Source organism: Notolepis coatsorum (genome assembly GCF_963971535.1).
Source record: "Notolepis coatsorum genome assembly, chromosome: 12".
NCBI classification, from domain to species: domain Eukaryota; kingdom Metazoa; phylum Chordata; class Actinopteri; order Aulopiformes; family Paralepididae; genus Notolepis; species Notolepis coatsorum.
In genome coordinates, this window is record NC_140176.1 from 42,981,329 (window position 1) to 43,053,417 (window position 72,089).

Here is a 72,089-nt window from a genome sequence, read left to right on the forward strand (position 1 = left end):
TAGAAGTGTGTTTGAATTCCATAGCTTCAACAAAGACTTATTGGTTTAGATTATATGGTTAGAAGTGTTTTTTAAGATACAGTCTCAGAGTTTAGGGGTGGGTCGAAGAAGGATTTGTGAGTGGTTACTAAGCTTATAATGTTAAGTAAGGTGAGAACGGAAGAATGGGGCAACTTGCATACTTATGAATGACTGCAGGAGGTGTGACCTGTTGAGGATGCAGGCGCTAACAGAAAATAATACTGATGTGTTTAGATGTGTTTAGATTCAATAAGTGAATAATGAAGGAAGAAATGATTTTGTGAGTGAAATCGATTAATGTTTTAATGAGAGACAATGGTTTATACCAGTATGCTAGTTAAGACGTTTTTTGAAAAATATATATTAAGGGAATGTTTTGAATATATTTAATGCAAATGTAGGTAATACACTGCATTAGAACATTTTGGATATACTCAGTACATTTGACTTTGTGCATATACTATAGGCTAACAAATCAGCTTGATAGAAGTAAATTTACGTATTAAATACATACATTAAAATACATACATACACACAACACCCATATTTATATTTATAAAACACAAGATACATAAAAGTGTACTCCCTTTTCACTTCATCAGTACATTTAACAATCAGAGCTATTATTGGACACACATAAACACATAGAAACGCGTGATTTTGTAAAGTATAAGTGAGGGGCATTTGAATAGGAACCAGAAGCGATTAAATATATTCTATTTGTTTTTATTGATGGTTTAGATAATGTGTGCTCTTGTTATTTGACTATGTTGTTGTGTAACTGTGTTGTGTAACTGATTTAGTGTTATTTTAATTTTAGATATAATTGTTAGTACTGGAGCAAAGTGAATTGATCAATGCAACTATTTAGTTTCACTAAGCTTGTAATGATAGGAGACAGAAACAGACTCTGCTATGGTTTGAAAAATATTCCACCCAAATTGTGAAATAATCGTCACTTGTAAATGAATGGATAGTCCAGTCGGGTCTTCACCGAATTAACTTGTATACATCCTCCAAATGGTTTATTGGATGACTGTTGTGAGTCCACATCAAATTATGGCATTCAGTTTAAAACAGTAGATAAGTACTGTACAGAGATTGCGACTTACAAATAGAGGGAATTATAAATAGATAGATAGATAGACACATAAGTGTTGATTGCAATATTATAATACAGAAGAGATAGAAAACAATCACACAAGTGGCGACTGAGTTGAGAGGGTAACTAATTTACATATATTGACAATAACTACTCCTGGGAGGTGTGAACACTTACTTATGCGACTGCAGGCTTGACACAAGACAGGAGAAATTACTTTAAGGAAAACTATATGTCAGATGAAATGTTTTATGATGTGTTCAATAATGCTGTGCTGAATATATACTTGTGACTGTACTAACCAATTATATTGTGCTGATTATGTGAAATCTGTTCCTAAACAGTTCGATCTTCTTATTCTCACTATCCAGCTGACCCAAAATTCCACACTGTTGGTTGCTGGCTGCTACCGCCCCCCCTCTGCCCCTGCTAGTGCGCTACCTGCTATCAGCGCCCTCCTGGTCCCTTATACCAAGTCGGAGCTTGTGCTAATGGATGACCTAAACTGGAACATGTTCAAACCCCCTGCCCAAGTCCTCCGTCAATGGGACTCCCTCAATCTCACACAAATTATCACCAAGCCCACCAGATACAACACCAAAAACCCAGAAATAATAGAAAAGGCCACACTTATTGATGTCATTCTGACAAATAACCCTGATAGATACACATCTGGTGTTTTCTGTAGCGATATGAGTGACCACTGTTTCACTGCCTGCATCCGAAATGGCAGTACAGCTAAACAGCCTGTCTTAATCACCCATAGACGACTACTGAAAAAGTTTGATGAGCAAGCTTTCCTCCATGACCTAGCTAATGTTAAATGGGACAGAATCTAGAGTCTAATCCCTGATATTGACAATGCATGGTCCCTCTTTAATGACTCATTCAGCAAAATAGTCAACAAACATGCCCCTATGAAGAGAATGAGGATCAAAAACAGATGCAGGCCTTTAATAATCACTTTATTAAAGCTGGGAGCCTGTTTGAGTCCATGGCACCCCCTGCCCCACCATCCAACCCCTTGCCCCTCAGCCCTACAGTGCCACCTGCCTCACCATCCAACCTTCGTGCCCCTAATCCAGCCACGCATCACAGTTTTGCACTGCAGGAATTTACTGAGAAGGACGTTTTAGAAGTACTCAGCAAACTCGACCCCAAGAAACCTCCTGGCCTTGACGGGTTAGACCCCTTTTTCTACAGAACTGCAGCCCCCATCATTGCTGAACCTATTTCCCATCTATGTAACCTATCCCTGCATACAGCAGAACTGCCCTCTGCTTGGAAAGCAGCCTTGGTACGGCCCCTGTTCAAAGGAGGAAACAATACCGACCCCAACTGCTACCGCCCAATTTCAATTTTACCCTGTATAGCAAAAGTGCTAGAGAGACTAGTTTGCAAACAACTCACAAGCTTTCTAGAAACCTACAACATACTTTCGGAAAACCAATCTGGCTTCCGCTCAGGGCATGGATGTGAGACTGCTACAATGAAAGTCCTCAATGATGTCCTCAATGCCCTTGACTCCAAACTCTACTGTGCTGCTGCCTTTATAGATCTGGCCAAGGCCTTTGACACTGTGGATCATGAACAGCTTTTGGAGCGGATGAGAGACATTGGTGTCACTAATCACAGTGTAGCATGGTTCGAGAACTACCTCTCTGATCGCACTCAGTCAATAAAAACCGACAACCTATTAACCCAGTCCCTATCCATCTCTAAGGGGGTCCCCCAAGGCTCCTTACTAGCTCCAATCCTCTTCTCCATCTATATAAACAACATAGGCCAGTTCGCTGGAAACTCCCTAATTCACCTCTATGCTGATGACACAGTCCTGTACACCTCTGGTCCCTCCCCGGATGCTGTCCTGAAAACTCTCCAGGAGAGCTTTCTAAAAATCCAAGCTGGTTTCTCCGCCCTTTGCCTGGTCCTAAACACCAGCAAGACCAAAGTTATGTGGTTCGGCCACAAGGGTACCTCCCAGACTGGCACCATTGTAGCCGCCGATGGCAAAAAGCTTGAACTGGTCACCTCTTATAAATACCTGGGAGTGTGGATCGACACCAAACTCTCCTTCTCTGAACACCTAACTAAACTGCAGGCCAAAGTCAAAGCAAGGCTTAGCTTTCTGTATAGGAACCGTTCCTCCTTCACTAGATCTGCTAAACTCACCCTGGTCCAGATGACTGTCCTGCCGCTATTTGATTTTAGCGATGTAATCTACCGCTTGGCCCGTAAAGGTGATCTAGAGCGCTTAGATATCCTATATCACTCCGCCATTCGCTTCGCTACCAACTCCCTAGTAAACTGGCCCTCCCTGGAGATTAGACGCAACATCCACTGGCTGGCCTTTGTATATAAAACACTTCTAGGCCGTAATCCCCCTTACCTTACTCGCCTAGTCCACCCTCGTCCACTCCCAAATTACCACACCCGGTCAGCCACACATATCCTGGTAAACGCCCCCCATGCCAACTCCTCACAAGGCCGTTCCTCCTTTCAGTACGCAGCAGCTGATAGCTGGAACACACTACAAAAAACCTTAAATATGGAAACGTTTATTTCAATTCGATTGTTTAAGGAAATTTTAACAAACTCCCTAGAGCACTCATGTAGATGGTTCTCCATGTGCTAACACCATGCTGCCACTATTGTTCTGTTGTCCGCCAGTTGTTGTTCAGTTCAGTTGTTGCTCTGTATGTATGTCCTGCCTTTTTAATAATGTTCCTTTGTGTTTTATTTTTATTTATTTGATTTTATCCCCCATCCCCTTTCCCCTAGGGGGCTTTTTACCCCCAAATAGGCCGTTATTGAAAATAAGAACTTGTTCTTAATTAACCTGCCTATTTAAATAAAGGTTTGATGATGATGATGATGATGTTTAGGTGAAGTAGATATGTTTGGTTTACATTGCATGTCAATGAAGATAATATGCTCAAAATTCCGATTTCTGTGCTCATCAGAAATATAATTCATTTAGAAAAAGATTGTTTTGCATAAACAATAGTTTAGGTCAGTATAATGTTTTCACAGTAGGAACTTGTGGCACGATTGACCATGCAAACTATCTATGTGTCATTTTATAGTTAACATTGTATACTTTAAGATTATTATTTTAGATAATTGGAAATGTTTATTTCACATTATAACAGAAGAAATTCTGGTTTTATTTTAAGTAATATAATACTGTATATTCATATTTTAAGTCTGGCAACAGAAGTGTATACATGACATGATTTGTGTGGGCAGTGGGTATTGGAGTTTCAAATGGTTTATTGATGTGTTATTGGAGTTTAAAATGTTTTTATTGATGTTATAATGTATGATTGTTTATCCCACTGTGCTAATTAAGCTGGTTCTCTATAGTATTCAACAAAAAATGGGGGTAATGGTCCTATGGGATGATTTGTTTTGTAAAATGATAAATATTATGAGAATATTATGATCAATGCTATGTTTCCAGGTACACTTTTCAGGTGTGTTGGGTTGATAAGTTGGTAAGTGGTTGTGACATCGACTTGAAGTCAACCAGGTGTAGAACCCGGACATTTTCTTTTTTAACTGAATATTAAGATCAAATCAAATATTCCCAGTAGGGAAATATACCAATCATGGATTTTCCTTTTTGCTACAGTGTTTCTGATCAACTCTTGCTGTGGCAGTAAGGAAAACGTAAGAGAGAATGGTATGGTGGACAATTTTGATGTCTCCCACCTGTACAGCCTGGCCAAGCTGCACAGATGGGAGAGAGAGAAAAATTGTCACCGCAATGGCTTTTGTGGTCATGTGGACTCTGAACTAGACAGAGTCAAAGAGAGGATATCAAAATTGACTGTTGATTAATCCGGATGCTTACAACCTGTCAAAATTATGATGACTAATAGACACAGAAGAAATGCAGATGAGTCCAAATAATTTATGCTAAATCATTCTAACCTTGAAGAGACCAGTGAATGGTTTCTGAAACAGGGTAAGGGGAACCACATTGGGAAATGGACAAGGTTAACCTGCCAAAATTACGGCGACAATGCAAGATTGCACACAAAATTCCATGGGCAAAAAGTGAGAGACTATATTAGGAATGTTATGAATAACCAAAACATGTGAATAATTTGTTCTTCTTCTGAGAAAATACAGGTGAAAGTGGCCAGTGGACTAGAAGTATCTTAGATTAGTTTAGAAAATAGGGAACGAAATCCAGGTGCAGAACGAACCAGCATGCTAATATGAACGAGAAGACGCCAACGAAAACAAAACAGTATCTTTATATTTCTATCACAAATTCTCTCAATAAAAATAATGGTAAAAGAACAACATTTATGCTAAATATTTAAGAAATTGTTTCTGAAATTACAGTTGTATATATAGTAAAACATGTCTCTTTTTGCCTTGTTCTGCTTCACAGCGTCTCGCCGGGAGAACGGAGTCTGTGACAAACGTCCATCGAGTAAAGGCAACAACAGGGTCACCTAACTGAAGGTTTGTGTAAGAGAGACAAGAACTATATTAGAAGCAATATAAAAACATGCATACATACACACATACATACACACCACACACAAATTAGGAGTTACATTTTTCTTCTTCTGCCTAATTACAAAGGAAGTCTCTGAAAAACAATCTGAAACAGTAATTTGAAAAGGAAATAGGAGAAGCCTACTTCACTACATCACACTTCTGGAGCAAAAAGGAAAATGTTGAGAAATCTCAACTCAGACAATGACAAAGCAGGCAAATATGCCTCCCCTCAACAAGCGACGCGGTCCCAACCGATACGCTGAAAACAGGCCGGTATGGAAGAATGATAATGAATTAATTCATTATAGCCAACGACGGGTAAGACTGCACGGAGAGAAACCCGCGGCAACCTAAGGCAGGCACATTCACGATTACAGGAGCCATAAAAATCACTGTGAGCAAAGACTCACTGAAAGAGTGAACACAGAGAAGGGGAGGTGAAGAGAGTGAAACACAGAAATTGCAATAGGCATTGAGGACACTATCATATCTCTGGACTAATAATGCACCAGATAAAGTGAATAAAAATTCAAAGATCTTGTGGGAGTGAAAAAGCAAAAAGCCATCCTGCAATTAGGTTAGCCCAAAACTGGCAAACTATAATCATATTGACTGAAAATGTTTAATGGCAGGAGAGACAAAATAAATACACAACACACAGAGAGTAAGGCCACTTAAGAGTAGGGCACAAATAAAGTAAGAATAGAAACATGACACAGTGAGAGTTGACATAAAAACAAAGTGAATATGATGTTTGTCGCGGACCCCGTTTGCCTGGTGGGAGCTGGGAAGAGTGCACAGGACAAGAGAGGTAAGTAGAACAAAAGTGAAATAATAGAAAATTAAGACAAGGTAAAGAAAATTAGGAAATATAAACTAACTTAAATAAAAAGCACAATAGACATAGTATACAATTCAAAATAGCATAGAGTTAGTAATGGGCCAGGTATGTGCAACTGAGCTGAGGTAATCAAACAGACACTAGAATACACTAATCAGAATAAAATAACACTACAGTGAGAGTCAGCGTCCAGGATGAGTGTGTTAACAGATGAACCATGTATTGTTGAAGACGGGGACAATTAATTTTAGAAACAATAAGTAGGAAATTAGAACGTTGAATCAGAAACTATTCTATAAGCAAATGGACAACAGAAAAATGATTTTAAATGTATGGAGAAATAACTAAAAATATAGATTAATTAGCTAAAGAAATAGTTAAACAGGGCTGAATTCTCAGACCGTATGTTGGTGGAGAAGAGAAACAATCTGGAATAAAAAGTGAAATTATAAAACTGAATATTTAAGAAAGGAAAAACAAATGAAGGAAAAGCACACACAAGGTTGAATCAGAATATGAAATGATCTGTACTATAGTTAGTTAAGTATTGTTTTTATGAACATAGAGTGAGAGTAGATAGAGTAGGGAACAACTAACATGGCCAAGGAGTTTCTACAAATTATGTGTCCACAAGGAAACTACACAGAGCAGAGAGAAGGCGATCCTCCCAGGCAACCATGCACAGAGGTTCAACGACCCAACACGCCAACAGGAGATGACAAAAGCGTGTCAAGAGAGGTGGAGCCAGTGACAAGAGATGTGGAGCTATATACCACATTGCATCAGAAACTCCGGGGGGCCGAGACGACCTGGTGATCCTGCAACAATTGGCACGATCGCCCACGTGGTCCCAGGGTGGCACACTGCACCAGACAACGGATGACAGCAAAGAGGCTGTCATTGAGAGCAGCCCTCAGCCAGAAAGACCATCGGCGGAGAACAACGGTGGAGATCGAGGGCATGGCAGAGAGGAGACACCTGACCGACAGCTGTCGGGAGAAAGAGAGGGAGACTCAGACGGAAAACGAGGGCTTCACTACATTCTGACGACACACCTGTCAGAGTGCAAAGACATCGAGAGGCCATAGGCCACAAAGAATGACAACTAGACCCAAAAGATACAGCGAGCCTTGATGGAAAATCAAGGAAGCCTCTATCCCTATTAATTGGGGGGTAAGATCCACCTCTCAAGAAACAAGAGAGGTTAAAAAAAAAAAAAAAAAATTATATATTTGTTCGTACAAACTACTTAAAGATAGTTACGTACACTTTCGATTATCCATTGTCCCTATTAGTCATTTAGACCCCAAATGAAAAAAAAAATTAGGGCCCATGTTTAAAAAATATCAGAATTCTCCTTTAACCTGTTAAGCTGTAGCCCTATTTTCAGAAATTTCGCCTACAGGTACATGCCCAAGTAAATGGAAGATTGCTCCACTTCTACAAGGTCAATTAGCATGTTCTTGGTATCTAGGAACAACTAGGGACCTGGGGGTATGTATTCCCAGTGTCAGAAATATTGTATCTGTTACTAGGCTTGAGTAAATTGTGATGAAACAAAGGAGAATATAAATTATGATTTTCTTTGCATCTTTGCCGGTGAATAACACCATGCAAACATTGAGGTTCTTCTTCTTGAGATCAAGTGTACAAAAAATATAAGCTAATAAATAAAGGGAAGACTAGCCATCGCTCCGGGAGCTAACGCCGGTACCCGGCTGGTGCTAACTAACTAGCCATCGCTCCGGGAGCTAACGCCGGTACCCGGCTGGTGCTAACTAACTAGCCATCGCTCCGGGAGCTAACGCCGGTACCCGGCTGGTGCTAACTAACTAGCCATCGCTCCGGGAGCTAACGCCAGTACCCGGCTGGTGCTAACTAACTAGCCATCGCTCCGGGAGCTAACGCCGGTACCCGGCTGGTGCTAACTAACTAGCCATCGCTCCGGGAGCTAACGCCGGTACCCGGCTGGTGCTAACTAACTAGCCATCGCTCCGGGAGCTAACGCCGGTACCCGGCTGGCGCTAACTAACTAGCCATCGCTCCTGGAGCTAACGCCGGTACCCGGCTGGTGCTAACTAACTAGCCATCGCTCCGGGAGCTAACGCCGGTACCGGGCTGGTGCTAACTAACTAGCCATCGCTCCGGGAGCTAACGCTGGTACCTGGCGCTAAGTAGCCAGCAGGTTAAATGGTCCCGACGCCCGGCTGGTTGAACTGGAGCTAGGTAGCCAGCAGGCTAAATACTCCCGACGCTGAACTGCCTGCGCCGGTCTGTCTGTCGAAGACCGAGGGAACCGCATCAGGCTTCAGCTGATTAGTGGTCTTCTGGACAAACCTCCCACCCCCAACAACATAATCCGAGGCAATGAAGTGTTCGCTGGAGATCTTCATTCCCTGTCCAACAGGCTGATCGCGCCGCCTGAGTGCAGCCAGCCTGAGCCAACGTGCCAACAACACTGTTTTTTTCACTGGTAGTTTGTGGAAATTAACCACTTTCCTCTCTCTTTCACACGGTAAAATTTGTTTGAACAGCCAGGAGCAATACAAAAAGAACCACCGCGGTCCCGTTGTTTGGTAGGCAACATTTGACTGACCCGACAGTTTACTATGCAGCTAACCACCAGTGTATACGTACACCAAACCAACACCGTGACGTCAGCAACAAAATGGCGGCGCACATGTTCATAAATGCTACATAAATGGACATTACAAATCGTTTTTTCTTAGAAACGCCTTATTTTTATAACGTGATTTTTTCTGTGGTTTATCTAAATACTAATTTGATGCTATGACTATGTGTTTATCGCTATGCTTCATCTCCCCTTTAAACAGAAGGATTTGTAGATACAGTAATAAATTATAATCCATTTGAATTATACATAAAACATTTGAATTTGACTGTGACCTTATTATGGTCAAATCATACATCTATGGATAGGGAAAAAGCTCCTCTTTCCAATGGCAGTGGCATCTGGATTTAGTCATTTTCTCGCGGTTTTCCTCAAAATCTGAGCCGCCTTGTGACACACAACTAATCCTGGACATTTATCATGGTTGTTATTGCTCAGCTGGCCACACTGTCATCCAGGAAATGTTAACTGCTAACGTGAAACTTGTATTATAAGTTGTTTATTGTTTATTTATGGATCCCCATTAGTCTTTTCACCCATGGGTGAAAGACTATTCTTCCTGGGGTCCTAACACACAACCTACAACATTACAGTAACAAAAAAACAATAAAAACATAAGAAACACCTTAGCCTAAGCACATTCTCAACATCTTCAAAATCTCACACAAAAAAACACACAAAGGCTCCAACCACAAATACAATACTAACTAAATAAATCAGTAACTCAACTGTATTTCACCATTCATAACAGCATCCTTCAACTTTTTCTTAAAAGTACATTTGTTGCTGATCATCATTATCTTCACAGGTATACAATTCCAGTATGCAGCAGCTCTATACATTACGGTTCTCTTAAGTGCATTTGTTCTTGGTAGAGGTAGAGTAAAGTGAAGACCCACAGCGTGTCTGGTGACATAGCCATGTCTAGTATTGGTGGGTTGTAGTTCTGACCACAAAGACTTAGGTTTACCAATTTTATAAATATTAAACAGAATTTTTACAAGGCTGCATGCCAGCCTCTGATCCACTCTAAGCCAAGACAGAGCGGCATGCATTCCCCCAACACTGCTCCTCACAGAGCAGCGGAGGGCGAGACATGCCGCTCTGTTCTTCTGAGTGAGCTGAAGTTTCTCCAGATCCCGCTTTGAAGCGCTCGACCAAATTGTTGGGCAGTAGTCCAAGTGGGATAGGACTAAAGCTTGTAACATACAAGTTGATACATCTTGTGTAGATCATCTAGTGATCTATGCACAAATCAAGTGTTGAGTTTGGGTGAAACAAACTTTTGGTGAACCTATTAACGGGCTTGAGGGAAGATGTAAGATCCTTGCATTCTCAATGAGGGCAAAGGGGTAGTAGTTTAAAATGTTTGGTGGAAAAACCAAACACAAGTGTTCTGTTTCGTTAGGGGCTCTGCTTGGCATCACCTACTGCACTCCCTCGCGTACGTGCACGCGTACTGAATAACATTCCACAAATATACCTTTAATACCAGTATTAGTCTGACCACACCCCTCATCAGCTTACCTTCATAAGCAGGTGTGTGGTCACCTGCTCTCCTCCTTCTCGCTTTCACCACAAGGAAGTGCCTCGGTAGTACCCCACTTGACATGTTGTTAGTTGAAAAGAGTTGTGACTGGTTTACATTGTGCTTAATCTTTTCTTCTCTCACTTTGTTGTGTAAGAAAAGGTTTGGGTCATAATGTATTCCGCGGAGAGTAGACCCGCTAGACCTACTCTTCACCACTGGTTCTCCATTCCCGCCTCCGTCGTGCGCCTCGGTGCTGGGCTGTTGCCACTCTCGTGGTTGCCGACTCAGCCCGGGAGACTGCCGGTGGATAGTTTTCCTCACCGACGAGCCGAGGGTTCGGTGCCGTCGCTCCGGCGATGGCCTGATCTCGACTCTGGTTCCTCTGGTTCTGGGGAATCGCCCGTTGATGAACGGGGGATTGTTTTGGAGCCGGAGGATTTGCGACGCAAACTTTTCGCGTCTGCTCGCTCGCGTCGCAAGATGGTGGCGTGCAGACGCGAACGGCCTGGGTTTGGGGAGCTGCTGGAGACCAGCGAGGATGCGTCCGACTCTGGATTTCTGATGGAAACTGAGGACTTCATGGAAGAGGCGGACGGATTCTTGTATGATGGTCCCGTGGAGGAGAGTATCCCTCCTCCGGAGACCCCGGAGGGGGGAGAAATGGCTCCATGGGGCGCCTTGTTCGAGGATGTCGAGGAACCACCTTGGCCTCATCAGCAGGATGCCCTACTGTCGGCCGCATCGGATTGTGGCTCCTTGACCAGTTGCAGCCTGCTGTATGCGAGGGATGCGGGGTCGGTGGAGGAAAGTTCGCAGGGGGAACTGCGGGCCTTGTTTCCCGAGCTCATGGCGGTAGCCGCCACCGCAAAAAACGGTGTGCCGCTGCCGCTGCCATTGCCTGCACCTGTTCCTGATGACCTCATAGGCCATCCCTGGCAGCGTCCCCCAGTGAGAGGGGTGGACGTTGTCTACCCATTTTTCCCATCGATGGGGGCCTATGTTCGTCGGGGTCAGGCGGTGTCCAACATCATGGGACTAACTCCCGCCTACATACCAGTTACGCGGGTGTCGGGGTTAGTCAAAGGTATGGGGGAGGGCGTGCCTCGGCTTGACAATCCGATGGCCGCGCTCCTCTGTCCGGATATGGTGTGGGAACACCTATGCAAGCCGGTCCTCCAGGGGAAGTCGGCTAGGCGATTGGCTTATTGGGGTGACCAGTCATTCATCGCTGGTACACAATCGCTGGCTGCGGCGTCTAACATCGCCCACCTGGCTAGATTTGTATCGGGGATAATGACGGGCGGCACGGATCTGACCGAGGTAAAATGCGATCAGATCACCCAGGCTGCGGGAGCTGTCCTGCACCTTTCCCAGGTGCTGGCCATAGCCATGGGGAAAGTGCGCGCCCTGGCCACCCTGGGCCAGTGTCACCTTTGGCTGGAGCAGGCCCGTGTGCCAGAGAAGAAGAGAGCCCCTCTTCTGACGGCCGCCCTCTCCGACGCTGGCCTGTTCGGGAAGGCCCTGCAATTGATGACCTCAACATGCAGAGAGATGGCAGAGGAGAGATCCATCCTCCAACCCCATTTTCCGCCTCCCGTCCTTGCCGGTGGGGGCAGAAGGCTTCCGCGACGTCGAGCTGTCTCCGTCGCCGCTACCACTGCCTCCGCCGCCGCTGCTGGCCCTGCCAAGAGGGCCAGGGGACGAAACGGCGCTTCGGCCACCGACGGCCCATCCCAGATCGGAGGAGACGGTAGGGAACGTCGTGTCCAGCAGACTGTAACCTACCGTCCCTCCGGGGCTCCCCGGGGTGGCAAGACTCGAGCGGCGCGAGGTGGCAGACGCCGTTAGGAGTGACTTTTTCCCCTCTGTATCCCCTCTCCTACACCCTTCCCGGCCCCTCTATGATATTGTGCCTTAAACTTGATTAGTATTTAATAAAAAAGTTCCCCGACATAAGGGGGACTGTGTTTTGGCCGAACAAACTGTGTGTTTCTTCAAACAAATCATATGGTGGGGTTGTGTATATATGGATCTACCCTGTTTACGTTGGGGGGTGAGTTGTGTTGTGTTACGAGGTTAAGCAAGGTCTGCAACTTACACTCGGTAATAGGTTCTATTTAGCTTGATGCTCCACATGCAATTAGAACTGGTGTTATTCCATTGCTTTAACTAAGTATATGTGTTTTCACAATGCTGTGTTGTCTAGTTGCAGTAATGCTCGTACGCACACTTTTCACGGCCTAGCCGTTACTCTCGTTCGGCGTTTTTTCCTATGTATGACATAGGCAACGGGTATAGGATTCACGCACAGGCGACTTGTGTTTTGTTGTAAAACCTTTTACACTTTTTGTGGGTAGCAGGCATTGTATTAGCTTATGCTATGCATTGCTTTCTACCGGAGGTTTTTCAAGATGGCTACGGTTGTGTTTCTGTGTGTAGGGATAAAGGGTGTGTTTTCGGGAGGGGGTGTCGAATAAACCCCTCCTTTCCCACTTGATTGGTTTTAGGGGATTTTTTGATCTTTTCTGCTGAGCCAGTCAGGGCCAAGCCAGTGCTTGACAGGGGGGGGGAAGGGGTATTCTACCGACTCCTGTTATGACAGGATCCGGTGGGTTTTCCCCGCCCGTTGTAGCGTTGTTGCTATGGCGACGCCTTCCATGAGCTGGTGTCTTAAAGATGTCGAGGTTGGGCGCAGGGCTTACAGGCCTGCTGCGCCCGGTTTATGTGTCAAACTTGAGTCTTTTGGTCACGTGTCTCACAGTTTACATATCTTTTTTCTTGACCGTAGTCTCATGTGGGAAGGTGTTTCTGGGAGGGTCTGGTCTTACACTCTGATTAAAAGGAGTGACTGGATTAAAATCATGTGAAAAACAGGGTTTTTACTCCCAGCTGTGCAGTTGGGTCATACGGGTGATGCCTTTTCTTTATTTTTATAAAGAGTTGAATGTGTCTTGATGGATTGGAAATGAGGGTCCCTGATGGAAACAAGACTAACGTCTTTCTCAGGTCTGCCTCCCCTTATCCTATTGTGTGTATTCCTGTACTGCAGTCTGTTGGGTAAATTTTTTCATTCATTCATTCATGGAGTTGATTGCATCTCGCCCCTCTTGTCGTTTCCCTGGGCGTCTTGGGGATTCAATATGGTGGTCTAAACGGCCTATTGTTGATGTGGGTATGTCCAAACGCACACATAGTGCTGGCTCAGGATGTGCTTTTGGGCCATTGGCTGACTAGCGCGCCTTGTTTGCTTGGGTGAAACAGCGTTTTTATGGAGCAATTGGGATGGGGTTTTTTTCCTCTTCCGACATCCTGTGTGTTGTCGATGGGTTCCCGTTCATGTCAGGGGATGATGACGGAATGGGTCTGGACATATGGGGAAGGGTCTCACGCCCTAGGGGTGGGCCACCGGACGCGGTTCATACCGACACGTCTGGGTGGCGCCTTCTTTTTTGTGTTGGGATCAAACGCGCATATCTGCCCCTTCTCCTGGGGTTGGCAGGTCGGCGTGATTAGGGCACGGGACTGGTTCTGGTCGCGCTGGTCCAGATCAGTTGCACCCGTTGTCCGCTGGGGATGCAGATCTGCTGTTCTGGTACCCTGAGGGACTTGGGGTTTTTTCAGGGGGAAAAATGCTAGGTCGATCCGGGTGTCACAGGGTTGAGCGTTATGGGACCCTTGTTGGGTGCGTTGTATTCTGCACTGTCGTAATGGCTTACGGCCGTGCCGACCTGTACGCGTCCGATCTCGTCGGATCTCGGCCGCTGTACGGGTTGGTCTTGGTTGGTACTTGGTTGGGTGACCTCCTGGGAATACCGAGTGCGGGGTGCTGGGGCTGGTCTTCCATTTTTACGCTCTTCTCTTGCGTTTTGGCGCCTTGCCACGGGGTTGGGTTTGGCCTTGACCCCGTGATTCTGGGGGCAGTGACGAGGTTGTTCCTACGTTCGTTCCCGGGTGGCATGCGGGTTGTGCGTGGGTGTAGTCGTGGGGTCAAGCCACGGTCTGCTCACCCTGTGCGTTGGGTTGCTTGAGTGCCTCTTCGCACGGTCGGGTCCGTCGCCCTCCCGTGAAGCCCCTAATAGGGGGGATGCCCTCCATTAGGGGGGGTCGGGGGGGCTCGGCCCTCCCTGTTCTGATGGTTGTGGGGGGCTGTCAGCGGGGTGTATTTGTCAGCCAGTGGCTCCGCTTGGCCTCCCTTGTGCAGTAGGTGATGCCAAGCAGAGCCCCTAACGAAACAGAACGTTAGGTTATGGCTATAACCAAGTTCTGTTAGTTAGGGGTGACGCTTGGCATCAGACGGCCGCTGCAGCCCTTGACCTCACCTTGTGGTGAAAGCTTGGGAAGGACGAGAGCAGGTGACCACACACCTGCTTATGAAGGTAAGCTGATGAGGGGTGTGGTCAGACTAATACTGGTATTAAAGGTATATTTGTGGAATGTTATTCAGTACGCGTGCACGTACGCGAGGGAGTGCAGTAGGTGATGCCAAGCGTCACCCCTAACTAACAGAACTTGGTTATAGCCATAACCTAACGTTATGTGTGGAGGGGACCAGGAAGCGTGAACACTTAAGGTAACTAACTTGCGTTCAGCGTTTCGTTCAGCGTTTCTCTGATTGGCCACGACGCCCACGTGACCGCGCGCTAGCACGCCCCCTTATCCACGCCTGCCGCTCTGACTGTGTGTTGCAGCGCGCGGCAGAGTGTTCTCGCCTTCCTCAATTTATACGCATGGAAGACTGGAATATGTTGTGATAATCCAACATATGTGCAAAGGCACAACATATTCCAGTTAACGGTATCTTTTTTTAATGATTCGTTACGGCGCAGTCAATACTTCCATGCATTTGGGACCTCCATGTTTTGGGGGTATTCATCAGACAAATCGGATCCGGGATTCAGCTCCCATCAGTCGGGCAAGAACTGCGGGTTTTCAGCCTCTCTCCTCTCTCCTGGAGCTTAAGGGGGAGCGATTTACCCGGTGGCTACAACAACACACAGTGACTGCATGTAGTCACTGTGTGTTGTTGTAGCCACCGGGTAAATCGTGATTTTTTTTATTTGTTTGTCATGACAAACCAATTACATAATCCAACATACGTGTAAAGGCACAACATATTCCAGTTAACGGTATATTTTTTTAATGATTCGTTACGGCGTAGTCAATACTTCCATGTAGGGGTGGACGGTATGGTCTAAAATGTATATCACGGTATAATTTGAAGCATAGACGGTAACGGTATATATCACGGTATCATCGTTTTTGATAAATTTTTTTTTTTATTTTATAAATTTTCTTTTTTTTTTATAAAATATATATATTATATAATTAGACTTGTACTGGTATTATCTGCGAGACATCGCCACCACGCAACAAGCTCCACTGTCTGTGTGTACTCTAGTAGCCTCCAGCTACGGCCAGAATTCTCCGGAGCTGCACCTGGACCTATACTCGAGTAGCCTCGAGCAGAGCTACGGCCAGGATTCTCCGGCGCTGCACCTGGACCCTATTGTATTGGTATTATAACGTTAGCAAGCCCTCAGCTCGAATACGCATCGAATCAGTGTTATAAGACATTGATATCATGAGCTATCTGTAGCTACTGCATATATAACGTTAATACAACGCCTCAGTGAATTATTTAGTTCAATGGGACATTTCGTTTTGAACGGTGAACTAACTTGTGTTAACGTGAGCTAACAGGTAGCATACACGTCTCTAGTACTAGACTTTGTGGAGCGTTTGTTGATGTCAGGAGCTATCGGTAGCTGGCCGACTAGATACCGTTCGGTTAGACAATGCCCCATCATGTATTAAACTAAAAGTGAATAGTTGACTGGGTCATTTTGTAACGGTAGCTAAGCTAACGTTAGCTCAGGGAGACGCCGACAGCTCCCGTGTCCCGTCCCACTAGACCCGTGTTTACATGCGTGCGGTAGGGGCTGGCACGCCCACTGCGCGAAGCCTCCTAAATAACTTTTTCCAGTTCGCACATATCTATTATCTATGACTAATTCTATCTATTTTTAGGGGCAAATGCCAGTGAAATAGTCGCGCTGTGGTTACATGACGTCATTGCTATTTTAGAGCTGCACTACCGGTTACACGGTATACTCAAAATCCATACCGTAGAGCAAATTCATACCGTTTATACCGTATACCGTTTATACCGTCCACCCCTACTTCCATGTGTATAAATTGAGGAAGGCGAGAACACTCTGCCGCGCGCTGCAACACACAGTCAGAGCGGCAGGCGTGCGTAAGGGGGCGTGCTAGCGCGCGGTCACGTGGCCGTCGTGGCCAATCAGAGAAACGCTGAACGCAAGTTAGTTACCTTAAGTGTTCACGCGACCAGGAAGCTTTTATTACTTTTATATCATTTTTAAGCCACATTTATCTCTACGGAGGTAAGTGAAACAAATCTTGAGGAAACAACTTTTGACTCAGATAAGTCTTTTGTGGTAGACCGATCGGCAGACCGGGCAGGTGGGCCCACTGTCCACGCAGAAGGCCTCAAATGCCTCCAAACATCGCTGGTGGAAGAGGTGTGAGCAGGACAGGAGCACGGCGCGTCTGCGTTGGTCCTGGGTGGCCGTCGTCTCCCCCCCCGTGCCCTGGCCAGGGCCACACAGCGAGGTGAGGCAGATGGGACAGTCCCTGACGTCTCTCTGGATGACCTGTCGACGGGTGGAAACGGAGGATACGTCACAGACTGGTGGTTCGCTCAACTGGCCACCCTCATCACAGAGGCTTTGGAATGGGTTCAATTGTTGATGAGCGAGTCTCTCATAAGCTGTTACTAAACAGTTTCTCACCGGATACCCAAGTAATGCACGTATGCAACAATGCACAGACAAAATCCATTGACCTGGCTGGGTCATAATATCCCCAAACGACAGTGCCTAGGATATTATGGATTTCCCCAGTGGTGGAAGAAGTACACAGTTCCCTTACTTAAGTAAAGCCCATTCAAGTCCTCGATTCAAAATCCTACTTAGGTAAAAGTAGAAAAGTATTTGATATTGAATGTACGTAAGTATCAAAAGTAAAAGTATGCGTTCTACATGATGTTTGTGTATTCCAGTGCTTAGGAGCGTTCAATCGTCGAACCATTGACCTCTAAACTCTAAAGGTTAAAGTGGTATGTGGTCCAGTTATCCTGCTCTGATTACATTCAACAACTATTTGAAAGTACATTATCTTCATCAATTCTTGCCATGTTTTCTATGCAAATTCTTTTTCTTCAAAGTAACTAGTAGTGGATAAATGTAGTGGAGTAAAACTAAATATAGTGGAGTGAAAGTACAAAGTTTCCTAAAATGAAAAGTACAAGTACTGTACCTCAAAAGTACGGTACTTGAGTAAAAATACTTATTTACTTTCTACCACTGGATTTAACCCGACCGCCACCACCAACTCTGAATGCGATAACTCAAATACCTTTTATTAAAATATTTGTATTTGCTGTGTACATTCATGACCGCTAGAAGAAGAAACCTATTGATTTTGGTGACCCCATGACCTTTCCTTTAGCACCACCATCAGGCATTACATTTTATAATTAGTGTATCTCCTAATCCGTTAATGTCTTCTCATTCACAACAACTTTGTCAAGGACCTTTGTCAAGGACCTGTGATTGAATTTCTGCCATCTTGAATTATTGGGAAAACTAGTTTTTCCCCTACTTCCCCCAGCCTGTTCACCTGAACATGAACTACTCCCCAGCGGTTAGAATCCGGGCCGTTCAGGGGATATACCCGCTGTCGAGACCAGAGAGATGTTTATCAGCTACACCCTGTAAAAACTGGAGTCTGCAGAAGCTCCGCCGATAATAATTAACCCAAAGGCAGCTTCCTTTATTCAGACACCACCAACACTGTGCGCCTCTTTAAACGACTCCTTTACAGTGTTTGCTCCCAGGAGCAAGGTGTGTGGTGAAAACACCACCTCACCTTTTGCTACCCGGTGTCAAGGCTGAGTGTCCCCTGCTCTGAGTGTTCCGCTGCCCTGAGTGTCCCCTGCTCTGAGTGTCCCCTACCCTGAGTGTCCCCTGCTCTGAATGTCCCCTGCCCTGAGTGTCCCCTGCTCTGAGTGTCCCCTGCTCTGAGTGTCCCCTGCTCTGAGTGTCCCCTGCTCTGAGTGTCCCCTGCCCTGAGTGTCCCCTGCCCTGAGTGTCCACTGCCCTGAGTGTCCCCTGCCCTGAGTGTCCCCTGCCCTGAGTGTCCCCTGCTCTGAGTGTCCCCTGCTCTGAGTGTCCCCTGCCCTGAGTGTCCCCTGCTCTGAGTGTCCCCTGCTCTGAATGTCCCCTGCTCTGAATGTCCCCTGCTCTGAGTGTCCCCTGCTCTGAATGTCCCCTGCCCTGAGTGTCCCCTGCTCTGAGTGTCCCCTGCTCTGAGTGTCCCCTGCTCTGAGTGTCTCCTGCTCTGAGTGTCCCCTGCTCTGAGTGTCCCCTGCTCTGAGTGTCTCCTGCTCTGAGTGTCTCCTGCTCTGAGTGTCCCCTGCTCTGAGTGTCCCCTGCTCTGAGTGTCCCCTGCCCTGAGCGGCCACGCCTGAGCGCTCCCCCCCCATGCCCTAAGTGTCCCATGCCCTGAGCGCCCCCCCCGCCCTGAGTGCCACCCCCCCCCCCCCCTGCCCTGAGCGCCACCCCCCCTTGCCCTGAGCGCCACCTTTTCACACCAGACCCCTCCTCCCCACCACCGGCTGCCATGAAAGCCATGTGCGCTACACACAATGGAGCCTGCGGAACTGCAAATCTACACGTCTTTTCAGTTCCTGCGCGGCCGAGGCGAGGCGATGAAAAGCCTTAGCGTGCGCTGATCAGACTGGCGGGTGTTTTTTTTTTTTTTACAAAGAGGATTATTAGCCTACCCCACCGCTATTCATTGGCAAAAGTGAATGATCACCTTTGGAGAGTTTTGTACTCTCTATATAGCAGCTGCGATGCCATCGCGCTCTAAGGCAAGCGCCAACATGTCGGGTAAAAGGCTGGGCTACGAGGCGGGAATAAGTCTGGGATTAGATATATTTATGAGGCCGTCTTTGATGCAAACACCTTGAGGATGAACTCTATTGATTTTGGTTCCGCGGCACCTTTTCCCATAGCGCCACCATCAGGCCAAACATTTATTTAAAAATTGGTGTATCTCGAATACCTTTAATTAAAATGTTTTCTCATTTGCTGTGTACATTCATGACTCCTAGAGGAAGAAGCCTATCGATTCTGGTGACTTTTCCTCTAGCGCCACCATCAGGCTCAGTTCCATGGCCATCATGCGTCTACTCATGCACAACAACGTTGTCACAATGAAGGGGGGAGATAAGTCTGTGATTAGACATGGGCGGCTACGTGGCGTAGTGGGCAAGGCGCTCGCCACGAATGACGGAGACGCTGGGCTTGCCTGTTCGAGCCCAGCGCTCCACATTGCTTTCAGTTTAGCTGGTCGTTCATACTAATACACATTGGCCGTATTAGGGGGTGGGAAACTGATGGGTGGGGATCGGGCGTTGTGGACAGCGACTCCTACAGGTCGGTTGGTGCGCCTGCGCAGTAGAATCAGGAAGTGTCGGGGGCAGCGTGAGCCTCCCACGCGTTACTCCTCGCCACTGAGAGATCGAGCTGCGCAGGTGAAAAGATGCGACTGCTGTTACCTCAAGTACCGGAGGGGACTTGTGCTATGTATGACTTAGTCCACATTGCAGCCGGCTTGTGGGAGGCAAGAAACAGCGTTCGTGACAGGGGAGGGTTGAATTGGATGATACGAAATTGGGATGGGAGAAAATATAGAAAATGGGAGAAAAAGTGGATAAAAAAAAAAGTCTGTGATTAGACATATTTACGAGTCCCTCTTTGACGCAAACACATGGTATTTTTGTCGAGCACAGAGGCCGCGAGGGTTCCCACCGACCTGGTGCTGTATCCCGTCCCAGTCGACCCCCCGCGGTCCGGCGAGGCGCTCGCGCTCCAGTTGGCGAAAGGCGCGTCTGCTCGACGCCACGGAGCGGTCGACGTCGCTCAGGAGGGCCTCCACGTCCGCGTGATGGCAGCAGCGTAGCACGAGCCGCTCACTCAGCTCCTGCAACTGATTAAGAACGGGGGGTTTGACACACAGCGGAGAGAGGAGAGGACATGCTTGTTTCAGATGCACCGTGGAGTCGTCGTGTTCTCAGCACCGGATAATTGTGTGTGCTTTGTGATGACGCCCAAGGCTTTGTAAGGCCTGCTGACAGGATGTGGACACTGAGCAGATCAATGGCGTCACACTGGACACTGAACAGGGAGAATTTATTTGAAGATTGCACTACATCCATACCTAATTTTTGCATTTTGTACCTCATTGTTTGCATTTTGTACTTTAGGTTGTACTTTAGTTTGTATATAGTATATGTTGTATAGTGTTTGGACTTTATTCTCTTTACTTTTTTTACTGTATGAAGCACATTCTCAGAGGGCTCATACAGTACCAAACAGTAACAAACAGTACTGTATTTGCAAATCTGGTATGTCATAAATGTATAGATGTAGCAGTACTGTCTATCTGTATGTCATGTGTAATAATAATGCAGGACCTGCTCAGAGGTCTTTAATTGGCATGCAATTATCCTCAACACACACACACACCGGAACACACGCGCATGCATTGTCTCTGTAGGATCGCCGATGCGATTCGTCTCTGCGATTAACCCATCCCGTCGTCCTTCCCCCCCAAGGGCAGCCGGGAGCAGACAGGCGTCAACGTGAGCTGCGCCAGGGGACCAATCCAAGTGCTCCTGTCCGTCTTCGTCAAGGACACCACAGCGTTAGCGATCTGTTGTTGTGCATGTTTTTCCATTGGGTTTATCTTATCGGGGGGAAACCCTTGCGAGCACGGGGAGAACATGCAAACTCCACACAGAAAGGCCTGGGAGATACCCCACCTGGGTACCTGGCATCATGGAAACCTTGTCCCCAAGCGGGAATCGAACCCTGGACCTTCTTGCTGTGAGGCGACAGTGTTAACCACTACACCACCGTGCCGCTTGTATGTCATATATGTTATGATAAATTGAAAATGGGGGACCCTGATGTAAACAAGATGAAAGTCTTTCTCTGGTATGCATCCCCTTAACAATTGTATGTATTGAGCTGTACTGTACTGTACCTGTATCTGTTAATAAAGTTTTCAATCAATCAATCAATCAATCAATACATACCAAGCATTCCACTGGAATGTACTTTATACGTGAGAAATAACACAAAACTTTTACTTGAAACTTGATGGAAACCAGTATAAAAAGAAAAGGATAGCTGGTGCTGGGAGGCATGGGAATGAACACACACACACACATACACACACATGTAGTTGCTTGCTTGCTCGCTCGCTCGCCCACTCTCTCTCTCTCTCTCTCTCTCTGACACACAAATATGTAATTGTTCTCTCTCTCTCTCCTTTATCCTCATGTACACACTCACTCTGTGTCACGCACTCATATGTCGGGCTTTGTCAAATAATCAAATAGTTGATTTAATTTCATCGGCAGATCTGTGCAATTTTGTTTCTTGCATGTAATCGTGCAGAATGATCTTTCGCTTTGACCCCATTCAGCACGAGGGGGGGGGGGGGGGACAAACTTAGATAAAAAACATTGAATCAATCAACAAATAGTTTGATCGACTTAAGACCAAACTGACCGATTAGCGGACTAAGTAGGATAGCCCTACTCATACATACAGTATGTGCACTTAAAAGTAGAATCTGTAATGCCCTCGAACAGTGACCTCTGAGCAAAAGAGCCCCGCTCGCGCTTTGTTTACATTTCTTGTTTTGGTCTGACGTGTGGGTGTGGACTTTAGTAAGTTATTATGCTGTGAATTTCTCTAGACCTCTGTTTGCAGAACCTGAGGTGTGGCCACCAGTAGCAACCCCTCCCCTATGCCCGCTAAATCCAACCCACACATCAGACAAAAAAAACTAAAATGCAAACAAAGCGCAATACCAATACCTAGAGGTCGCTGTTTGACAATGTTACATATTCTACCTTTAATCTAGCTCCTCCTATGTCTCTCGTCTCTATCGCACACACACACACACACACACACACACACACACACACACACACACACACACACTCATCCCTTTGGCCGTCCCAATGACATCACAATTGCTTTACAGCCAGGCTTTTATCACTAATTAAACAACTGTTAACCATGGAGGATGGAGGCTTTTACGAGCCTGGCTGACTTTTCTACAGTCAAGGCAAACAACACTGGGCTCTGGTGAACTTTGCCTTGTTTCACAGTCGACGTGGGCCAGACGGGAAGGAGGGAGGGAGAGAGAGAGAGAGAGAGAGAAGAGAGAAGAGAGAAGAGAGAAGAGAGAGAGAGAGAGAGAGACGGAGAGAAAGAAAGAAAGAGAGAGAGAAAGAGAGACAGAAGAAAGAGAGAGAGAAGGAAGAAAGAGAGAGAGAAGGAAGAAAGAGAGAGGGAACGGGCGAGGAAGAGGAGGGACGAGTGCAAAGGCGTTATCTGGACGGGCAATCCATCTAACGTGTCAGTGGTTATCCCCTCAGCGTGTTGACTCTGGGCCGGACCTTCTGAAAAGCCAGGGCAGAAATGGAAAGCTGCTCAGTCAGGATCCGAGCCGATAAGATTCCCAGCTCACCGGCCTGGTTATCTTGAAGGTGTTGTTGCCGGGAACACCTGCGGCCTGGTGGAGCAAACAGGCTTTATTGCCTCCGCCTCTATCGTCCAGTTTGAAGAGGAAGTAGGGCAGTACAGCGTGTCGGGGGGGGGGGGGGGGGGGGGGGGGGGGGGGGGGGGGGCACGGCGCTGCCCAGACATCTGCCCGACGACAGAAGCCGACTGACAGAGGAGTGGCTGATCTCTCATCTGCCTGCGCCACACTAAAAAACACCTGTTTGCAGTACGGTTGATACAAAAATCGGTTCATCCCAGCCACCTCTATAGGCAAAGAAAACAACAACTAAAAACAGTGACCTCTACGCAAAAGAACCCCGATTGGTATTGTGCTTTGTTTACATGTTTTGTTTGGTGTGTGGGTTGGAGTTGAGTATGGATGTAGGGAAGGGGTTGCTATTCACAGTATTATAAAGTTAGTAAACTCCAACCTACTGGCACATATCAGACCCAAAACAAAACATATAAACATAGTGCTGTTTGACTGCATTACAGATTCTAGCTTTAAGGATTAGTTCCCAAGGACATAGGCGGCGGGTGAGCTGGACTTTAGGGTAGGCTATAGAGGGGATAGGACTCGCACGGAGGGCGCAAAATTTTTCTTTTCCTTTTTCTTTTTTGCTTGCACGCAAACGGTGCACGCAAACGGTGCTGTCCAGGTTCTGATTTCATACAATACACACAACCCACTAGGCTACAAGATACAAGATACAAGAGTTTTATTTGTCACGGCATACAGGTATACAGTGAAATGCGGGGGGTCTCGCCCGCAACAATGTGCATAATACAAGTAATAATGTAATATAAGAGTCCAACCAATAGAGCGACATAGTGCAATAAACAAGTAAACAAAGTAGGCATATCGGTATCTGTACATTCTTAAAGTGATCTTTCCTTCTGTAAAGTGTCCGTAGTGTGAGCGTGTGCAGCAGGAGTGTGTGTGTGCTCATGTTAAAGTGGCTGCTAGTGTGTGAGCGTGTACAGTGTGTGTGTTGTGTGTGTGCTCATGTGTGCTTGTGCGTGGAGAGTTCAGTCTACTACAGCGAGCCCCACTCATTTCATATAGTGCAAATTAATTGTTCAAATGAAGGCATCCAATATGATTAACCATTGTCTTACCTTAATGCAACAAAATAAAAATGCGACGTTTCGCGCATCAATGATCTTTTCTGCTTTAAGTTTGTCTGTGAGATCACTTTCAATGTGAAGCGGACTCAGAGTTGACTGTCTCTCCTGGCGCATATTGTTGTTCTTCTTAGCCAGTTTCGGATGCGCCTCATTGGGAAAGACCGTTCACAAGTTGCGGTGCCGACGACAATGAAGGAAACGTTTTCCGTAATTTGGATCTCATCATGCTTTGAAAACAATGTACATAGTAGCTCTAAAAAGTTTCCACGGTTTGATTAACTCTGACTCAGTCTCATCATGCCCTCGTAGAGCAAGCCCTTGGCCTCAGGTGATCCGTGTTATGCCCAGGCGGCATGTAACTTGGAATGGAGTTCCAGGTCTTGGCAGCTCTCACGGAGAGGGCTGATTTGCTAAATGTACTTGTCCTTAATGGAACAGCCAAGTCACCCGGTACAACAGTTCTGGTGAACCTGGAGGTGAAAAAATCGGAAAGTGGGAGTGGGGCTAGACCATGGAGGATTTTGAAGACCAGACTGGCATCGGTTAGTTTGATGATGCGGCGTGATTGGTTACTGCCTGCAGTCTGGAATGTTAAACGGCCACGACACCTACTGCCATTGACACCTTGGTTGGCCGACCCTTGCGTATTGTCACCACCGGGCTGCAGCAGCCCACACACACACACACCGTAGCCTAGGCTGCCTATAATAATGCGCAGACTGGGGCTGCTGGTTTGGGTCGGCATAGCCTAGCCTGGCCTTATATAACCGCCACCTATGCCCAAGAACCAACATCAAGGGCTCAAGTCTCTCTGACTCAAAAGTATGGGGCTGTCTCAGGCACGCTCCTATATGCAGAGAATTGGTCAACGTTCCACCGCCAAACATCTCTGCCCAAAACTGGAAGTAAAATAACCGGTGCTATGCTTTTATAAATAAGAACCAAAATTAGATGAATTGGAAAAAAAGTTAAATAATTCAATTTCACAGCGTCCGTTTAGTCACTGTGTCCATGGAACGCGGCCATAAAGAGATGGTTTCCTTACGCAGAAAAGACACCATAGTCTGTTTACTTTTCTGATAGCTGCATAACTCCTAAATGTTCAGACAAGCTTAATAGTTGGTTATGAGTAATATTTTGCATACACCCAATTCAACGATATAGGTGCATTTCCTTTGAAACTAATTTGATCGCCGATTTGGTACAGATTTTTGCCCTCTTGGTAAATGGTGCATTTATATAGTGCTTTAATCCAAAGCACTTTACAATTTTGTTGCTCACATCACCCATTCACTCACACATTCACACACTGACAGCCAAGGCAACCATGCAAGGTGCCAACCTGCTCAACCGGAGAAATTAGGGGTTAAGTGCCTTGCTCAAGGACAGTAGGACACTTTGACAAACTGCCCTGGATGAGAGGGAATTGAACCGGGAATCTTCCGATTACCAGCAGGTTAGCATCTTGCATGGTTGCCTCTGCCGTCGGTCTGTGAATGTGTGAGTGAATATGTAAAAATGTGAGGAACAAAATTGTAAAGCACTCTGGATAAAAGCACTATATAAATGCACCATTTGACCATTTATCCTGTCATTTAAAGTTTGAGTTGCTTCGACGGGCCAGCGGCGAGGACCACGTAGACTCATCTATTAAATCACAGCGCTTAAGTGCATGTGGGTATTCGTGGTTGAGTCTACATGGTTCTCATCTAAAGAGTTCACCTTTAAACACAAACCACCAGACGTACTTAACAGTGTGGGGTGAGGACGATCTTTTCAACCTAAAACCAGGGTGATGATAAGACAATTGTGCATTATGAATAAGAGTAACAACCCCCCTACACACACACACACACCTCCTGAATCCTTCATTTAAAATAAGAGAATGCAGTAAATTGAATGCATTTATATACTGTACCGCTTTTATCCAAAGTGCTTTACAGTTTATGCCTCATATTCACCGATTCACTCACACATTAACGGCGGAGGCGACCATGCAAGGTGCCAACCCAGTGGCGGCTCGCCACTGGTGGCGCTAGGGCGCCGACCCACCTGTTAAATGAGAGAAGAAGAAATTTTTTTTGTTTTTTTTGTTTTTTGTTTTATATCCCTATAAATAATATAAACATGTTTAAAATGAATAATATTTACTCATTTTAAGTATGTTTGTATTTCCAATGCACAATATAACGTTATTATCTAAATTAAAAAAACAGCGTTTTCATGGGCAGGAAGTGACGTTTTTTTTTATTTTTTCGTATTTCTCGCCCGGGCAAGAAGCGATAGCGCTCTGACTGCGCGTCACAGTTTGATCGCTGTCTCCGTCACAGCCAATCAGTGCATACGGCGTTGTGCGTTGAAATATGACTATTATGTTGGAATCCGAGCGCGATTTGAAGCGGTCTAGAAAGCAGCGTGAACTTCCGTGAGAATTTCCATAGCCGCATTTCGCGGAGACGCTCTCTGATTGGCCGACGCCAGTATTTTTTTCTATGGCAGAATTTCACAGAGACGATCTCTGATTGGCCGAATCCAATTTCTAATGTTCCAATTCTAGCTTCTAGCTTGGTTCCTGGTACTAGGACTGTTGTTTGTCTTAGAGCGTGCCGTGCTGTGACTGCAAGTTCTTTAGACTGTTAAGCTTAGGCACTCTTTCAAAGTTGGTTAAGGTTAGAGTTTGTCTTAGAGCATGGCGATAGAACGCCAGGTAGTTTGCAGTCTGTTCGAGCGGAAATTGACAAAGGAATGTACTTGTTGAGTGTTGTGCTAACGTCGACGAGCTCAGCTGAGCTAACACTTGGCTAACAAGCTATATGGCGGATTATACACGTTTCCTGCCCTGGACGTTTCAACTAAACAGTGAGTCTCTCTCTCTCTCTCTCTCTCTCTAACGTTAGTAGTACTACTAGGCTGGTGCGGGCTAACTGGCTATCGTTCTGGGAGCTAACGTTAGTAGTACTACTAGGCTGGTGCGGGCTAACTGGCTTAACGTTAACGGTTGTAAATAGTTTTTTTAGGAGCAGTACTACTGCTGGCCATTCATGAAGCGAGACATTGCTGATTGTTTATTTATCGATGGCTCATTGATTTAACTACTGCAGCTCTCTCGGATTGAAAATACGTGGATTATGGCTTGTTCAATATTGTCTATGTTTGAATGAATGAATGAATGAGAACTTTATTAACAGATTGCAGAATGGGTACAATACAGTACGGCTCAATACACACAATTGTTAAGGGGATGCAGACCAGAGAAAGACGTTTGTCTTGTTTACATCAGGGTCCCAGATTTTCGATTCATATCGATAGTTTAATAGCTAGCCTTGGCTCGTTTAACAATATGCAAAATATGTGTACAGCCCTGTACTCATACTGAAGTTATTCTTGGTATATAATAGGTCTGATTGTGTAACGAATCGATTCCACGTCGCGCTGTGTGTGAGAGAGAGAAGGAGAGAGGGAGAGATCTGCCTGTGTTTGGAGACGGGCGAGTTTTGTTTCTAACTTTTCTATTTATATTGTGTTTCAAGTTGTGAATTAGAGTCTAGACTATACTTTATTTGACTGGTTGTGTGTTGTTGTAGTAACAGCTGAGCGACTCGTTCATAAGAGCCGATTCATTGCCGTGAGCGTGAGTCGAATCGCTCACGTCTTGCCATGAGTCTTGCGTGGTACAGTACTGTACTGTACATGTTTGCAAAATATTTGGTATAGCGCCCCTAGTGGCGAAGTACCCAGCGGCCGCCACTGTGCCAACCTGCTCATCGGTAGCAGTTAGGAGGTTTACCTTACCTTACCTAAGTTACCTTGCTACCTCTCTATCTTTTTAATGCTCGCTTATGCCTGTATTTTATACTGTTGTGAAGCACTTTGAACTGCAATTTCTGTATGAAAAGTGCTATACAAATAAAGTTATTATAAGTGCCTTGCCCGAGGACACTTTGACATGCTGCCGGGAGGAGCTGGAATCAAACCGGGAACCTTCCAATTACCAGACGACCGCTCTACCTCCTGAACCACTGTCACCCCAGAGAAAATGTAAAGATTGATGATCAGGGGGAGGTTCCATCATACAGGTCACCAGTCACAGACGAGTCCTTCGGGGGAGGTTTCTCACTAGGTGGCAATCTTCCCTTTTCCACTGAGCCGGCGTGAAGCAACAAGACCTCAGTGTCCTTCTGCTGGCCGTCCTTCAGGCCATCCAGCACTTTCTCTTCAGAGTCCAGCCCTTGTACGGTTCTATACCAGGGATGAACCAATTCCAATACTGGTATCGGATATCAGGCTAATACCAGGTGAAGAGGGGGTACCCGGAGGAGGATTTCCGCCATACTAAAATATCATACCAGCAGCTAATAACATGTCAGAAAATGTGGCACATATTGGGGAACATTCTCAAAACCAATGGACAAAGTAAATGTTTTTTTAGCAAAAGTAATGGATCAGATTGGTACTCACCGTTTGCTGACAATTAAAGGGAAAATCCACCCTAAAACAGAATTTACATTTTGCTATTCCAATTATCTCAGTCAGTTAAGTTAGTATCTATAAATATAAACCGTCTCCCTGGAAACCAGAGCATTAAAACTCAAAAACATTTTGGAATATGTCCATTGTCAATTAATTATTGGGTGACTTTGTGGGCTCATAGAAATGTAGTTTGAGCAACTACATCCTAATGAGTTTTATTCAAATGTAAGGCAAAAAATGTACTTATATCTCAGTAAAATCACCATGGGCACTGTCATAGTGTCCTAGGAGTCAAATCACCATGGGTACTGTCATAGTGTCCTAGGAGTCAAATCACCATGGGTACTGTCATAGTGTCCTAGGAGTCAAATCACCATGGGTACTGTCATAGTGTCCTAGGAGTCAAATCACCATGGGTACTGTCATAGTGTCCTGGGAGTCAAATCACCATGGGTACTGTCATAGTGTCCTAGGAGTCAAATCACCATGGGTACTGTCATAGTGTCCTAGGAGTCAAATCACCATGGGTACTGTCATAGTGTCCTGGGAGTCAAATCACCATGGGTACTGTCATAGTGTCTTAGGAGTCAAATCACCATGGGTACTGTCAGTGGCCTAGGAGTCAAATCACCATGGGTACTGTCAGTGGCCTAGGAGTCAAATCACCATGGGTACTGTCAGTGGCCTAGGAGTCAAATCACCATGGGTACTGTCATAGTGTCCTAGGAGTCAAATCACCATGGGTACTGTCATAGTGTCCTAGGAGTCAAATCACCATGGGTACTGTCATAGTGTCCTAGGAGTCAAATCACCATGGGTACTGTCATAGTGTCCTAGGAGTCAAATCACCATGGGTACTGTCATAGTGTCCTAGGAGTCAAATCACCATGGGTACTGTCATAGTGTCCTAGGAGTCAAATCACCATGGGTACTGTCATAGTGTCCTGGGAGTCAAATCACCATGGGTACTGTCATAGTGTCCTAGGAGTTGTTCCACTATTCACTGTCTTATGGAGCAGCTTCAGGATTGTCTCTTGATGACATCATCACTACAGTCTAGTCTCTGGTGTTCAGCTTAACACTTTGAGTGCCAGCAGGGGGCGCCAGAAATAGCGCTTGAGTGCCAGCGCTGTAGTCAATGAGAGGGCGATCACATTTGCGAACGCATAAACTATATCTTAAATTATGGCTATGTGTCTAATACGCCCGTCGCTTATCAATGACTTGTTTCCAGTCAACATTGTCAAAACGGATTTTTTTTTTATCTGTTCATTTCCTTTTTATACCATTTTGAAAAACGCTCGTTTTTTTTAAACTTCCACAAAAAAAAGATTCTGCAGGAATCGCGCTTTACTGGAATACACAAAACACGTTGTCATTTTTCGGCCTATTTATGAATTGTTTTCAAATAAATGCTAGATTATCGATAGTATATGTGTTCTTATGCACGCTAGAGAAGCGGGCTGAAAAATCGATCATCTTATTTCCTGATCAGCACACACACACTCACAGTCACACACACACATATGGGACACGCTGAGATATAGGTGAAAAGAGCTCTGATTATCCCAAGACTGGTCAAATAGATTCCTTACCTCAGATCAGATGTTCTCCAAAAAGATTATTCCAATTCCTGATCGCCATTCCAAATATCGATCACGTTTATTGATCCAACGCGGGGTACTGGTAACACAGGTACTCAAAAAACTGAGCGCCCTCCAACCGAACAAGGCCACTGGCCATGACAACATCCCCTCCAAATTCCTCAGAAACTCAGCAGCCGCCATCACCCCAGTCATCACACACATAATAAACCTCTCCATAAAACAGGGACACGTCCCCAAGGACTTCAAAATTGCGAGAGTAACACCCCTGCACAAAAAGGGCAGCAAATTAGACCCAGGCAACTACGAACAGGTCGAAAAGTACCTTGCGGAAAAAAATCTAATCTACGAATTCCAATCTGGTTTCAGAACATCCCACTCCACTGACACATGCCTTCTCTATTTGAACGACCACATCAAACAAGAGGTGGACGCGGGGCAAATACTGCGGCATGGTCATGCTGGACCTACAAAAGGCCTTCGACACTGTCAATCACACCATTCTGATTGACAAGCTAAAAGCAATTGGTTTTGATAGTCTATCAGTGAGTTACAGGTTGAAAAAGCCCTCAGCTCGGAACTAGGCAAAATCTGCATATGGCTCGCCGACAACAAACTATCATTACACATGGGCAAAACAGAGTCCATTCTCTTCGGTTCAAATAACAAACTCAGCAAGACCGACGGCTTCTCAGTTACAGTGGGTGACAATATTGTCACAAGGAAAGATGAAATTACCTACTTGGGTTCCATCCTAGAGGCTAATCTTTCCTGTGACAAAATGGCATCCAATGTAATAAAAAAAGTCAACCAACAAACTCGATTCTGGCAGGAGCACTCATTCAAGGGTACTACGACTATGCTTGCACCTCATGGTACCAAAGCACCTCAAAGGCACTAAAAAACAAATTACAAACATCTCAAAACAAACTAGTCAGACTACTGCTTGACCTGACTCCTAGAACCCACCTCACCCCTGCCCACTTTGACAACCTAGGATGGCTTAGAGTAGACGACAGAGTACAGCAACTTGCAATGGGCCTGGTCTACAAGATACACTACACGACCAAGGTACCCATGTACATGTCAAAATACTTCCCAAAGGTCAGTGAATACCACGATCACAACACCAGAGGGAGCTCCACAAATCATGTTAAACCCAGATTCGGCTCAAACAAGGGACTAAACACGTTTCGCAATTATGCCACATCAATGTGGAACGCCCTACCCAAAGCTGTAAAGGAATGTGAATCACTACCCACCTTCAAAAACACTCTCAAAAAACACCTACGGGAGACTGCAAGTCGAAACTGGCCCCTACAAATGTCCTAACCCAGTTGTACAGTAAATGACCAAGTATGGCTTTGTCAGTATTCCAATGTACAGTGTACAGTGTCCCCCCCCCCACCTCCAATGTACAGCCCCCCACCCACCCACCCACCCAACCCCACCTACCCAACCGCCTCCAATGTACAGTTTCTACGTCAAATGTATATACACTCTTTTTCTGGACACTTTTTGTATCACAAACAGTACTGTATTTGCAAATCTGGTATGTCATAAATGTATAGATGTAGCAGTACTGTCTATCTGTATGTTGTGTATGTCATATATGTTATGATGAATTGAAAATGGGGGACCCTGATGTAAACAAGATGAAAGTCTTTCTCTGGTCTGCATCCCCTTAACAATTGTATGTATTGAGCTGTACTGTACTGTACCCATTCTGCAATCTGTTAATAAACTTTTCAATCAATCAATCAATCAATCACATATTCCACGCTGTTCTGAGGGTGGGCAATGACTGGGATCGTCTCCGGTTACATGCCTGATAAGTAAAATGTGGATTGCGGACTCTTTTTTTCCCATCCATTTCATTCAGTCCAATCCAATGGTTGCAATACCATCCGGAGAGACGATAGGGGGCGGTATTTTCCCTGTTCGAGCTCAGACAGATCCCCACTGGTAACGTGAGGCTAGATTGATGAAAAATGAATGGAAATCGATAATAAAAAAAATAACGATTAAATAACGAGATTTCTTGTTCTTGGCACTCAACGCATGGCATGAACTAACAAGATTTCTCGTGGCTGGCACTCAAAGTGTTAAGGAGAGACTTGTTGAAACGCATTAGTATTAATATTAGTATTAGTATGGTATTATAGAAATTACACGTGAATTTTATTTCAATTGGATTTTCACTTTCAAGTTTAGATAACTGCATCCCTAATCCATCCACTGGGACAGTGGCCATAACCTGAAATGACATCCAGCATGTTTCTACCACCAACGACACCATCCCTCCACACACACACACTCTCTTTCTCACGCACACACACACACACACACACACACACACACACACACACACACACACACACACACACACACACACACACACACACACACACACACACACACACACACACACACACACACACACACACACACACACACACACACACACACACACACACACACACACACACACACACACACACACACACACACACACACACACACACACACACACACACACACACACACACACACACACACACACACCTATCTGAAGGAGCCCCGGCGCCCGAGCACACAGTGGAGGACCCTTGCTTTTGTGTTGACCCTGGAATGTCCAGACTGTTTGACCAAAACACACACTCTCCATAATTAGTTGACAAACAGTGTATGATTCACACGGCATCAAAGGAGCTCGAGAGGGTGAGAATGGGCGAGGGTGTGTGTGTGGGGGGGGGCAGGGAGTCCCTCTGTTGTTGAAGCCCCCATGTCGACTCGCTGACCTCAGATGTGATGGTGGTCACAGCCTGCAATCGACCAGCTAACTAGTGGGAATGTTAGAGAGGGGGGGGGGACGGGACTTGAAGACGATGTTCACACTGCAAGCCTTAGTGCTCAATTCAGATTTTTTTGTTTAGTTTTGATTGGTTGTTCACATTATTATATCTTTTTTTTTACGTGGCCAATATCAGATTCCAGTGTGAACTGGTCTCACGCTCCTGAACTGACCCACATGCATAAATAAAGTTTTGCTTGTACAGAAGTATCACCCCGAATAATATGGTAAACTCCTCACTGTCCACCTCCATCACAGCTGTCTTCCATGTTTGTATTCCCAGAGTGACTCCTGCCAGCGCAGAATTGTGATGAATGTCAATCTAGAGTGACATAAAAGTTGCATGAATTCCGACATGACTGAATATCCGATTTATGACCACGTATGAAAGTGGTCCAAATCAGAATTGAACAGATCAGATTCCATGTGATTTGTGCTGTTCACATGGTCATGAAATAATCAGATTTGAGTCACATAATGAGCAAATATAATCTGATTTGGGCCACTTTCGCCAGCAGTCTGAACGTAGCCATAGAGGCGGAGCCGTGACGTGTTCACCATCACGGTGTTCATACTCAACGTGGCAAAAAAACACATGTTAAACTGTGCTGTGAAGGAACAAATATTAAGCCCAATATTTTAAGCCCATTCAATTGTTATTATCAGAAAACAAATGCACCGATTATAACCGACAGGGGAGAGATAATTGCACTTATTCCAATTCAACCGAACCTGTTAAAAGAGGTTTCTTGGAACGTGACAATATCTTGAAATTAGGCAGGTCACTCCTCTTTCAATATATTTCAATATAAACTAATTTGTATTGAAACAAGTGACATTTTCTCACCCCGTTGGTGATTCTTCCACCTGTAATATTAATAATCCACACCGGTCTGTACTTACCTGCACATACTCCTTTTACATATCTGTAGATACTATATCATCTATATCTGTACATATCCCTTACCTACTCTTAGGCTACTAGTTACGCTGCTGGCCAGTATGACTACTACCATAGTGTCTTTATACCTGTATCACTGTACATATTAACACTAAAACTCTGTACATACAGTACATCTGATTAGCACAACACTCAGTACGGTACTCATTTATATATTTTATACCTAGTTTAATCACCTGTACATTGTACTGTATATTACTATTGCACTTTACTGTTACATTTGCACTCTGGTTGGATGTCAAACTTATTTTCGTTGTACTGTAATTGTGCTGTATGATGACAATACATTTTAATCTAATCTAATCTAACTAATTAAACGTGATTAATTAAGATCACTTGTTAAGATAAATATCAGTTTTTGCCATGTGACGAGGCTCTTTACGACATTTTAACACATGTTTTGTGTGAATCCCATTCTTAGCCTGGCATCTAAACTCACCTTAGCTTCGAAGAATTTGCGTCGTAATCGTTTATCCTTCGGCGGGACGGTCTTCCTCACGTTGGCGTACCACTTTCGAGTGGCGTAGCCTCGCCAACACGCTTGGATCCTGCAGACGAGCAGAGGAAACACGCAGAGAGGAAACGTGCAGAGAGGACAGTGAACTAGCGATCAGACGCAAACTGTGTTTCTAAATAACCAACTTAATGTCATGCGGCAGTCATCCCTGTTGCCCCGGGACAGTTCGGTCAATGTTTAAGAAGATGCAATGCTCTCTCCTAAAGCTAGAAATAAGAGAGAGCATCCTAAAATGTGTGACAGGGTATCTGCTAGTTTCAACAAGTTAGATATAAGGCTTTTTAAGACCTTTTTAATACCACAAATTTAGCAATAGAGCAAAAGATTAATACCAATTTCACAACCATACTAGCAATAAAAAAAAATAACGTTCCATACAAGCTCTGTTTAGCCCCGCAAAAAACAACAACTTGAATACAAAAACATTTAATATAATTTCATCTCCAGCCAGGCTGCCCCCCCCCCCTCCCCCCAAATGAATACCTGTGCAAATTAAATGTGCCTTAAATTGAGAATTATGAATGTAATACTTTTTAAGACTTGTGATGTCACCTGGATGTACAGTAAAAGCTGGGGACTGCTCCATTGAATGAATGGGACACAGCGGAGGAGTGTAGTTTATACTCAAGTACTGACCAGAATTTAAACCTAACTTCGGTAGTGAGAGCTCACACAAACATACATTTTGTATCAGCCCGCAAAGATCAGATCAGTTTTCTAGTTTCAACAGGCTTCCTGTCAACATTCAATTTCATAAACGAAGAACATTTACTAATTGGGGTATTGTTATTTTTCGTGAACAAAAATGTATAATGTTGCTGGCTTGTATAAATCACTACGTGGTGATGGATGGTGTGTGTGTCGCACAATTGACCTCTCTCAAACCCTGCCCCCCTTTTCTTGATCCTCCAATCACAACTGTCGCTTTCCTCTGTGCAAATTTGCGCCCCCGCTTACCTGGTGGCGCACCGCTGTCGGAAAAGGCAGGCCGCGTCCATGATCACCCGCGTCTCGTACTGCTCCTTCCTGCACAGCGGGCAGCACTTCCTGCCCGAGAAGCGCTCAAAGGAGCGCACACATGCTCTGTGGAAAACGTGCGAGCAGGACAGCAGCACCTAGGAAGGACATCGATTGAGTTTAGAATCATAATTAAACCACGTGCACCACACAACACAGAGCATCGGTTCTCAACCTTCTCTCACCTCAAGGTGAAATTGGTATCTACCTTCTTGTCTGACTCTGGAGAAGACCATAAGCACATTTCCCATAATGTTGACATGTTCCTTTAAATTAAACAATTCCGCATGTTTCTGGGGACCCCCTGGGACACCCTCAAGGACCCCTGGGAGTCCCCCGGAGCCCACGTTGAGAACCACTGACACAGAGCAATGCTGAAAAAAAAAGTAGATTATGGATACATGACTGTAGCGGGGGAGCCTATTGAAGGTGTATGCTGGTTTTCTAAGGTAAGTCCTGTGAACGTGTTTGTGTGTGTGTGTACTTGTACTGTACAGTATGTGCTCACTGTTGACATGTAGCGTGTGCATATGCTTCAATGCTTTTGTGAAAACTGTGTGTGTATGTTTGGGTGTGTGCATACATACCGCCCCCCACCACAAGCAGTGTTAGTTCGACTCTGGCCCGTTCACGCTTTAAAAAAAAAGTTTTTACTTTCGCTGATCCGAAACGTAAATATATATATAACATAACATACATTATGTACCTTTTTTCCTCTGGTCAATTAAGTACTTTATTTACGTTTTCTGATGAGACTGTGTTGATACATGGGCGTGTGTGTGTGTATTTGTATGTGTATGTGTGTGTGTGTGTGTGTGTGTGTGTGTGTGTGTGTGTGTGTGTGTGTGTGTGTGTGTGTGTGTGTGTGCTATCCACCGGGGGGGGGGGGGCAGAGAGAGACAGTGGGAGACCAGGCTGCTATGGTCGCCTCCACCTATAAGACAAACTCTTATCGTACAGGAGGCTATGGAGCTTGGCACACCAACCTGCTCACACAGAGCTCTCCAGGGCAGGGGGAGGTATATTGATTTCCCATTGTTTTTGGCCTGACCAACATACTCCATCACTGGTGAAAGCCCCCCCAACAGTGCACAATATCCAGGAGCTCAACAAAGCCATTAGACCGGGGAGAGGTTTCTCTAGGAAAGCCTCAAGGTAACTTGCTCTCCTGAAAAACACACAATGTACCAGACAAACACACAATGTACCAGACAAACACACAATGTACCAGACAAACATACAATGTACCAGACAAACACACAATGTACTGTACCAGAAAAACACACAATGTACCAGAAAAACACACAATGTAACAGACAAACACACAATGTACCAGAAAAACACACAATGTACCAGACAAACACAATATGTTGGTACAGTACAAAGGGAAATCAATGGCATGGGAGATTTTTTGTAAGTGTTTTGTGGTAGTTATTATTCAAATGATTTTGATTGATAAAAAAATGCACACTTGATGAGTTCTTAATTGCCCAATTAATACAGGAAATTAAGAATGTGGCACATGACACAACCATTTCATATTATGAACGAAAGACTAGTAAGAGAGTAAGTCAAGAGATCTCCTCTTGTCACTTTTGCCTTGTTAGCAGGCATTAATTAACACCCCCACCCACCCACCCCTGAGTCAAACTAATATTTACACGTGCGTCTATGGCAACTGTGCTTTGTGAGGCTGTCTATTCTAGCTCCTGCATTCTTTAGGAGATTGGCATCTTAAAAGGGGATCAGAAAGGTGTAAAGGACTGAATGACCCTCACAGTAACACACTGATTGCTACATCATCGCGTCACAGTTGAGTTCCGAGGCAGTATGGGTAAATTTGTACAGTCGTCTACAGGAACTAGAGGGGGAGGACTTTGTGTGTGTGTGTGTGTATACATGTGTGTACCTGTCTACGCGTCTGTGTCTGTGTGTATATATATAAGTAAGGGCCAGGCGATGTACTACTCTTGAGAAGAGATGGGAAACATTGAGAACATTCAGGAAAGAGCTTTCCATGCAGAAACCAAAACGACAGCTATTGTACTGTCGATTTTGGGGGGGGGGGGGGGGGGGGGGGGGGGTACCTGAGGCTGGAGGCAGAACTCTTCCCTGCAGATCACACAGGGCCGACTAGAGTCCCCTTCCTGAGCAGACCTGGCCTTGACCTGTCTCCACTGCTCCACAGTCAGCCTCCTGGCTGGGCACGCCACCAAACCCATCTTCTGAGCTATAAAAAAAACACACCAACATTTGAACCCTTGCAGTGAAGAATATGTAACTCTGTTTTTCCTTTTTTTGGACAGCCCTGTGTATTTGCAGTTGTAAAGTCGATCAAAATCACTCAGGAGTGTGAATGTGATGTCACAAGAAACTTGACCTTGTTTCTTTGTCTGAAGGATGAATTTATTAACAGTTTGTTTTAAATTAGGTTTGAAGGCATGCAGGTGGTTATTTCTCCACCTAATGTCAGACGAGGTGGTGCTGGGTCAAGCACATACTCTGTCTCCTCTTGTGCACCTTGGTTCTGGAGACTTCTCAGTTTTCTGCCACCTCCGTCTTGGTGGGTTTTGGTGTCTGTGGTGGCTTTCCTACAGAACCTCGACTTCACAGGGTCGCACACCACCGACTTGTTCTCAAGCTGCAGGTTTCGTGAGATGTGGTCTTGAAGGGCGACAGAGGTGATGACCAACTTGTTGGTGATGCCGTTTGAGGTTGAACCCTGTAGACCATGTTATTGATTTGTATTGTCCATAATCTTAATTTCTGTTTAATTAATTTCAATGAGTGTGATACAGCATAACTAAATGACATACTCTGTACAGTACTTTTTTTCTTTATCAGCCATATTGGAGATGCAATCACACACCAAGCACATCTAGCCTACTTGATTGTTGTAATAATAGTCTGGTTAAAAAAATTATTTACTTCCGTGTTCTCCTTTGTTTTATGGCCGTGTCCTTGGGAACGTTCGCACATTTTATGAAAAAGATGATAGCGGAAGTGAGCGTTTTAACAAACGGAGCTATAAAAGTGGGTTTTAACAAAGTTGTGGTGAGTTGTCTTGTTCTCTCTTACCATACTATAGCGTTAATATTACAACAACAGTCAAGTATGTATGTGTGTTGCGGCTACGTTGCAAATAGCGACCGTCAAACTAACGTTAGCTATCCATAATGAGCAAATACACAAAACACAAAGGCTTACCGCTACTCTAACAGTTTAAAAACAAAGTGAGTCAATAGCTAGACTAACTAACTTAGCTGCAACCAAACCTTCCGCATTGTCATCATGTATCCGTTGAAGCAGTGTTTACATCGGTTACTATAGGTAACCTGTCACATCCCTCCTCCCTCCACCATCATCACCATCCTCCTCAGGTCTGCCCTAGTCCGCTCCGTGGGAATGTTGGCTATTGAAGAGATCGAAGACGAAGACCGTTATTTATTGTCTTTGTTGAAATTATTGATGTTATAAACATGGTGCAATCAAATAGGTGTTCTATCAATGTCATCCTTCCAGTTGTTTTCTTTGATTAATAAAGGGGAATAGCCCCCCAGGACCAATATCTGAGTATATTTGTGCTGTTATACAGTTTAGTAGCCTATTCAATGATGTAGGAGGAGGAGGAGAGATAGAGGTGGAGTCATTCTTTGTTCTGACTTATCTTGACTGACATCCTCTGACCCAAAATAAAAGAACCAACTGGTCTGGACTGTAGACAGCCCAATGAGTTTTATACTATGATATTGTTATTAGTTATGAATCGAACCACACACATAATTGACCCTTATCCCCAGAAAACCACACTTGGAAATCACCTTTACCATAATCCCCAGGTCATTGTATATGGAGATTTTAGGCTACATCTTGATAAAGTGCAGGCTCAAGTCTTTGTTCTCTGAGTTTGGGAGGGTTACCTCAGACAAACCATATAAGTCTGTTTCAAGTTTTCAGAGGAACAATGTTTTCAAACGTTATTATCTAGTGTTGTGTTCACTCATAGTTAAAGACAGTAGAGGTTGAGTACTTTATTATAAGATGGTGAGTTAGAGTGTTGTTGTGTTCACTCATAGTTAAAGACAGAGGATGAGTACTTTATTATCTAACAATGGTGAGTTAGTGTTGTGTTCATTCATAGTTAAAGACAGTAGAGGTTGAGTACTTTATTATCTAAAGGTGGTGAGTTAGTGTTGTGTTCATTCATAGTTAAAGACAGTCAAGGTTGAGTAGTTTCTTGTGATATATCACATTCACACTCCCAAGTGATTTAGAATAACTTCACAACATGGACTGTCCACAAAATGTCAATATGGTTCTTCAGTGCAAGGATTCAATTGACCGTATTCAAATATTGGTTTGGCTGGTTAGACCTATGAACAACAAGTTACATTTAATGACATTCTCATTAAATGTTCAAAATCTGATCGACACATATCCATCCTCCTCTTTCGATAACTCTAAATTGTAGAGGTCCACACTCCGCCCCTTCTCTCAAAGGCCAAGTATAATGTTACGTGATACCATAAAAAAAGAAGAAAAAAACCTGGTATATCTGAGATGACATGTTCCCACTAATGATTATTTTATTGTGGAGAGAGAGAGATGTCAGGGAGTAGCTGGATTGCTGGAACCTGACCAAAGGAGGCTAGAGTTAGTCTACGGTGTGTGTGTGTGTGTGTGTGTGTGTGTATGTGTGTCTGTGTGTCTGTGTCTGTCTGTATGTGTGTGTGTAGGTGACTCACTGAGCTGTCGTCAGAGCAGGCGTTTGAACAAAGCTAAGCTGCTCATACCTGCGACGTGAGCTAAGGGAGCCCTCCCAGGTCACCCCTCGCATGGAAAACCATACACACAAAACACGTAGGAGTCGTCTCCAAAACCATCTTTTTGTGTGTGGGCTCGATGAAAAGTTAGCTTTATTTCTCACACAGTGTCGGGGTGTGTGTGCGTGCGTGTGTGTGTGTGTGTGTGTGTGTGTGTGTGTGTGTGTGTGTGTGTGTGTGTGTGTGTACGCGTCTCTCCTTAAAAATGCTTTACAGCCTTGATTGACTTTGATGTGTTCAGACAGCATCGGTGAAAACAGATGGCCGAGGAGAGGGGTCGACAGTGAGGCCTGTCAATCCGGGCGAGTCGTCTTAAGAAAACAAAGTGAAGACCCGACTCTCGGGTGGGGGGGGGTGGGGGGGGGGAGAGGGAACCCCGTGTGCTTCTCAAGAGGCTGCCGCATTCTTGAGATTAGGGCAAGAATAACGCAGACCACTGCCGTTAATGCCCCCAGACAAAGGCGTGGAACAATTTATTAGTTAAGAATTCAAGCCCCAGGGCTCAATCAAAGGGCTGTCGTCCGCAACGCCAGACTCCAGGGGCCTGGGTTTTTTTTTTTTCAAAGTAAATAATCACGCTTAAAAGATACGGCAAAGATGGGGCTCAAGTCGCTCATAAAGCAGGCATTCTTCCAACTGTCATCAGAATGGATTTTCGCCGTGCACTTTTATTTTCAACAGGGACACTGTTTGTCTTTTTCTTTATAAATACCATTTTAAAGAGCTTTTTATTTAACTTTCTTCCCCCCCTGAACCTCTTCACCTGATCTGTGGTATTTCCCAAAGAAAAACTCACCTTGTCGTGCAAAGAGCTGATGACTTAAGAGAAAGGGTAGGGGGGGGGGGGGGGGGGGGGAAGAAAAGTGGGCCGTGCAACTTTGAAAGAGAACCCTTTCCTGAACTGCTTTGTAAACCTTTTCGCGGCTTGAAAAGGACAATAATAATCCTGCTATACGTCTGTGTTTAAAAGATATTCAGCGTGGCCTTGTGTGATGATGTGATTAATAATGTTTGGAATGAAAAATTAAGACAGGGGAGATAAGCAAATAAATAATAAAGCAAATAAAAAAAATTATAATAATTACACATTATATTAATAAATTAAACACTTTCGCTTATTGCTTAAGCTTTCGATCCAAGACCTTTATCAGAACACCTTTTGTTCCGAATACCTTCTGACGAAGGTCTTGTATCGAAAGCTTTACCAGTAAATTCATGGTGTTTGCATCACGGTGCTGCATGGAGCCTCTGTTATGATATATTGATATTTTACCCCCTTTAGCACCTTTAAATATATATATATTTTTTAAACACTTTTGGTCCACTCCTTTTTTGCTTTTCACACAGTATATTGCATTTTATATTCAGCTTTTCTTTTATCTCTCTCTGTCTCTGATATGTAGATGGCTGTGAATTCCATTTCCGGAGAATAATCATGTGAGAAACCAACAGGCTGATCAAGGTAATCAATACCTGGTGGGAAACACAGCAGCCAGACATGAATACATAACAGTATCCCGGCACAGCCACAGCGTCGGTTACGGCACATAAAACGGGGCTTGTCTCCATGCATCATGTAACAGTGATATATCACATTGTTGTCAGATGAGTAATTGCCCTGAGATATGGATGAGAAAGGGCAGCCCCTAATGGTTAATTAACAATTATGTCAGCCCGTGAGATGACCGGGAGACCAATCACTTTGATAAGAGACAGTGGAGGGGACGGAAATCAAATTATTTTATGACTTATTGGCCCCGTAATGCTTCTCTAACATGACTTTAATCACCCTGTGGTGAGTCCTCCCCCCCTGGTTATCTGGGGGAGGGAACCAATCGAGAGAGGAGGAGAAAGAGGCTCTGCTATTTGCTGTTATCTCCTGCGTCACTGCTGACTCAGTAAGCTATAAAAGCACACGGCCATCATCGCGGCCATTTGGGTGCTTTTCCGAGAGATGGCGCTTCCAGAGATTAGACGTGTCCTTTGTAAATGAAATACAAATCACCCCGGGCTCTGCGCTTTACTTCATTTACTAAGTGCTACATTACCTCATACGTTTGGACCTAACAATGGATTTCCCATAAATCTCTGGACAGTTGAAATGACGAACAGGCTCACATATCACAAAATGTGCCAGCACTTATTAGCACTTGAGAAGTTATTGATCTGGCATTTTGATTAATGCCCGTCGTCAGGGGCTTCGGTGGCACTAAGAGGGCTTGCTGAGGCCCCCCCCCCCCTGTACCACTGTGTCTGGACCTGTCCCTTCCGTTACCCTCACTTTGTGCTGACTGCCAGTCTTGAACCCTGGCAAGAGGAAGTCCACTGCAGTGGCCTGCTGGCAGAGGGATGACAGAACCCACCCTTCTCCTTTAACCGTGATGTAATGATGTGGGTTATGCAAACAGCGCGATGGTCGGGGGAAGAGCTTGTTTCTATAGGGACGCTCGCCAGGCGTTTGTATTCATGGTGCAGTGCCCTGCGGTTCTGACGGAAACGGCCCAAAAGGTTTAAAGGCCGGATTTATTTGACCGTATTCCATGTTACCTGTACGCACGTAGATTCTTGGTAGAGTTTGACTTGTGACGTTACTGTAGATGGAAGAAATAAGCCATTTCTAACGTTCATAACTCATCATAACTCAATTATTATCATTCTTTATTATTATTGTTTTTACAATGGTTACAAATATTACAAATATAAACAATACGTTTACAGCAGCAAAATGGATTGAAAACTCAGATTGTACAGTCTATGAAGCACTCGCTCGAGATAATTCTCAAGTTTGAGAATTAAAATAATCTCTGATGTGGTTTAGCCTTCAGTGGTCGGGGTGATCCGTTTGTTTACATTTGGATTACAAATTGGCTAAATAATTCAACTAGATTTATGCTGTCAACAGCCAACAGCAAAGGGTATATCCCCGAAACGCCTCGATAAAATCCTTTGACCACACCCCTAATCCAGTCAAACAGCGTGGCCCTCAGTACCAACTTTTCAAAAAACGCCGGCCCATACGTTCAGTGAGAATCAAGTGAGAATCTTTAGTGAGAATCAAGTGAACGGCATAGGAAAGTATGGAAAAAGGTATCTGACAAAATCCAAATGGCAGCCATATTGTTTTGCATATCGCTTTAATAAATAATAACATAGGATATCGCAAAGGGACAGCACGTTTCATCACGATCGGACAAGGCGTCAAGGAGTGGTTCAATGATTTTAGTTTTGTCAGAATAGCACTGCCATGAGGCCACATGACTCAAAACCTCACTGGCCATACCATATAATTACCCTTTACACCGATCTAACTGAGTGGATTTGAACCTGAAACCATAGGATCCACAGGTGGCCGCACTAACCAGCTGAGCTAAAGGGTCAGACCCAGGCACGTGCACACATAGAGCCCAAGGGGTGCTTGAGCACCTGCCCTTTTGAGCCTCATAAAAAAAGTGCCATAACATTTCTTAAAAAAAAAATAAGATTTGTCTTTTTTACCGATGCGCATATAGACTGCCCTTCCAACTGAAAAATGTCAGGATAGAATCAAAATATTAGGTAAAGAGAGAAAGATGCCCCATATTCCATTGTAGTTTGCACTCCTCAGCGTGCCTCTCCGCGGACCTATATATTTTATGCATAGTGTGGGTGGTGATGATGATGATGATAGAAACCGCTGTGGCGCATACAGTTGAATGCTGGTATTACACTCACTGAGGGATTGATTGATTGATTGATTGATTGATTGATTGATTGATTGATTGAAAAGTTTATTAACAGATTGCAGAATGGGTACAGTACAGTACAGCTCAATACATACAATTGTTAAGGGGATGCAGACCAGAGAAAGACTTTCGTCTTGTTTACATCAGGGACACGAAGAAGTCAAGTCCGATGGGATTTGGGAATCTCAAATACAAATCGGGATTGGAATAAAAAATGCATTTATATTAAACAATACAGAATATACAGCACTTCTTGGGGTCTGTAGGGTAAGCACTTCCCTCCCCCCTGAACATTTATGGAGATGTATGGGCCTTTTAAGTCAGTGATAAAAGTGTCTTTCAAGGATAAGTGAGCTCCTGCACTGATTATTATAGTTCAATATTCAATATTTGATCACCAAAACCCCCCCAAAAGCATAAAAAGGGGGCCCCCAAAACCGTGCTTGCGCGCTTTGCGCACTCCGTTATAAGACACACAGGTATAGTGCCCTTTTCAGCCTTTGAGCACTGGCCCCTCTAAAGTCCTGTGCACGTCCCTGGTCAGACCTGCTTGCAGGTGCTGGTTTACACCAATATAAAGGCCCACCGCATTGAGCTGTGGTGGTTCTAGTGTTGGCGTTTTCCTCTATGGAACGAAGACATCATCCCCACGAGAGTGAGACATCCTAATGGCCACAAACACAAACGGCTGCATTTCTGTAGTGCTTTTCCAGTTCTAGTACTACTCAGTGTGTACTACTATTACAATGGAACGACTGCATGCGCTTTTTCAGAATGGATGTCCCCCCGGTGGGAATCGAACCGCTCACCTTGACAGTGTTAGTGCCATACTCAGAAGCACTCTACCCCTTGAGCTACTCGAGAGACGGCAACATGACGATCCTGATCACGGTGTGTCTTTCTCCATAGGAGCCTGTCTTTGCAAGTTTCACCCAATTGTCCGAATGGCATGGCGATGATGTTTGTCACGTGCCAGAGCCATCTCAATAACCAGATAGCCCTACGATCCCACAGTACGACTACGGAAGCGTATTGCTGCCACACCAGAAACAGAAAAAGATCAGTATCACATTATAACGTGATAACTTATTGTTTTAACGTAAAACATTTCACGTTATAACGTTTTATGTTAAAACAATAAGTTATCACGTTATAACGTGATACTGATATTTTTTTATGTTTCTGGTGTGGCAGCAATACACTTCCGTAGTACGACACACTGTCTGAACTGCCGTTTTCTTTCAACGTCACGAAGATGGAAGTCCAAGATGATCACTCAAAACTTTAAGCATTATTTTGATTGTTGATGTTGATGTGATTAGCCAGGACCTTGTCCTTTAGGAGATTGCTGGACCAAAACCATGCTAGAAAACACAGCCCACCTCAATTCAGAGCCACCATCGCGGAGAGAAGCCTTAATGGTATATAAAATAGGAATCCTGTGCTTAAACTTGTGCTTTGAGCTTATCATTTTATTATTATATATATTTTAATTTTAATTTTATTTACCATTTATATATAAATTATATATATATATATATTATATATAATATATATCTTTATTCTTAATGTTAACGTATCTGCACAACATAGTGTTATTTACCTTTGTATAATATTCTCTTCGGTCCCTTTCCATCTAGTCCTGTAGAAAAGAACAGGGATAATATAGTCATCTTATCTCACCGATCCTATTTTATCGTATCCAATGTCTCCTTTACATTGACATCAGTAGAAGCCAAGACATGCATCTCGTATGACAATGGAAGAATCAAGCCTGACTCTAGTAACCCCACAATCACACATTATTCTACAACCCACTGTGGTTATAGTCACAAGTTTCACAGCATTTCGAATAAACCTAAGTTACTTTTTTTTATTTTTTTTTAAATGTTTAGCTGCACTGAATATGCAGTGACGATTTTCAATGTAATGTCACAGCAGCAGCAAACCAATCATTTCTGGTGTGGTTGTACGGCCATCTCTCTCCGTAATGGACAATAATTGAGCAGAATCCATCACTATTGCCAGAAATAGAATCCCATAATGGCCATAAATTGTGCCTGGTGAAGGTATGAGCGCGGGGAATCTGACCACCCCTGCTGAGAGCGAGAGGCAAGGGAATCTGACCACCCCTGCTGAGAGCGAGAGGCAAGGGAATCTGACCACCCCTGCTGGGAGCGAGAAGCAAGGGAATCTGACCACCCCTGCTGAGAGTGAGAGGCAGTGCAGCTTCCACACGTTAGGCTTTCACACTCCTCCATGACTCCATGCTGATTACATACAATGCAAGTGCAATTGATTCAAATCATACCTTTTATGCACAGAGGACAATGAATCGGCCGCCCTCTTACAGAGCATTACGGACAGGCTGCAAAGACGCAGACCTTCTACTGAATTAAAATAAAAGGTCAATTGAACACTTTAATCTGACATGTACTCAGAGGTGTCTGTGTCAAATTGGTCGTATTCGGTGATTGAATTGGTGCATGTGTCCGGGTGATCGTGAGTGATCCATCAATATTGTGTGACGAAGCTCCTGTCCAGGGCAGCTCCCAGGCTCGGGAAGTCCCTCCCCCAAGACATTAGAGACTCAGAGTCTCTCAATTTTCCAATCCCGCCTCAAAACCAATCTCTTCTCCACTGCCTTCTCCTAACCCCCCCCCCCCCACAAACACACACACACACACAGTGCACACACACACCCATTCCATCCTTGTGTGTGTTTGTGTTACGCTCGTCTGTTGTTTGTCTGACTACCCACAGCCCTTAGTGTAAAACTAGAAAAGCTCTATATAAACCCTCTATCTATTTTATTATTATTATTATTATTATTATTATTATTATTATTATTATTATTATTATTATTATTATTATTATTATTATTATTATTATTATTATTATTATTATTATTATTATTATTATTATTATTATTATTATTATTATTATTATTATTATTATTATTATTATTATTATTATTATTATTATTACCATTCCTTAATAGTGTATAATAATAATAATAATAATAATAATAATAATAATAATAATAATAATAATAATAATAATAATAATAATAATAATAATAATAATAATAATAATAATAATAATAATAATAATAATAATAATATAAAGTCTTGAAGTGTGCAAGTGGCTGTTGTTGCAGTGGAGATTTCTTAACATACTCTATAATATCAATATCATCTAACTCCTCAAACAAAACAATTATTTCATCTCCGCCCCCCCCCCCCCAACCCAAGAGAACACCTGAATTAAATGAGCAAAGCCGGGAGACTTACTTCGAAAACCCTGCCATAAATCAGCACTAGCTATTTCATCTGATTGAACGAGAGCAAGAGCCTGAAGTTTGCCTGTGCTGTGCGGAATGTGTTTGTGGTGAGTCTCGTAAATGCCAAGTTCTTTGGGCAATAAGAATAAATATCACAACCACTCTCTAGAATTACCACATAATTGGGGACTTTCCGCGTCTGCACAGGACCCTGCTGTCTCCTCCCACCCTACCATGTACTGCAGTGGAAGAGTCCATGTTCAGGTGATGAGGGGTGAGGAACACGGCAGACGGAGGTATTCTTTTGCCAGGAGCAGAGTTCAATGACGGCTTACATGGTTTTAGAACACTACAACAGTAACAACAACAACTATACCGACCATTTGGTGGAAGTCTTGAAAGTGGCACTTAAATTATTTTAAGATGTTGTATATGGACTGGTGTAAGTTCATTGGGATATCACCTATCTCTTGCCATAATAAGACAGTCCTTGACTAAAGAAATTCCTTCGACTAATATTGTCAACTAGCTGATATAATATCGCTTAGCTGATATAATAGATACATCTGTAAAACTGTGCTTCCCATATGCAATCATGCTGATGGTCCTCTTTAAATCAAGTACAAATAACTACAACAGTTAAAATAATAACTCATTCAGCATGGAAAAAAAGCATACAAAAACGAATAATCTACAAAACAAAGTCTTGGTCCAGTAAGACCAACCTATTAACGGAATAAGAGGGGCTGTGCTGCAGGACAGTGGTCCCATATTCAACCTGGCCTGGTCCGTGTCCACTCCTCTTGTTATAATACCTCTGTGCCAGCACAGCACTCAGCAATAAGCTGTCATATGTTTGGCCCACTCAAAAAAAACGAAATGATTTGATTGTCAAAAGCTAAGCCAATCACGAAGGAAAAAAAACACACACACAAAAAAAGCATAAAATCCCTACAGCCTAAATGACACATGTTGCTGAAGCAGTCAGGAGGCAAGTCATTCACCACAGCTTTGATACTTCAAAGCATGTTGAGATTCTGCCAAATGAGAGAAGTCTCTTGGCCTCTTGTTGTAATTCCAGTGAGCGATGAAAGATAAAGTAGCAACACTTATTTACTTGTTTTTCTATCCAAAGGAACAGGCAGCGATGTTTTTGTTTCCACAATCTGTCTGATCAAACCGCTACCTCCAATTGTCTAATTAATGTTAGGTTATGGATCTTGGCTTTGGTGGCAGAATTGAAAAGATGTTAATAAATGTCTTGATATTTATATCATAAACTCTATGCTGTAGTGTGTGTGGGAACAAACGTCAACTAACAAGCTTAGCCGAAGCTCCTTTACCTTTTGTTGCAGAGTCAAAATGTGACAGGTGTTGTGAGTATACATCATCATCACCTCTACTCTCTTAAAGAGAATGAACATATTAGAGTATGATGGCTTGTGAAATGTTTTACACACTCCTGTGTCTAACCACTACAGACCCCCCCCCCTAGCATTCACAAGAACCGGCATTGTCAGTCTGACAGGAGACTGACTGACTCTCCCAAGACCCGAGCACCCTAACAGGTGCTGGAAGGGGCACCTGTTCCTCACCCCGGGCCTCAGGCAGCACCGTTGGCTTGTTGACCAGGGGGACAGGCCTTGATGCGGGCGCATAGGCTGTCTGACAGGCTGGTGAGCCGGTTTGAGGCAATCCACAGAGATGTGGTCGGGCTTGCCCCCAACATTGACCGCAATAGTTATCGTCCGTCTCGTGCGAGATGAAGACATACTTAGCTGTTCGTAGGCCGGTTGGAACTACCTGGTGGTCCACACTGGGAAAAAGGCACAGGTATGAAAGCACTTCACAGAGCAGTGGAAAAACTCACAAGACCATTTGCCTGTGGGTGGAATGCCCCATGGTGCAATGATGCTTCATTCCCAGGTTTTGGGTGATCTTGGCCCAGAGGTCCGAGGCGATCCGGGGTCCACGGTTGGAGGAAATGCCAGATGGCACACTGAACTGAGCAACCCAGGTCCTGATGAAAGCTTGCGCTACATCAGCAGTTGTCGCAGACTTACGGCCAGTTGCCGGTTCTGTCCACCATGTTGAACGGGTATGTAAACCAGTAGGTTATGTAATCCCACCAGGTCCACGTTTACACGATCGAACCGCCACTCGGCACCTTGAATAGCACCAACGGCTCCTTGATGTGAGGGTGCACCTTAGCACGCTGGCACTTCATACAGGCTGCAGCCCAGTCCTGCACATCTTTCCTGAGCCCATGCCACAAGTTCAAGTTCAAGTTCCTTTTCAAGTTCCTTTTATTGCCACACGGCCAGGCCGGTGTAATTCAAGCACGGTGCAGGTGGTAGCTGCGACAATACACCACATAAAACATAAAAAGACACATGGAACAGTACAGTACAAAAAACAGAAAACACCACCTAGAACAAATACATGACAGAAACAGTACAGTACGAAAAACTATAGATGTCAGTTCAATGTAACATAGACCAGAAGAAACATAACAGCAGGGGGTAAATTTAGGAGGAGTTGGAGTTAAGCAGTTGTATGGCCTTGGGGAAGAAACTGTTATTGAACCTTACAGTGTGACTACCTAGTGACCTGAACCTCCTACCAGAGGGGAGGTGTTGGAAGAGGTGATGAGCTGGGTGCAGGGGGTCACTAATGATTTTGTTTGCGCGTGTGATGGTGTGATATTTGTGTATAGAGTCCAGGGTGGGGAGTTTGCAGTTGATGATTTTGGATGCCCTTTTTATGATCCTGTCTAGTCTGTGTAGTGTGTGTTTGGGTGTGTTGCCGTACCATACAGTGATGGATAATGAAATAATGTTTTGTATTATGGCTGTGTAGAATTGTACCATTAAGTTCTTCCTAACCTTGTATTTCTTGAGTTGTCTCAGATGAAATAGTCTTTGATTGGCTGTTTTGAGTAGATGAGTGGTGTGATGGTCCCAGTTTAGTTTATTGCTGATGTATGTTCCTAGGTATTTGAATGTGTCTGTGGCTGAAATGGGTTGATTGTTGATGAGCATGGGTGTTTTAGTGGGTGTGGTTTTCCTAAAGTCAATGATGAGTTCAACAGTCTTGCTTTCATTGAGTAAGAGGTTGTGTTCTCTGCACCACGTTAGTGTCCGCTCCACCTCCAGCCGGTAGTCATCCTCCTTGTTGTTGGAGATCAGCCCTAAGATGGTGGTGTCGTCCGCGTATTTCAGCGTCTTGACTGAGGGGGATGCTGATCGGAGGTTGTTTGTATAGAGGGAAAAAAGTCACGGGGAAAGAACACACCCCTGTGGTACTCCGATGTTGGTGGTCAGAGGGAGAGAGGTGTGGTTATTGTAGAGGACTACTTGTTTGCGGCCCTTCAGTGTGTCCAGCAGCCAGAAACAGGCAATGTTCATGTTGGTCAGGGTTTGAAACAGTATGAGGGGGTCGATGGTGTTGAAGGCACTGCTGAAGTCAATGAAAAGTATCCGTGCATAGCTGTTTTTGGTCTCCAGATGCTGGAGGGTGTAGTGCAGTGCCAGGTTGACTGCATCGTCAGTAGACCGGTTTGAGTGATAGGCAAATTGTAGGGGGTCCATCAGGGGGGATGTGAGTATTAAAAAAAAAAAAAAAGCTAGCCTTTGTGAGGGCTTTCTGCCCTGGTGCGAGAGGCCTTTTCCAGCTCGCAGGTACAATGGGGTGTGGCGTATTCAATGCCCAGGTGAACCATGTTGACAACCGCACAGGAGAGTCAATCAGCAACAATGTTGCTCTTCCCTGCCACATGTTGAATGTCTGTGGTGAATTCTGATTTGTAGGCTAGGTGCTGCTGCTGCCAGGCGGACCATGGCTCTGAGACCTTGGACATGAAGAAAGATAGTGGCTTGTGGTTCACAAGCAGGAAACATAAATCGCCTATGGCCCAGCAGCTCATGGTCAAATGTGCTGCACTTTCATTCATTGGGCTGGAACTGCCGACCGAAGAAGACAAGCAGCCGCCAGACACTGTCTACCAGCTGCTCATGAACGGTGCCCACGGCGTAGTCTGAGGCAACAGTCATAAGGGCAATGGGCACATCGGGGAGTGGATGTGCAAGCATGGTGGCATTTGCCAAAGCGCTCTTGGTGTCTGTGAACACCTTCGCTATTTCATCTGACCAGTCACGTTCATGCTTGGGAACCTTGCTTCTGAGGGTCTCGTACAGAGGGTGCATAAGGCCCGCCGCATGGGGAATGAACCGATGATAAAAGCTCACCATCCCCAAAAACTCTTGAAGAATCTTAGTTGTGGGGCGGCTGGGTAGCGCAGCGGACTAAGCGCTCGCCTACCACCGCAGAGACTCTGGGATCTAATCCAGCTGTCAGCGGTACCTCCGGCTTGGTCAGTCGTCCCTACTAACACAATTGGCAGTGTTAGCGGGTGGGAAGCCGGTGGGGTATGTATCCTGGTCGTTGTAAACAGCGACTCCTACTGGTCAGTCGGGGCGCCTGTTCGGCAGGGAAGGGATCTGGGGGAGATAGTGTGATCCTCCCACGCGTTACACTCCCCCGGTGAGAGTCCTCGCTGTCAGGTGAAAATAAGCGGCTGGCTGACTCCACATGTATCGGAGGAAGACATGTGGTAGTCTTTTCCCTCCCCAGGCCGACAGTAAGGGAATTGGCATGGGATGGGAAAAAAATACGGAAAAAAGGGGGAGAAAAAAGTAAAAAAAAAAAAAAAAAATCTTAGTTGTATGGGGCTGTGGGAAATCACACCTCTGGTGATACGATAACCGGGAAATCAATGGACGGCAGCCTGGACTGCCAATGAGACTGTACCAGCTGAGGTGTTCAAACAGACTGGTGGGACAGGTGTTCTGTATGGGTGTTCTGCTTCGGATGTGCTGGCAAAGAGTATGTCACACAAGTAGACAAACAAGAAGGTATCTCAACACAGATTCTATGAGACGTTGAAAGGTCTGCGCTGCGTTTTTGAGAACCAGAGTCGTAAAAGTAAAACAGCATTTATTGAAGCACATGGTCACCTGTCTTTTGCCCTAGTTTCGTATCAACTTGCTGTTAGTGGCCTTGAGCGCGGGGCCATTCTCCCCCACTCTGACCTTGCTGGGCGATGCCGGGAGGATGCTCGTGTGCCACGTCCATGATGAAGAGTAGGCAGCCTGAGCAGGTGACACCCACATTGCTCACTGAGCGCCAGCCCCTCAAATACCCCCAGTGTCAGTGAGGTTGCAGGAGAACGTTGCACCAAACTGCACATGACAAAAAGAACAACCCAGGAGTTCCCTGCTGAGCGGTGGCCACGCTCACAGGATTGATGGAAGCGGCAAAAGGCCCAGACACAGTAGCCTCTCGCATGGCGGAATGAAACTTATCAGCATCTTTAGTCAAGCTCACGAAAGTCTTTCACGGGTGTGTTTGCCAGAGCTGTACGAACATGTCGGGGCAAAGCTGCAGGAACAGTTAAGCAGGGCTTAATGTTGCCCAACAGTGCTAACATGTGGTTCATCAACTCCGAAGGCTTAAACTCACCGAGACCTGGCAGGGAGAGCGGTTGTCTTGCACACTGATTCCGTGAGTCCAAAACGTCTCCAAGAGATAATTCTTCAATGTAATATATTTGTCAGGTCCTGGACGCTTTTCTATCAAACTCACCACCCTGGCCTGCGACGGAACTGCTGAGTGATGCGATGATGTAGTAGTACCGTGTGTCATCCGCGTTGATATCTCTCCGTGCTAACTGGGCTTGTTGCTCCCAAAACCCCCGTTATTTCGGCAAGACTGCATTAGTCAACATGCCGGAGAGTAACTCTGGAATCGTCCAAGAGTGTTGGGTTTACCAATGTAGTGTTTGTGGGAACGAATGTCAACAACAACATTGTTGTGCTAACAAACTTAGCCGAAGCTACTTTACTTTTAGTCAAACATTTGCATTGCAGTCAAAACATTGCAGGCGGTGTAACCTTTATTTAAACTCGAAAGGCAACTGAGGTTTCCCTCATTTATTCACGTCAAGTGTACATACAGAGTTAAGCAAAAAAAAGGCATATAAAATCACAAAAAGAACACAAGCAAGGATAACAATCAATTAAAACATGTACAACTTGATTGACAAAAGTTGGAGATCAAGATTTTAAACTCTGCAACAGAGGGGATAATCTCAAGCTGATGATCTCTGTTGGAGTTCGTTCCATGAGCTAGGGGGATCATAGCAAAATGCAGATTTACCCTGTTCCGAGGTTTACTGTTTCAGTATACCTCATCATCAAACGTCATCACCTCTACTCTTAAAGAGAACGAACACATTAGAGTACACAATGAAGGCTTGCAAATTATGTTACGCATTCCTGTGTCTACACAACTAATTATCAAGGTTTCTATCAGCTACCTTGCTTGTGTAGTGACTGACAATCCATCATTTCTGTGCAAGGACAACTACTGTCTTGATAATTTGTTCAACTTTCAATAATATCCTACCTGTATGTAATGTTATGCTCTACGAGTGACTGGAAATCACTGTCAGTGTCAAGGTTCCTCCTGTGGTGGAGAGGGAATTCGTGATTGTAAGCTTGAATTAGCTGATGTGACATTTGATTGTCACTTCTTAATTGTATTTCCCATGGTGCATTCAGAGCTGAGTGGAGGAGACTTTGAAAGTCAGCTTGCTGACTGGAAGAGGGGATAGTTTGATTTGCTCTGTTGCAGGCAGTTAATATTGGAAAAACAAAGGTCTCAGCTTGAAAATACCATGAAGCAGATTAGGTAATCGGAATTCTCATACCACAGATGCTAGCAGGCCTGGTAGGCAGTACATACCACTGTAATACAATCATGTAACAGAAACAGACTACTATTCATTACATAAGATCAGAGTCGTGTCAGCTGTTTTGTTGTTTTTATGAAAAATGAAATTAATGAAAAGTCTTTATTTGTAGCACATTGTTACATTGTCATGCAGCGTACACATACACATGCATTTTTTGCGTTGCCGTTGAAATGTCCTCTCTGCACTTGACCCATCCCGTCGTCCTTCCCCCCCAAGGGCAGCCGGGAGCAGACATGGGTTGCGATCTGTTCTGCATTGTTTTTTAAGGGGGAAACCCTTGCGAGCACGGGGAGAACATGCAAACTCCACACAGAAAGGCCCGGGAGATACCCCCACCTGGGTACCCGGAAACCTGGTCCCCAAAAGCGTGAATCGAACCCAGGACCTTAAGGGGTCTTAATTTACATCATGACAAGACCAGAAGATCCACAAAAGTCACGTTATTCTACACTATATCACCTACTGTATACTATCCTATAGATCAGTGGTTCTCAAACTTTTTACACCAAGTACCACCTGAGAACGTAGCTGGCTCTCCAAGTACCACCATATGACCGGCGTTAAAATACAGTCTATTCAGCTATGCACAGTTCATGCAGGAGGCAAATGTATTCCTGATACCATTATTTATTGTTAACTTTTGTCAGACACAGCCACAATGTACAAAGAGATAGCACTAGAACTACGCTTCCACACAACTCATCCAATGCAAGGGGCATTGAGAACATAATAACTAACATTCTCACATAGCAAGTGAGAAAATTAAGAACAACTGTATTTCAGCAAATGTACTTAATTCTCTCTCTCTCTCTCTCTCTCTCTCTCTCTCTCACTCTCTCTCTCTCTCTCTCTCTCACACAGCAAGCAATTGTCCGTCATTCTCTCTCACACACACACACACACACTTATTTTGTTACAAAAACTTAATTTCCTGCATTCTGGTGCAGACATTTTTACCCTTTAAATGCCAGTGTTTGTGATGGGCATCACAAATTATTGTAAAAAAGAAGAAAACACATATTCAATACATTTTTGAATGTTTACCCTTTAAATGCCAGTTTGTGTGATGGCATCACAAATTATTGTTAAAAAAACACAAAAAGTAAAATATTTTCAATATATCAAATGCAAAGTAAATTTTTCTGGGGGAGATTATTAGGCATGTGTCAAAAAAAACTTTTTTTTTTTTTAGCTTTTTTGGAAATGTTTTCAAGTACCACCAGCAGTACCACCAAGTACCACTAGTGGTACGCGTACCACAGTTTGAGAACCACTGCTATAGATCAAGCCTCCCTCCTCAAATCTCTTACATGATCAAGAGAGATTGAATAATGGTGTAATCGAGGTGAACACATTAACTGATAACTGTCTAAACATCCAAATGGGATTAACTAACATATTGTGTTTCTGGATGTATTACAATTGTACGTGCGTGTCTCCAGAATGGATATGTCAAGCATTCCAGCGATCCAATGCACGCAAGTCATATTGTTTAAGTGTGCGATGTCAGGTAATGGTTCTGCAAGGGTTGTGCTCACTCACTCACTCACTCACTCACTCACTCACTCACTCACTCACTCACTCACTCACTCACTCACTCACTCACTCACTCACTCACTCACTCACTCACTCACTCACTCACTCACTCACTCACTCACATGAGAGGGACATTACTGCAGGATCCAGTGGGAGAGGTGACAGCCTACTGGCTTTCTGCCGGCTCCGTCTCCCGCTCTGCCAAAGTAAACAGGTGAGCTTCTCATCTCTTCACACCTCCCGCTGCTCCCGCGCTCCTGACAGCCTGGTGGGAGAACAGCATGGAAAAGCACCAAGAGGAAGAGACACATCAGACGCTCATTCTCAGCATTTACTCTGCGACTCTTAAGGGTTTGCCCTGACAGGAACACGAAGGAGGGGAAAGGAAATGTTTTGGTGATGTTTCTCATGGTTGTGACTTCTGTTTGGACTCGGGTGGGGTGGGGTGAGGGGGGGGGGGGGGGGGGATCATCTCTCGAGTCACACAGCAGGGTCGGATTGGAAACCGAATCGGGCGGGGAAACCGTCTCTTCTCCCGAGGACCTGTCCTAGGAAGAGGAGGAGGAGAGGTGAAACGGAAGATCAAGGCCAGTGAGGAGGCAGCGTTGGCGTGTGTTTACATTCCTCTCTGATGCCCCACTCAACATCTCCCGTTTGACGCCACCAATCAATATTAGGAGGAGATGAAGTGGAGAGGAACTCGAGAAATTCAAACATTTCTCTTGATGTATATTCCAATTCGCTTGACCTTCTCAACGGGGTCAATAGTGGCACGTCAGTCACGATGCGCCGGCTTCGTGTTTATTTCCCCTCCCCCCTAACGTTTGTCACATGCAGCCGCTGAAAACAGGCTGCCACAGCTGGCTGCTGGGAACCTAAGATGCCATATAAGCAGCACGATACCCGGCCATCAAAAAAAACAAAAACCTTCAACCTTTGAACTGTCACTCTTCAAGATGACTGAATTCGTTGAGGCTAAGCGAGACGTGTCAGGCTAAACAAGCTGGCGTGTAAGCAGACATCTTGAGGAACATGGAAACATCAGCTCTTTGCAAAAGCTCTCTGACCATACACACACACACACACACACAGATGTAGACACATGCAACACACCGTACAGTATACACTCACACCGTACTTCAAAAGGAACACGGAGATAAAACAAAATGAATTGCAGACACATCAAGCTTCCCTGTGCCCTTTAAGCTTAATTATACGTGTTGGGGTGATGAGAGACACATCACACAACCTAGTGATTAATAAACAAACGGCACATCCCATAAAGAGTCCGACATGTCCGTGCTCATCAGCCCCCTTGCACTCGCGGTCTGGGCTCAGGCGCAGTGTACATATCAAAGTGTATCAAACGAGAAACCAAGTTCACCCAGGCCCTGGTCGAGGCTTAACACCCCCCCCCCCCCCCTCCATCTCTCGGCCCAGGCCTCTTCGCAAGTCTATTCCTCCACCTGTCTAATTGGAAGGCCGATGAGAGCATCAGCCAGGCGCGTGGTTCAGAGGTGCAGGCCTCCGTCTGAGGCTTTCATCTGCCGGGACCCGGATCACTCGACTGGGGCTTTGTACCTGCCGACTCGGTAAGTGTCGCGTTCGCCGGGGATTTGTAAACAGACACACCTTTTGTGAAAGAATATTATGCCCTGTGAGATGGAGTTACTGACTCTGCTCTGGAGGCTGCGGGGGCCGTCGCCGAGACGACACGACGAGGAAGGGGCTGACCCGAGGCTGAGGGCAGATCGGAGTGCCCTTTGAACAGGCTGACGTGTCGAGTGAAACTCAACGTTTCAACCATCGCAGGTAGACGGACTTGACGAGAGGGGGAATGAGGTCTGGTCAAAATAAAGCAAACCCTCGTGTAAACAGCTTCTCTCAGTCATGGAGGCTCTGTGATGGTAGGTGCTTTTTCATCTCCAATGGTCAACGCTAATCACTGCTAACGTATAGCCTAATGATTTTTTTGCATGGGATCTGGGACTTTCCATTTTTATGACAAGGGAGGAAAACTCACAGATGCCATTTTAAAATCTCTTCTAAAAGATCAACATTAGATTAGATTACATTCAAATTCATTGTCGTTATACAGCACAAGTACAGTACATCGAAAAGAGGTTTGGCATTCAACCCAGAGTGCAAATGTAACAGTAAAGTACAATAGTAATATACAATGTACAGGTGATTAAGCTGGGTATAAAATATATAAATTTGTACTACTGAGTAATAGTGCTAATCAGATGTATGTACATAGTTGTAGTATTAACTAGTAAGAGTAGGTAAGGGATATGTACAGATATAGATATAGTATCTACACATATGTAAACAGGATTATATGCAGGTATGTACAGACGGATATGGATAGATATATATACACGGTAAGAATAAATAAATATATATATATAGTATACAGCATTATTGTATGCTATCATACAGAGTTATATGGGTTATCTGCAGGTGTATAAATAGGTATATAGAAGGATTATATGCAGGTATATTCAGACAGATATGGATATACAGTATATATATATATATATGCTGTAAATATAAATGTATATATACGGTATATACAGCACTATTGTACATGTTATCATACAGAGCTATATGGATAGACTATAGTATTAGGTAGGTAGTTGGGATTATTATGATTACTAACTACTTCATCAAAGATAAAACCAATGGTTTATGACAGAACATCTGATTTATGAGAGAAAGTAGTTGTTTCAGCCACAGGACATTTTCTGTAAAAAAAGAAGAAAAAAACGAACCTTTCCACTATTATCTTATATTGGAATCATAGCTAGTTATCGAAAATCATTAGCATATAGCTAATATCATTGCCATGATCCTCAAAGCATTGGTTGACCAGTCTTGTCTTGTTCAAAGGAGCATTGTCTTCCATAAGACACCAATGCCTCAGAAGGCTACCAGACTTGTGTTGGTAGTAATTATGATTTTGCATTTCCCCATGTGAGATTACTGGATTGACTCCATGCGAGGAAGCACTCACCACACCGTGCCAGGACAGAACAACTGGTGGGACTTTATGTTAGTGTTTCCTTTATTTTCACAACACTCTTCCAACACTGCACATAAACATGTATATGTATACAACACACACACACATACACACACACACACACACACACACACACACACACACACACACACACACACACACACACACACACACACACACACACACACACACACACACACACACACACACACACACACACACACACACACACACACACACACACACACACACACACACACACACACACACACACACACACACACACAGGTACTTTGTAGGGTTTGTAATATAAAAGGTATGCTTCTGTGCACTTGAATAATGGTTTAGCAGGTGCGTGGGAGAGACAAAGAGAGATGCACACTGTGTAAAGGTTCCTTCCACTCAACAACTTGTGTTTTTTCTACAGTTAACTCCTCTTGGAGGCACGACTTTGACTATACAGATCGTTATTTGTGCAGAACTTATCACCAGAGCCGCCCTTTACACATTCTTCCACTGGGGGGGGGGGGGCTTCTCTGTACTTCCTCAAAATCTGAGCCGCATGTGTGTGACGCAAGTAATCCTGCCAACCTATCAAGGTCAGTGGCGGCTGGTCCATAAAGGGCGCTAGGCGCCACCCCCCCGGGTGGAGAGAGAAGAAGAAATAGTGGTTTTGGATTTTAGATGTCGACCCCTAAAAATATAATAAACATTTTAAAAATAAATAATAATTACTCATTTTAAGTATGTTTGTGTTTAAAATGCACAATAACGTTAATATATCAAATATAAATCATTGTTTGTATGTCCTATTTATCCCCCCTCTGTTTGTGCGTCATGTCATCCACTCTCTCTTCTGGGCGCTAGACATTAACGCCTCACTGAGTGGGCGTCACTACGCAACGCAGCCAATATAAATGGTCCGAGCAACTAAATTTAGCCAATCAGCGTCTTCAAATATGATGTCTGAGAGCGCAGTTTTCTAGCGCTCCAAGCAAGCAGAGTCACATCGGTGTTCGTCACTCACTCGTCAGACAAAAGACGCTTGGACTAGGAGGAGGAGTATTTTCAGACCGTGACGGAGAGCTACCATGGAGGCAGATAATTCAGTTAAATCCCTCAAAACAATACCTGTTGAGAGACAAACACTGCAAGAAAAATTCAGAGTGAAAGAGTTTGGACCTTATCAGCCTGATATCTCAATTCAGCAACAATCAACAGACAGAAGAAGCTAGCTTTGAGCTAGCCCTGCGTGGCCATGATTTTCAGTTTTCAGAGGCTTGGTGGATTTTGTAGCATCACTAGATGCAGTTCCTCAAGAGCATCTGCAGAATGCTACTGTGTGGGAACATCTAAGACGGTACAGAATGAACTCCTTGACTGTATGCTCTCAGTTTTGAGAGAGTGCATCATTGAAGAAATCAGGAGTGCAGACTTTGTCTCCATCCAGGCTGATGAAACGACAGACATTTCCACTGAGTGTCAACTGGTGCTTGTGATCCGATACATTGATTGATTGATTGATTGATTGATTGATTGATTGATTGAAAACTTTATTAACAGATTGCAGAATGGGTACAGTACAGTACAGCTCAATACAATTGTTAAGGGGATGCAGACCAGAGAAAGACTTTCGTCTTGTTTACATCAGGGTCCCCCATTTTCAATTCATCATAACATATATGACATACATGACATACAGACAGTACTGCTACATCTATACATTTATGACATACCAGATTTGCAAATACAGTAGTGTTTGTGATACGAAAAGAGTCCAGAAAAGAGAGTATATACATTTGACGTAGAAACTGTACATTGGAGGAGGTTGGATAGGTGGGGGGGGGGGGGGGGGGGGTGGGGTGGGGGGGACTGTACATTGGAGGTGGTTGGGTGGGTGGGGGGGAGGGGTAGGAGGGGTGGGTGGGGGACACTGTACAACTATACAAGCAAAACTGTACATTGGAATATTGACAAGACCATACTTGGTCATTTACTGTACATTGGAGGGGGTTTCGAATTGCAGTCTCCCGTAGGTGTTTTTTGAGAGTGTTTTTGAAGGTGGGTAGTGATTCACATTCCTTTACAGCTTTGGGTAGGGCGTTCCACATTGATGTGGCATAATTGCGAAACGTGTTTAGTCCCTTGTTTGAGCCGAATCTGGGTTTAACATGATTTGTGGAGCTCCCTCTGGTGTTGTGATCGTGGTATTCACTGACCTTTGGGAAGTATTTTGACATGTACATGGGTACCTTGGTCGTGTAGTGTATCTTGTAGACCAGGCCCATTGCAAGTTGCTGTACTCTGTTGTCTACTCTAAGCCATCCTAGGTTGTCAAAGTGGGCAGGGGTGAGGTGGGTTCTAGGAGTAAGGTCAAGCAGTAGTCTGACCAGTTTGTTTTGAGATGTTTGTAATTTAGTTTTTAGCGCCTTTGAGGTGCTTTGGTACCATGAGGTGCAAGCATAGTCGTAGTACCCTTGAATGAGTGCTCCTGCCAGAGTCTTCAGGACTCAGCAATGTCCACAGCAATGTGCGAGAACTCATTCTCAACTCTACAAAACGTTTTTTCTGACCACTCGCCCCCTTCAACTCTTCTGATGGTAAGTCATATGTTTAATTTACGCAAGCCAGCCTTGGCTCTTTTAACAATATGCAAAATATGCTGTACTCATACTGAAGTTATTCTTGGTATATACTGTATAGGTCTGATCCTTTGCCTAATTTGTGTATAGTGCTTGGGATTCCATACGTAATGTGACATACGTAATGCTGTGTGTGTGTGTGTGTGAGAGAGAGAGAGAGAACATTTTGAGATCGGGGCGTGCGTGTTTGTGTAGGTGCTATTGGAAACCTGGCTGCATTGACTGTGATCATATATTGATTGATAAATGGTGATAGTTGTACTGCCGACGCTCTGACGCGCACAGTAGGCTACTCAGTGTGTGGTTTCGCCGATGCGTACGTGCGTGTGTTTGTGTGTGTGTGTGTGTGTGTGACATTGTGATACCTCGGTACATGTTTGCTTAATTTTTGGTATAGCCCCCCCTGGAGAAAAATTCACCAGCCGCTACTGATCACGGTCATCCATCCAGGAAATGCTCACTGCTAACATGAAATGCTAATGTGAAACTCATATTACAAGTTGATACATCTAGTGATCTATGCACGAAAAGCTTTTCAGCAAATCTCTTAGTTGTAACAAGAATGTGTAACCAGCTGCACAGCCGCAAAAAAATGTATTGCCTCACATTGGTTTCACCCAGACAAACTCTGCCCGAAGGTATGGTTTCTCACCTACCTTGATGTGATCTATTTGGAGATATCCACGGCACGTGTTATAGGGGTTAAGGAATCTAATATCGCAATTTGGTTGGCTGCAGTGGCAAAGTTAAAAGAACGCATATAAGTTTGGAAATTTTTGTTTTGATTTTTGTTTCTGATGACTGAATAATGTATTGTGAGTGTGACTCACGTTGAGGTCCTTGGGTGAGCGGAGGGGGGGGGGGGGGGGGGGGAGAGAACGAGCGAGTGTCCATGTGCCCACTTTGACAAACTATAGGATGGCTTAGAGTAGACGACAGAGTACAGCAACTTGCAATGGGCCTGGTCTACAAGATACACTACACGACCAAGGTACCCATGTACATGTCAAAATACTTCCCAAAGGTCAGTGAATACCACAATCACAACACCAGAGGGAGCTCCACAAATCATGTTAAACCCAGATTCGGCTCAAACAAGGGACTAAACACGTTTTGCAATTATGCCACATCAATGTGGAATGCCCTACCCAAAGCTGTAAAGGAATGTGAATCACTACCCACTTTCAAAAACACTCTCAAAGAACACCTACGGGAGACTGCAATTCGAAACGATAGGTTATGACTATAACCAAGTTCTGTTAGTTAGGGGCGATGCTTGGCATCACTACTGCACTATCTCGCGTACGTGCACGCGTACTGAATAAACCACAAATGTACCTCTAATACCAGTATTAGTCTGACCACACCCCTCATCAGCTTACCTTCATAAGCAGGTGTGTGGTCACCTGCTCTCCTCCTTCCCAAGCCTTCACCACAAGGTGAGGACAAGGGCTGCAGCGGTCGTCTGATGCCAAGCATCGCCCCTAACTAACAGAACTTGGTTATAGTCATAACCTATCGTTCTGTATCGTTAGTGGCTTAGCTTGGCATCACTACTGCACAAGGGAGGCCAAGCGGAGCCACTTGGCTGACAAATACACCCAGCTGACAGCCCCCCAAAAACCATCAGAACAGGGAGGGCCGAGCCCCCCCGACCCCCCCTAATGGAGGGTATCCCCCCTATTAGAGGCTTCACGGGAAGGCGACGGACCCGACCGTGCGAAGAGGCACTCAAGCAACTTAACGCACAGGGTGAGCAGACCGTGGCTTGACCCCACGACTACACACACGCACAACCCGCATGCCACCCGGGAACAAACGGAGGAACAACCTCGTTACTGCCCCCAGAATCACGGGGCCAAGGGCAAACCCAACCCCGTGGCAAGGCCGTAGCAGCGGAGCGCGAAGGAAGACCCAGACCCACCAAAAGGACTGGACTCCCTGGAATGGGGGCCCGGAGAAGTCCATGATGCCAGCATCAAGACCCCACCAGGTGGGCATGTAGTGCCCCGCCCCCCACATCGCCAGCGTATTCGGACAAAGGCCCCTCAGTTACTGCACCTGGTATTCCCAGGCGGAATCCCATCCAAGTACTAACCAGGCCAGAACCTGCTTAGCTTCCGAGATCGGACGAGATCGGGCGTGTTCAGGTTGGTATGGCCGTAAGCCGAGCGGGCCCCGTCCCCCCAATAGTACACCGCCTGGCACACTGACCCTGCAGAACAGGCAGTCAGCATGGCCGTAAGCACACAAAAAGGTTAACCAACGGAAGCAGGCAGCGCACCGGGGAAAAACCAGGCAACAGGCTGTTAACCCTAGCCTGGAGACTGCGGACGAGACAGGCGCCAGAGGGGACAGCTGAACACAGCCGCCCCGGCGGAAGGAGCGTAAGCTGGCGGTGTTGCATGACCAAGCCTCCATTTAAAAACCCCCACCCAGAGGGGTCGAGGCAGAGAAGGCTGACACGATTGGCAGACGTCATGAACGTGCAGGGGCACCCTCAAACGGTGAACCCGGGAGTTGACACTGCTCCAACACACCAGGGAATCAACCACCTCGGTGTTACCCAATGCGGTGGTTGTTCCTATAACCCCTCAAGAAAAAACTCCAAAACACACCTGCGGGCATACACCGGCTATACCGCAGTACAAGTGTTTCAGTTTCCAAAAAGGGTTAACCCAGGCCTACGGGTCGCAAACATCACTTCGGACCGGGCCTGGCGGTACGGGAAGCACAGGGTCACCAGAGGAGGTCAAAAAACCACCCCCACAGGCCCCTCTTCGCCCTGCGTGAGAGAGGAGCGAAAAATAATGGAGAACCAGCCCCTAAGCACACCGTACCTGGTATTCCCCGGCGGTCTCCCAACCAAGTACTAACCAGGACCAACCTGTGTAGCGGCCGAGATCCGACGAGATCGAGCGCGTACAGAATGGCATGGCTGTAAGCCATGACGACAGTGCTGAGTAAAAACACACCCAACCAGGGTCTCCATAGCGCTTAACCCTGTGACACCCAGACCGACCCGGCATTTTTCCCCCTGAAAAAAGCCCAAGTCCCTCAGGGTACCAGAACAGCAGATCTGCATCCCCGGCGGACAACGGGTTCAACTGATCTGGACCAGCGTGACCAGAACCAGTCCCGTGCCCTAACCACGCCGACATGCCTACTCCAGGAGAAGGGCAGATATGCGTGTTGATCTTAACATGAAAAGAAGGCGCCACCCAGACGTTCGGACGAACCGCGCCTGGTGGCCCACCCCAAGGGCGTGAGACCCCACTACATATGTTCAGATCCATCCCGTCATCATCCCCCAGACATGAACGAGAATCCGTCGACAACCCACCCAGGTCATGGGATGTGGTCGTCGGAAGAGGAAAAACCCCCATCTCAGTTGCTTTATAAAAACGCTGTTTCAACCACAAGCAACCAAGGCGTGCCAGTCAATCGCCTGTTTACAGCGAGCTAGCACTATACGTGCGTCGGGACACACCCCCATCAATGAACAGGCTATTTAGACCTGTCATTGAATCCCCAAGGCGCCCAGGGGAACGACAAGAGGGGTGTGACACTCCCTAACTCCAACACTTCTGGAATAGAAAGAAGGAAGCATCAACAGTATGTATCCCAGTCTACACAGCCGGGGTAAAAAATGTTCACATTTTTACATCCCTCCACCCTCCCATAGGAAGAGACGGGGATCCCCAGAGAGACTTCCCACGCGAGCTGTACAGATTGAAAAGAATATATTGCACCTTGAGCCATGTAAAAAACTGGTTTTAGGGCCTCCGGGGAAGAGGCACTGAACCCATACACACTCAATAAACGAATTGAATCGAATATACATACAATAGAAAAGGACCCTTCTAGAGGGTCCACTCACTTTGACAATCTGAGGAGGAAGGCTCTGTACTCTGATGGAGGCTTCCTCACATGGAAGAAGGAGTCCGAACTCACAGAAGGCCTGAATAGGCGCTTGGTGAGGAGGAGCCCTGACCACCCCCCCTGAAAACAGATCCATCACATGGACCTGAACAGCACACGGAAGTCCTACCAACAGAGACGCGCACGGTGACGTACTCTATGGCGGGGGAATTCCTGCGGTGCACACGCCCAATATACCAGGCCGTGGGACCAGGAACTCCCTCCCCCCCCCCCCCCCCCCCCGTAACGTGCCGAACCGCCACGTGACGGGAACCTTGAAGGACAGGGGGTGTACCCCTGACCGACAGAACAATGGGGAGAGGAAAGGTTACCAGTTCACCCCTTTACGACCCCACACCCATGATACGACGTAACGACAAAAAGAGAATATGACACAGTCATAGTCAGCTCTATGAAGCGTTTCACAGCTCCACACAGCGCATGAGCTAACCTGCCATCTGATTTTTACTAAGGAAAAACACAGAATAGAGAGGGCTCTAAGAACCCCGGTCCAACATACTCATGTGCTTCTGTGGCCAGTACAACCCAGTTGTAGGTCACATGACACACACAACCCATCATCACCTACAAAAAATGGCAAAAACACTCAACAGAGGAACGCCGTTTTTTTCACAATGAGAGAATACATCATTCTTGATTAGTATCGACCACAGGCCTTGCTAAGCACACATGACAGCAACCAAACCAATTTCCCTTTAGGAAATAAGTTCCTCCAGCAGATTTAGCACAACCTCAGCAATCAAGCTAAGAGTTACATCGTATCCCTACCACACAAAAGACACAATTAATGCACAACATGTCTGATAGGAGGTGATAAAGTCCCCAGGGAACCGGGGGGGAAAAACACAATCCTCCTATTTTACCCTCAATACGGCCAGTTAAAACAGGAAAACCTGTTAATGTGTGAACACACTGTTCATTGTCATTACAGTCTGAGAAAGAATATTCTTTTACTCACTTGTCACCAAGCATAGCTTCATAGGTTAGTTACCTTAGTTGTGAGTACACGGTCGTGTTACTCACACAACAACCAGATCATTACATCCCGTTTGCACGGAGAAGCTAACTGCCAGTGACAAAAACAGCTCACACATAACCCGCAACGTATCCTAAATGCATTGTACCAACACACGTTTTGGGAAAAACACTGTTATTCACAATACATTTAGCAAAGTAAAACCAGAAGACGTGTTATGAGGTCTGGCCAACCCCGTACCTACCCGGAACGCAGATCAGCGAAGTGCAGTCACAAGACACCGTAGAACACAGCCGTCCTGTGTTGTTCGACCCGGGCAGCGTCGCCGCTCCAACCAGTCGCTACAGTCCTCTTTGTTGACGCAATCCCCGTCCAGGTTCAGGGCAGGGTCGACGAACATCCCCTGTCAAGGATGACGTCGTGGTCAAGAGTGTAAAACATGTTAAAATCAAAGCACGTTCAACAGAATAGCATCAAGCTAACGGCTGCTCCAACCGTTCGGGTGCTATTGCTTCTGCTCGCGAGACGCCAATCTAACGACGCACGCGATCAGAAGCGAGCTCCCGGCGGCGCGCGAGAAGCTAAGCTACCCCGCGCCAGGCCAGGCCATGCAGCGATCCAGCAGGCTAACGCAGCAGTTAACAGCTGACCGGCTAACCGTAAGCTATGAACATGTAAACAATGACATAACACTCACCCAGACAGGCCGCCGTTCTGAACCCCTCCTCACTTTTTAAGAGAAAAGAGAAACAAGATGTCCACACCGCTTCACAACGGTGACATTATCACATCCGACGGATCAGCACAGTACCAACTGGCCTGTGTAGCTGACATTGAACATGAATCTGCCGCTATCGCACATTACATGCACATATCCCCTCGTGAAGGAATACTCTCATTTGGATATGAAAGATGGGGCCTTAACACGGTGACAGAGAGAATCCACTCGTCCAGAACACACAGGGATCACCAGTGTCAATGGTCGCGGCCCACTAGTTAAAACTATAATGGTCTTCAGACCAAGGTCTTCTGTCGCCTAGGTGGCTAAACAAAGGACCCTAGCCTGGGGCCGGTTTCCATAAACTTTGTCAAGTAGCCCCCATAGCACTAACAGACAAGTGGAGCCCGCCAGCAAACACTACTCACCCAACCTGGAACGCACCGCTTCTCACAACAGCGGCATGTCCGACAGTTCAGCTGTGGCCTGACAGGTTTCACCCCAACAAACACAGCAAGGAACTGCAGTTGAGAAGCATGCAGCGGCGTGCTCCCAATACGAAAACCGGTGGAGGGTTTTTAGAATGATCATCATCTTCCAGACACTCCAGTACGAAGACAATATCGCCGTATTTTCTCGAAAATAGTGAGAGAGAAAATAAAGATATGATGTCAACGTATCCTTGTTTCCCAAAGCTGTTCCTAATCCAATTTCTTCCATCATGGTGTCAAGTGTGGGGATCTACCGAGGCACCTCTTCCTTGTGGTGAAAGCGAGAAGGAGGAGAGCAGGTGACCACACACCTGCTTATGAAGGTAAGCTGATGAGGGGTGTGGTCAGACTAATACTGGTATTAGAGGTACATTTGTGGTTTATTCAGTACGCGTGCACGTACGCGAGATAGTGCAGTAGTGATGCCAAGCTAAGCCACTAACGATACAGAACTGGCCCCTGTAAATGTCCTAACCCAACCAAATGTACAGTAAATGACCAAGTATGGTTTTGTCAATATTCCAATGTACAGTTTTGCTTGTACAGTTGTACAGTGTCCCACCCCACCCACCCAACCTCCTCCAATGTACAGTCCCCCCCCCCCACCTACCCTCCAATGTACAGTTTCTACATCAAATGTATATACTCTCTTTTCTGGACTCTTGGTATCACAAACAGTACTGTATTTGCAAATCTGATATGTCATAAATGTATAGATGTAGCAGTACTGTCTATCTGTATGTCGTGTATGTCATATATGTTATGATGAATTGAAAATGGGGGACCCTGATGTAAACAAGATGAAAGTCTTTCTCTGGTCTGCCCCCTTAACAATTGTATGTATTGAGCTGTACTGTACTGTACCCATTCTGCAATCTGTTAATAAAGTTTTCAATCAATCAATCAATCAAGGATGATCACTGTATAGTCTGTCTCAGTTATTCTCTTGTCATGTGGTGTTAAGTTATTGTCCTGGGAAGTCTTTTTATGTATTATTATTATTGTATTGTGATATGTTTTGTTTCATGTAAAAAAAAAAATATATATATATATATATATATTTGATTAAAATTTTTTTTTAATGCAAATGTAACAGTAAAGTGCAATAGTAATATACAATGTACAGGAGATTAAACTGGGTATAAAATATATAAATTAGTACTACTGAGTGTAGTGCTAATCAGATATATGTACAGAGTTGTAATATTGTAAACTACTGACGAGTCGGTTGCAGTCAACCAGTCTGGTAACGGGTCTGAGCCTTTAGCTCAGCTGGTTACTGCGGCCGCCTGTGGATCCTATGGTCCCAGGTTCAAATCCACCCGATTATAATATTAATATGTAGGAAAGTAACATGTCTATTGGAGAAAGATTCTAATAAAAAATCATACATATTGTAGCTTTAGGCTTGCAGAGTATGGTTGTCCTAAGGTCTGTAATGTAGCCTACCATGTCTATGATTTGTAACTTGTCACTAATCATCTCGTGGCCAGTGAATTTGCTCAACTAGTCTTGGAGAAAGTTTCCTCATCAAATATATTTTTTTCTGTACAGATACCAATGTGGCAATGTTTGAGTAGACCCATGGTTATTGATCTCTTCACTATTGACTATTCACTATTTGGCCAGCTGCAACCTTTTTTTGTCTCCAATTCTCAGAAAGGCAGTAAGGTGACTGTTAACAGGTTCAGCACCAGAGGTCGCTGTGGGCGTATGGCCTTGTGTGCCAGCGCTGTAATGAATGGGGATACATGCCGGTGTTTGCAGTGCTAAAAATATATTAAATATTATAGCTATGGATCTAATAATATAGTCGATTGTCATTGAGTTTCTTCCGGTCAAGATGCAAGAAACAGATAATATTTTCATCCATACATTTCCGTTTTATACCGTGGTGAATATGAGTATAGTTTTAGAGTAATTCTGTGTAATCCCAGGACGCCAAACAGCGTTTTACTGTATTTCACTATAAATCGTGCCATTCCTCGCCTGGATCAATAATCAATCTGAAATCAACGCTAGATTATCGGTATTATGTTTCATCATGCATGAAAGGGTGGGGGGGGGGGGGTTTCTATGCTTCGATCGTCACCAACGGAATACGTTACACAGTACATTACAGACACACACTCCGATCGCTGGGAAGGAATTATCGGATCAACGCAAGATTGATAACATATAGCCCTTACCTTGTCTATGATGTACTGCAAAAAGAATATTCTAATTATCCGATTGCCATTCCAAGTACTGATCGCAATCGTGTTTCCAACGTAATCCAGCATTGAACATGAACGGGGGGGGCCCGACCCTCGTTGATGCATCCGTTATAAGCGCTTGCCTTGCCCGAGTAGTTAGACCCCGCCCGCACGCCGCAGCTCGGCCCAGACACCAAGCCACATCGTTTCAAATGGAGTGCAATAACGGCCGCAAGGCGTTAGGCGGCGGTATTGGACGTTTGCAATCTCAGACCCATTCCCAATGATAACATCAGGCTGGATGGATGAATTATGAATGGAAATAGTGAATAAAAGAAATAACGACCAAAACCCGTCTTTTCTGGCGAGTTAACCCGACTTATGTCGGGTCTGGCGTCCATTCTGTTAAACATGAAAACAAATATCGGCAACAGTATCACATTCATTGACTATGTTAATCCGCGCACAATCTTGACAAGTGAACATTTTAACGACGGGACAATAGATGCTAGCCAGTAGCCACACTGAAAGCGAGTAGAGCTTTCAAAGGCATTCCTAAAAGCTTACACCTGAAAGGGTTAACTAAAATTTGTCGTGGAACCATGGTATATCACAAAAACTAGATCATTTGACAATTGTTTGCTGTGTTGTCAGTGTTTTGGCATTTTTTTAAGCCTCTCTCCAGTCAGCGTGTTATTACACTGTTGGCGATGAATGTTCCTCGCTCTAAGCTGCTTTAGCCGATCCAGGCTAATCATTTCATTCAAACAAGACACTATTGTTTGGGCTGTTTTTCCACTTAAAACATTTATTTTTTTGCATTTTCTTCTTGCCAGCTACAGTCGGCTTGATTCACATTAAAGACTCCTGAACTGCTTCTCCCTGAAAGGTACGTTAATTACTGCAGGTCAGATTTAAGGTCCATTATTATAGGAAATGGGTTTGGCCAGCTCAAGCCTGAAATCTTATTTAGGTGTTGAGAAGACACATTGGTATTCTGTGCCATTTGTCCAGTATTTATTTATTTATTATTATTATTATTATTATTATTATTATTATTATTATTATTATTATTATTATTATTATTATTATTATTATTATTATTATTATTATTATTATTATTATTATTATTATTATTATTATTATTATTATTATTATTATTATTATTATTATTATTATTATTATTATTATTATTATTATTATTATTATTATGTGTTAATAATGTATTTTATTTTAAAAGTTAATTAATCAAACAATTGCAGTTAGAGAAATGTGATGTAAATGTAATCAAAGTGAAAAAGATACAATGATGGTAATATATTTACATTCATATACTGTACACTAGTCTCTACACTGTTTTAGTGTAGAAACATGAATGGTGCCACATGGTGATTTGTAATTGAAACAGCCGTCCTGTCGTAATCAGAATACGTACAGCTGGTTAAGGACTGGGGTGAGTTCTGTACTTGAAGCGTTTACAATTGAACTACAGTAGTGACATCAAGGTGTACGTTAGGACCTGGAGACTACTGTAGATACTGGGGTCACAACACATTTAAATCAGAGCTGTGGCATAATCTCCAATACGAAGAGGTAAGAAATGGTCATGTTACACCCAGAAATATTGAACTCTGACCCCTGAAACAGATAGGAAGCGAGTGAGCAGAGTGGCCAGACACAAGAGGAATATGTTGCCTCTTGGGTTTTTGAATGTATACTGGAGTTACTGCGAGTGAATCTCCCAGTTTCTATGGCGTCCACATCTGTCACACAGAGAAAATAGCCTCGACGCAGATTTGTATCCCTACCCCTCCACTAGCCACATGTGGAGCTCAGCACCAGGAAGAAGGTACATCATGTACGTTAGTCGCCTCTAGGGCTGACCCCTATTAGTCGAATAGTCGACTAATCGATCTAAAGGAGCCGTAGTCGACTGCCAACCTCTTAGTCGGAAAAAAAGAAAAAAAAATTATAATTTATTTTCATTATTATTATTATTATTATTATTATTATTATTATTATTATTATTATTATTATTATTATTATTATTTTTTT

General features: G+C 44.7%; 1 protein-coding gene across 1 annotated transcript; it reads right to left on the minus strand.

The window, feature by feature from the left end:
• Positions 1–17,085: 17,085 nt before the first annotated feature.
• On the minus strand, positions 17,086–51,416 carry rnf32 (ring finger protein 32; the record flags this gene model as incomplete). The annotated part of the gene is made up of 8 exons (XM_084325822.1): positions 17,086–17,319; positions 20,549–20,722; positions 34,773–34,881; positions 35,808–35,965; positions 37,955–38,097; positions 38,331–38,589; positions 51,001–51,233; positions 51,326–51,416. 8 exons carry the CDS (start codon positions 51,414–51,416, stop codon positions 17,086–17,088), a joined length of 1,401 nt encoding a protein of 466 aa, XP_084181948.1.
• Positions 51,417–72,089: the final 20,673 nt, after the last annotated feature.